The sequence below is a fragment of the Sorex fumeus genome, unplaced genomic scaffold (genome assembly GCF_029834395.1).
Source record: "Sorex fumeus unplaced genomic scaffold, SorFum_2.1 ptg000081l, whole genome shotgun sequence".
Lineage (NCBI taxonomy): Eukaryota > Metazoa > Chordata > Mammalia > Eulipotyphla > Soricidae > Sorex > Sorex fumeus.
The window spans coordinates 6,554,335-6,626,423 of record NW_026606138.1 but is presented as its reverse complement, the minus strand read 5'-3'; the positions used below and the strand labels follow the sequence as shown (position 1 = coordinate 6,626,423).

At 40.0% G+C, this 72,089-nt stretch overlaps 1 protein-coding gene across 1 annotated transcript; it reads left to right on the top strand.

The window, feature by feature from the left end:
• Positions 1-33,758: 33,758 nt before the first annotated feature.
• LOC130038887 (coiled-coil-helix-coiled-coil-helix domain-containing protein 7-like) lies at positions 33,759-54,994 on the top strand. The gene is made up of 3 exons (XM_056130692.1): positions 33,759-33,802; positions 51,853-51,875; positions 54,726-54,994. Exons 1-3 carry the CDS (start codon positions 33,759-33,761, stop codon positions 54,992-54,994), a joined length of 336 nt encoding a protein of 111 aa, XP_055986667.1.
• The last annotated feature ends 17,095 nt before the right edge of the window (positions 54,995-72,089 follow it).

Genomic DNA, 72,089 nt, shown 5'->3' with positions numbered 1-72,089 from the left:
AATGATGGGATTTTTTCAGATATCAAGAAAGAGATGGGCCTTCTATACACAGGAACTACAAAAGTAAAAGTCTGAAAGAATGAAAGAACCGGGGTTCTGTGATAGGTCACCTTGAGCAGTATTTCCCAAAGTGAATCATGGCCATTCCTTGGGAAAAATGGCTACTGGAAAAAACTTCTGAGAAAACTGGACTATACCAACTTAAACAGATTTTCTTTTGAAATGTGTGCTTCATTATTCATGTGATTTTCTTAATTTGCTAATGTTCTCATGACCTAAAATGAAGATGTGATATGGTTAAAGCAATTAACTGAGTGAAAATAGGAGATATGACCTGCAGATAAACAATAGAGAACCAAAAACATTCTGTATTTAAAAATGGGGTGTCAGTCTTAAATTCTAAGATTAAAGAAAACATTAAGTGGCAATAACTTCTTCATAGACAGAAGCTTTCTGAGGATCAGACAAGTCTGCTGAGCCACTGCTCTAAGAAAATAAAATGGAAGCCAGACTCAGAGAGAACCAACACAGCCAAACAGGCTTTCCCAAAGAAAGCAACTTTATGTACTTATACTATAGTTAAACAATTTTCTTGCTTTACTTGCAAGTTTTCTTGACAAAAACATTGCCCCTCATAATTTTTGGTAGAGTACTCCTAGCTACTTCAGGTTTGGTGCCGCTCAAAGCAAATACTTGATAAAATAAAACTTTTTCTTTTGGTGGGGGCATATTGCTTTGGCACCACATCCACTGTGCTCAATGCTTATTCCTGGCTCTGTGGCTCTGTGCTTAGTGATCACTCCTGGTAGGGACCATATATTTGTCCACACTTGCTGGGATGAGACACATGCAGGGCAAGTGCCTTATCCACTATATTATCATTCAGGTCCCAATAAAACTTAAAAAAAACCCCAAAGTGATGAATATGCATTTTACTTAGTCATTTATTAATTTTTGCCATTATTTATTTTGGATTATTTTTTACAATGCAAACTAAAACAAGTTTCATTTAGTCATCTGTTTCCTATGCATTCCTTAGAGTAAAGGCAGATGTGGAACCATTTATTTCTGTTGGCTGCTGACTTTGTCCCTTTAAGGTCTGAACTCCTTGACCTTTCCCTTGTCTCGGCTTCCCTTCATTTCTTCTGGGTAACCTATTATTATTATTATTTATTGATAATAATAATTTTATTATTATTGGAAGTGTTCATTGAAGCCCTAGCCAATCAGGGCATTCAAACTCAATACATCAGGATCCTCCGTGAGCTGTATTATAGATTCACTGCCAGGATCTCACCATTCTACAAAGAAGTTCCTGATGTTCCATTCACTCTCAACAGAACGAACATCTCCGAATGCAACAGTTATGTGTACCTAGGTCAAGAAGTCAACATGACGAATGACCTGGCACCTGAGTTGCACAGGAGAAAGAGAGTGGCTTGGAACGCCTTCAAGAGTGTCGAAGAAATAGCTAAGAGGATGAAGAATCTCAGGCTCCAGGCACATCACTTTGATTACACTGTTCTTCCTGCATTAACATACGCCTCAGAGACCTGGGCCCTAAGCAAACAGGATGAGAATGCTATTTGAGTCTCCCAAAGAGGAATCGAAAGAGTTATGCTTGGAGTATCACGTTTCACTCAAATGGGAGAAAGAATGCGAAGTTCTGACCTCTGTCGATGGTCAAGAATCAGGAATGCTGTCTCGTTTGCCAACGCATCAAAAATCAGATGGCCTGGACACGTAATGAGATTTGGAGATGACCACTGGACTAGAGCCATTACTGACAGGATTCCACGGGATGTCAAAAGACCCCGTGGCCATCCACCTACCAGATGGTCAGACTTCTTCATCAAGATCCTGAACGATCGGTTTGAGGCTCTTCGTGTTCCTAGAACGAACAGACGCCATTGGGCTACACTAGCATGCGACAGGGACAAATGGAGACGTTACTGGTGCCCGCTCGAGCAAATTGATGATTAATGGAAAGTCAAGTGATCAAGTGATCAATAATTTTATTATTTTTCCTATTTTATTGAGGGGTTTACAATTCCACTAAAATTCTTTTTTATGCATACATTATTCCAATACCACACTCCTCAGCAGAGCACCCTGACTCTCCACCAGTTTCCCAAGGGCTCCTTCCAAACCTCTCTTGTGAAAGTTCTGTCTATGGACAAAATTTCTAGTTAGATGATTTGGGTCATTGGTTGTTCCCTTACTGTTTCTTTATAAACCACATATGAAAAAGATCTTTTGTTTTTAAATTTATTCTGAGGTAGATGAATATCCAGGTGATTTATTTTTGCACCTATACAAATTTTGATTATAATATTTTCATTATTGATTCATATAATTGAGCCTATCTATAATATAATATTTTATAACATAAGACCTCCTCCACTGAGGATCTGGAGCAAGGTGAGGTCTTGTTCCCTCTATGTGCAGCTAGTAGGTCCACGTGACCCTGAAATCTCGTAATATAACTTCATATTGACAGACAGAGCACATTCAGTATAAATGAATCATTAATCCATTATAGAAAAAGTATAAACCACTTTGCAAGCTAGGAAAAAACATAATCTGGTAGAGGATTACCATAAGCATAATGAGTGAATGCCCTACGAAATGGCTAAGTGTGGAGAGTTTCATCTTGTATTCTAACGAAACTTCTTTAGTGCTTGTTGCAAAATAGGCTTCAAGGCTATGAATTCCCTGCACTTTTGCTAGTCCCTGAAGCCAGATTGTTTGTTGTGGAACTGTGTCTCAGTTTATCTTTCCAGAATATGAAGAATTTTCCAGCTTTCTTTGGACATGAGACATTGGGTTCACAGAATACTGCTATTTGGGAACTGAGAGAAGGTGTATAGGATGTTTATGGGAAAGTGAGAAATGATGCAGTGGAGGCTAGTTAAAGCAAAACCAGTATCTATGCTAAATACTGGCAGATGTAGAAGGGATTTGAAACACTTGCTTAATATATGACCCATATTAGCAAGTGACACTAAAGCACAGCATCGGATGTGGAATCGCTAGGGCTGGGAGGACCTGTGGAGGGAGCAAGCAAGGAGATATTTTGCTCCTTCCTTCCTTCCTTCCTTCCTTCCTTCCTTCCTTCCTTCCTTCCCTCCCTCCCTCCTTCCTTCCTTCCCTTTCTCCTTTCTTCCCTTTCTCCTTCCTTTCCTCCCTTCCTTCCTTCCTTCCTTCCTTCCTTCCTTCCTTCCTTACTTCCTTCCTTCCTGTACTCCTCCCTCCCCTTTCTCACTCTTTGTTCCATCCTCCCTCCCCATTCCTCTCTCCATATTCCTTTTCTCCTCTCTCTTCCTCTCTCCCTCCCTCCCTAATTTCCTTCCCCCTCTCCTTCTCTGCCTTCCTTCCTTTATTACCTTCTTTCTTTCATCCCTCCCTCCTTTCATATCTCCCTCCTTCCTTCCATCCCTCCCTCCTTTCATATCCTCCATCCTTCCTTCCTTTCCTCCCTGCCTTACTCCCTTCTTCCCTCCTTATTTCTTTCTATCCGTCCCTCCCTCCTTTCCTTTCTTCCTTCCTCCCCTCTATTATTTTTCCTCCCCTTCTTCACTCTCTCTTCCTTCCTTTCTTTTTACCTCCTTCCCTCTTCCTCTCTCTCTCCATCCTTCCTGCCCTTCCCTTCTTCCTTCATCTTTCCCTCCCTCTTTTCTCCCTTTCCTCTTCCTCTCCCTGCCCCCTTTTTTCCTTTCTTTCCTCCTTTCCTATCTCCTTCTCTCCTTTCCTTTTTTCCTTCCCTCCTAACTTAATCAATATTCCAAGATTTTTTTACAGGGCATGAGGGAAATGATAATGAATGGAGTAGAATGGTCAAAAGGAAATTCTGAGGGAACTTACATTCCAGAAGAGGGTTTAAAAACTATTAAACAGCTTGAGGGATGGGGTACTATTATTTGAAGAAGATAATCAGGAGAGTGTGTGAGTGGAAAAAACCCTAAGACAGTTAGTAGAAGATCACTCCAGGCAGAAAAAGAACTAGTGCAGTGCCCCGAGGTGGTTGTGCTATAATTAAGTTGGCCTTGGGGCATCCAAGTAGAGATTCACTAAAGACAGTTTAGTTTAAGGAAGAATTTAAGCAAGAGGTTTAAATCATGATGCTTGGGAAACATTTGTTCTGAAGGCATGGGTGTCAATGTAGAGGAAAGGCAGACCAAGCCTGGATGCCTGGGACGAAAGACAAAGATAAGAAGTGCTCACAGTGGCAGGGACCATCGAAAGAAAGAGACCCCTCAGGTTAAAGAAGTGTGCATGTCATCAGATGTTGGATAATATTGGGTTGTCTTTGCTTCTCCCGCAGGGAACTTAGGTTTATTAAGTTAATGGGGCCCAGTCCTCCTGTATCTCCTTTTCCCTAGTCCTTCAGGTGTGAGGAGGTGGCCACCGAATGCTCAAGTCATGCCTTTGTTTTGGAAACTCACAATCAGTAGCTGTATGCACTGACCTTGAGCATTCCCCATCAAGGGAGGCAGATCAGGAAGGGATTTCAAAATCTTGTTTTCACTATAGTAGACTCAGATGACAACTTTCCTTCTCAGTAAATGTAAATTTAATCATTTAAAAATATTCTCTATCATCTTTTCACCTATATATTTATATACAAATACACTTATATTTTCACCTGTACATTTATATAAATAGGAGTATCTGACTCACAGAATTGTAGTGAACACTAAATACATCATATCACATAAAGCATGGTTTACAGAGGCGTTCAAAATGCCGTCTCATTTGTTACTGTGTGTAGATAGCTCTCTTCTCCATATGGATTTATAGAGTCTCATGCATGAAGGAACCAGCAAAGGAACCCAGGTGCAGGGGGCCCAGGGCTGAGATCTCCAAGCCTGCTTGGATTGGGACTGGGCCTCCTCCCCCAGATCCTCCATTTTCCAGTAGCTAGGCAGTCACTTCACTTAATCACTTAACTTCCCGTTAGTCGTCGATTTGCTCGAGCGGGCGCCAGTAACGTCTCCATTTGTCCCTGTCGCATGCTAGTGTAGTCCAATGTTCGCTCTGGGAACATGAAGAGCCTCAAACCGATCGTTCATGATCTTGACAAAGAAGTCTGACCATCTGGTAGGTGGGCGGCCACATGGACACTACCTCCACTACCCAGCCGTCTCCACACTCCAGGACGCTTTCCAGACCCGCGTGGCAGCTCCGGCCAAGACTCACGCACGACTGAAGACCCACAGAACAAGATAAGCGGAACTCTCTGAGACCTTGGACTCCAGCTCGGCGAACCCAGGAACTTAGTTTCTCTGCTTGCTCCCACCAACCACAGCCATCACCACACTCCAGGATGCTTTCCGGACCCGCATGGCAGCTCCGGCCAAGACTCACGCACGACTGAAGACCCACAGAACAAGATAAGTGGAACTCTCTGAGACCTTGGACTCCAGCTCGGCGGACCCAGGAACAGAGTTTCTCTGCTTGCTCCCACCAACCACAGGTGACAAAGGGATTCTAATCAGGAGCCCCACCCTACCCTGCCCTGTCTGCTTTCATCAACCACCCAGGAATCGGATTGTGCACAGAAGACCCACCCTACCCAGATAAATACCCCATTGGCAGACTTCCACTATCGACACTACCTCCACTACCCAGCTGCCGCCACACTCCAGGACGCTTTCCGGAACCATGCGGCCGCTTTGCGGCCGTGCGACACATCATAAGACACTAAATACCCATCTTCCAGAATTGTTGTACCATATTTGATAGGGTTCAAATATGGTAACACCTACAAGGGTGATTAGACGTCGCCCCAAAAGCCTCTATCCCTCTCGGAATGCCTGGCAAGCTATCCGTTGTGTATTCGATATGCCAAAACCAGTAACTACAACTGGTCTCATTCACCTGACCCTGAAGGCTTCACCTACATGGCAGCACTGAGAAGGATGAGAAAGGAAAGGCCGAAAAAATCTCAAGGCCGAACTAGGCTGCCACAATGAAGGAAGACAAAAATGATCATCTGTACTTTCAATGCACGTACACTAGCATCAGATGCATCCATCGAGGACCTGATGGTACAAGCACGAATGATCAAGTACGACATCATTGGTCTGACTGAGACAAGAAGGCACGAATCTCACCATGCCGTTTTCGACACTGGAGAAGAATTGTTCCTCAGAACATGCGATGAAAGAGGTGTCGGAGGCGTCGGTGTCCTTGACAACACAAACTTGGCCATGAGCATTGATTCATTTGAATGCCTAACAACCCAAATCAGACATTTACATTTGAATAGATGTGGCTCACTGCCTGCATTTTCTATCTTGGTTGTCTATGCACCAACATCTCATTATGATGAAAGAGAAATCGAGAAGTTCTACATGGAGCTGGAGAAGTTCTATAAAGAAGACCACACCTTCTACAAGATCATTGTGGGTGATTTTAATGCCAAGATAGGACTGAGAAGATCAGCTGAAGAACTGCACATCAGGACCCATGGCCTAGAATGGAACGAACAGGGTGAGAGACTGTCTGAGTTTATCATGTCGACCAGGACCATCCAGGGTAACTCACAGTTCCAGAAGGCAGAATCTAAACGTTGGACATGGGAGTCTCCAGGTGGACGATTCCACAATGAAATAGACCACATCATATTCAATCGACGGTTTTGCCTGACCTATGTCGCCGTTGTCCCAAAATTTCGAATGGGATCGGACCACTGTCTCCTTCGTGCAAAATTCTACTTCACAGAGCGGGGAGAAAGGGCTGCAAAGTTTAAAAAGAGAACTCTCAGAACGACCACCAACTGGGAGCTCTTTGGCACTATTGCGGCAACATGGGAAGATGCCATTGTTGACAACATTGACGAGGAATACAATCGACTGGTTCAGCACCTCCATGAATGTGCAAGGAACGCCAAGAGAGAGATAGCCACAAGAAAACGCCTGTCTTCGAAAACTCTTGAGCTAATTCACCAGCGTGATTTGGCGCATGCCTCAGGCAACCGGAAGAGAACGTCCGAGCTTGCAAAGCAGTGCAGAGATGCGATCAAGGAAGACCTCAAAGAGAGAAGAGCAGAAGTACTGGTAGATGCGGCAGAAGCTGGGAAAAGTATTCATAACACCCGCCTGTCCTTCGCCAACTACAAGACCAAGATGACTGCCCTCCGACATCCTGATGGATCCATCACATCCTCCAGAACAGCAATGGAAAAGATTATCCATGACTTCTACTCAAATCTCTTCGATAGCCATGTCCACTTGCCGACATACCAAATTCCACAGGATGGAGCTAGGCAGTCACACCGACAAATTGCCCCCCTTTCTCCCCTCCCCCCGCGCCATGAAATCCCATCAATAGCCAAGATCCAGAGACTATAAAACAAAGCTCCAAAGCACACGGCCGCATATGCGGCTGTGCAACCTCTTATAGTCTAGTTCTCCTCGGAGAACCCAACAAGCTATGAAGAGCATCCTGTGCATACAGCAGAGCATGACAAGCTCCTGTGGTGTATTTGATATGCAAAAACAGTAACAATGAGGGTCTCATTCCCCTGACCCTGAAAGAGCCTCCAATGTGGCACTATTGGGAAGGATGAGTAAGGAGAGGCTGCTAAAATATCAGGGCTAGGATGAATGCAGACTTTATTATTGCCTGCTCGAGCAAATGGACGACGGTGATACAGTGATACAGTGATTAGAAGTTATTTCTTGGCCTGGGGTGATATTTGTTCTGTTCTTGTTTAGGCAATTGCTAACAGACTATTGGGAAGAGAGAACAGGGACCCCATTGTGCAGGAAGAAGCGAGCTGCTCAATGGGTTCCACCACAGAAGAAGACAAGAAATGAGTAGCCCAGAATTAGTAAAAGGCTGAAACAAACCAATTTAAAGATTTGGAACAGAAACCCTCCCTAAAGATTGCCAGAACTCACTCGAAAGAGGATTATATAGCAAACAGTTTGGAGTTCTATATGTAAGCACATGGAGAATAGAGCCTCAGTGATTTAGACTCACAATAGAAAGTTATTTTTAGCTTCTTTCAGAGTCACAAAGAAGAAACAGAGGCCTTACCTTGCTCTAGATCCTCAGTGGAAGAAAATATATTATTGAGCACTGAGGGAATTGTTTTGGTCTAGTAGCAGAAGGAATGTACCACAGAACAATTGTCATCTTTCCTCAGCTTCCGAAAAGATCAAAACAGAAGTAAGTTAGACCAGAAATAAAACTATGCTCTTTAATTGTCATTGGAGATTAAGCAGACATGACTAATCTTCTGTCTTCCTCTCTGTTTCCAAACCAAACAAAAGCTTTTGAAATTACCTAGGAGAGCTCTTGGGATTTGCATTCATGAAATTATAAACATATCTAGACTTTGCCACACATAGTAGGGGTGGTGAGATTTTCTAGTGTTTGAAAACATGTGTGCAAACTCTTGGGAGAACTGCAAGACCAAATGGATTCTGAGCTTATCACCTAGGGTTTTTTTTTTTTGATTGAAAAAATCTAGACCACATGCTTTTATTTGACAAATTTTCTGACTATGAATGTCTATTATGCTTATAAATTTGTTCTCCCTCACCCTCACTCCATTAAATATAATCAATGTACTGTCATTTGACTAAAAAGAAAAGGGTGAACGGACCCTGGTAAAGGAATTGTAAAAACAATCCTTAAAAATCCTGCCATCTGTTTCTGAATCACTCAGAAAACCTGGTGAAAAATGCAAACTTTTCACATCAAACTGAAACACTTCAGTTTATCATCATAAAACATTTTAGTATCATATTTCCAGAGATAGTGGGGCCTATTTTATCTCATGGATATTGCAACCAATTTCCTAAACTCTTGTGTTCAAATTCTAGGTCTGAATCCATTTTCTAGGTGAACAATGAGCGTGTGATATGACTTAGGCATCTAAGCTAGTTTGCTAATTGCACTGTGATGGTCCGTTCCTTATGGATATGCTTGTAGGTATTTTAGGAGCATCCTGACATTGCCAGGCAGAAAGCTGTGGGCATATGTGTAGCTACAAGCAATTTTTTGCGGGGGGAGGGAGGACTTGGATCTAGTGGTGCCTGGAGCTACTTTGGACTCTGTGCTGAAGAGTGGTCCCCTGGAAGATGTGGTGCTAGAATCAAACGGGGTTCAGCTGCATGCGAGACAAGTGTCTTAACCCCTGTTCCATCTCTCTAGCCCAGATACAAATGTTTATAAAGAACTCCATCTGTAAGGCATCTTCTTTCTTTGCTTCATTTTGTTTCTCTTTGCACATTTTCCCCTTCTGTATCTAAGATACTTCTCATTTTATTAGCAATTCAACACTCAAAAGTAAAAATCTCCTGCATAAAACAAAACTCAATCTGTTGTTTAATAATCTATTGTTTTAAGTAATATTACCCCCTGACTTTCCTAATTAGGTATCTAATGTATGACAAGAATAATTTATTTTTTATGAATTTTAACTGACTTACCATTGAGTTATTATGGAATTCCAGAGGTTTTCCATAATATGTGTGCAATTGTTATCCCTCCTGCCTCCAAAATTCTAGTAGCACCCACCAGTAAAAACATCCTCTGATCCTTCCCTCACCTCCTCTCTCTCGACTTCTAGAACCTCCATAGTTTTCACTGAGTCTAGCAGTTCATTAGTTCCCCCTTCCCCCGTTGGGGGGTGTTTCAATTCATTGCTTGCTCATTAAAATTCTACTTGCATTAAATCGCTTTTCTGGCGATTATCTTTCCCTCCTTTGCTCATTTCATGTAGCATAATTCCCATAAATGCCACCTGTTTTGTCTCAAGTACATGATTTCAACAGTTTTTTTGTTTTGGGATATATCAGGCAGTACTCAGGACTTACTCCCAGTTCTGCACTCAGGGATTATGCCTGGCAGTACTTGGGGGTACAAGTATGGGCTGGGGGAATTGAACTTAGGTCCCATGCAAGGCAAGCACCCTTTCTACTGCACTCTCTCTCCAGCATTTTGACTTTATTTTTAATAGCAGAATACTATTTCATTGAGTATATCAACCACTGCTTCATCCAGCGATTTGCTGATGATATTTAGGTGTATCATATGTTTTGAATATTGTGAATAATGTCACTATGTGCATAGGGTTCAAATATTCTTTGAAATTAGGGTTCTTATATTCCTTAGGAATGAAGGCCTAAAAGTGATAAGTTCTATATTTCTCCTCCTTCTCCTTCTGCTTCTCCTTCTCCTCCTCTTCCTTCTCCTCCTCCTCCTCCTCCTCCTCCTCCTCCTCCTCCATCTTTTTCTTTTTCTTTTTCTTCTTCTTCTTCTTCTTCTTCTTCTTCTTCTTCTTCTTCTTCTTCTTCTTCTTCTTCTTCTTCTTCTTCTTCCTTCTCTTCCTTCTTTTTTTTCTATTCCCCCCTAATATTTCCTAATTATTTTCTCTCTTCTAATACTTCTTAATTATTCTCTCTATATGTTTACACGTTTTTGTGTTTTATATGTTTAAGATTTAACAAATGATGTTTGACAAATCTTTTCTTGGAATTCCTAGCTATTAAAATTTATTTCCATAAGTCCTTTTTAAGATTTTTCTTTGGTAATTTAAAATTTATGTCTATACCTTGTGGAAAGTTTTTCACAATTAAAAAGTAATGCCTATTTCACTCTGGGGCAAAGCAAAACTCAGCCCCACAGAGAGAGTATCAGAGACCTGATCTCTAAACAGATGTCAAGCCAGCATTAGACACTCACTAGTTATGCTGAAGGGAAATATCTGTGAAGGGCAAGTAAGAGCAGCAGAGGACACAGTAATACAGATCTGATCTCTGTAAAGGAGAAAAGGAAGGAAGAAAGCAAAGTTGTATTAGCAGAATCTGAGAGTGTAGCATTAATATAGTTTTGATCAACATAAACGGAGTTCTTGAGTAGAAGTTAAGATGAGAAAATTCTTGCAATCTTGTAAAATGAACCTGCCTAAGCGTCCTTGCCTTACTCACTCACTGAATGAGAGCAGACGATGGGGAGGGTATGCTTGAGTATGGATGCCTGGGAACAAACTGCAGTAGCGGGGGTTCCTCATCAGCTATAGTCCTGGCAGCCAGAGATCTGAGTTGTGCATTTCCATGGCTGCCCCAGAACTGCTCCTGTGAGAAAATCAGACAGGACTGGGCAGTCACCCAAGAGATGTCCTCTGTTTTAAATGTCGAGACAAACTCTTATGATTGAGTGATGCCTCTGTTTAGAGCTCTATTGGTACCCAGCCATGAGTCAGAAAGAAGCTCATAATTCCTAAATTCCTACCAGATCCTTTCAGCTTTACATTATCCTGTTTTGTCACATTCTATTTTAAGATCCTATACAAATGAAATTGAGTTGAGCAAATGTCCTCTACAGCATCCTAGGAAAGTCATCCCTGAGACAATGATGGCTGTAGGTTGTTTTGCTTATATAACAGCTCTCGACCCTGGTTTTCTCCACTTTCTTGTCTACCAGAGTCAGATCTCTAGAGTTACACTTTGGCTGCTCCTTTGACAGGCTGAGCACAACTTTAGTGGCAGAAACAATTACCTCTGGAGTAGAACAATGAAAGTTGGGTTAGAAAAGATCAGGAAAGGGGCATGTTAACGGGAAAAAGATGTCAGCTGTGGGCAATGTTATTTCAGAGAAATCCTCTCCCTTGCCACACAGACTGTATCCAGGTTTCTCACCTATAAATGTTTTAGCATTCTCTGAAGTTAGAGCCTTGACTTTCAACACATCAGTAAAATAGCCAAGAAAGCTACATTTCTGCTGACTAGTGTAAACCCTATGCGGTAAGGATACTTGTTCAAAAGTTCTCCTTGGGTATACTCCTGATAGCACACATTCTACATCTAAGGTCTATATTGGATGCATTTTCTGTCCTCTCTATACTGATGTGCTTTTGTTTGCAGCTTACAGATTCTCTATTATGAGCATATTATTATGGGAAAATTTAATAGGAACTTCTTCATTGGGAAATTCTCCCATAAGGGAGAATTTCTTAAAAGCTCCTCTTGCATATGTCTGCAACATTTTATAAAAGAGTAACACAAATGTAAATGTAATACTTATTTGGCAACACTACTCATAACACAAAATCCTACACTATTAATCCCAAATCTCAGTGACTTAAAATCTGGAGACAATTCTTCTAACCCAGGAGTTCTGTAATAGTTCTTCTTCAGACACTCAACAATCAAGCTATTTTCATCTTGTGGATCATGATTCACTGTATTGAAGTTCCAAAGTCATTTTAACATCATTATTTACAGCTAATACAACAAATACAATGAAAATGGAGGATGAAATATGGAAGCTGTATTTCAGCCATACTGAGAAGTAGCTTACCTCCTTTCTCCATATATTAAATTCAATCAAACTTATCATGTAACCAACCAAATTGCAAGGGAGGCCTGGGGAATTTATTTTGGTAAAGAATCAGTCTTCATGCAATCTACTAATAGAAACTTGGAAATAAATACTTTCAAAAACCAAATAAACAGACCCTCTCTACATCCCATTCCCTATAACAGGTAGTTTTCATTTCCTTATATTCCTTTATGGGGCTGGAGCGATAGCACAGCAGTAGGGCATTTGCCTTACAAGCGACCAACATGGCCGACCCGAGTTCAATTCCTCTGCCCCTCTTGGAGAGCCTGGCAAGCTCCCCGTGACGTATTCTATATGCCAAACACAGTAACAACAAAGTCTCCAATGGAGACGTTACTGGGCCCGCTCTAGTAAATCGACGATCAACGGGAGGGCCTTTACCTTTACCTTTACCTTTATTTCCTTTATATCCTTGTCTCGTTTATAAACAGAACTGACACTGTGCTGGATAGTACAATGATAAAATATGACACAATCTTTGCCCTCCAAGAGTTCACAGGTAGAAAAAGGTGGAAATGCAATGAGCAACCATAATAGAAAAGAAGCATTCTGTGTTCTACTTTGCACAAAGACAAGAGACCCTTTATACAGAGTTCATGGGGACAGGAAAGGGTTTTAAGAAGAGGAGACTTTAAACTAATAAAGAATCAGAAAGGGTAGAGGGCAGTTCCTAGAAAAATAGTAGAGATGGTAGAGTATATGAGAATAGAGAGAAGTCAAATGGCACAGCATGCGAACACTTTAATTAATTTCCATATCATTGAGGTGAAGATAATGAAATCAATGAATATGCAGAAACTGATAATATAATGAAACTTTCGGGCTGAGTTGTGGACTTTAACTTCCACTGAAGAATATTTTGTTCGTTTTTGAGCCACACCCAGAAGTACTTAGGGATTATTCCTGGTTCTGAGTTCAGGGGTCACTCTTGGCAGTCTCAGAGGACCACTGGGGTTCTGGGGGATCTATTTTTTTAAACATTTTATATATTCATGTATATATATCATATATATTCATTAAATTTTAAAAATTTAATCACAATGAAATACACAGTTACAAAATTATTCATGAGTAGGTTTCGGTCATATAATGTTTCAACACCTATCTCTTCACCACTATAGAATTCCCACCACTGGGTTCTGGGAATCTATCCGAAGTAGGCTGCATACCACACAAGAGCCCTATCTGCTATCTGTCTCCCCGGCTCTGCACTAAAGAATTTTATTATGAAATTATTTGGTTAATTTTTATCTGATGAGAAATTCTCCATAAAACATTCTAAATTTACATTTGGACTTTATGTTAGTGTCTTGTGTGTACTGAAATTGATGTTCTTGCTAATAATTCAAGACATTTATTTGGCCATCACCTTCTCTGCTCTACAGACAAATGAGTGGTTTCTTGTCAACACTAGCAGTCATTTAAGGAATTCAGGGATTCACCCATCAAGAGGATGGGACTCAACAGCAAGTGCCAGAGTTGGTGGAAGATGGCAGCTCTCAGCACTCTCAAGAGCCAATGGGGTTTAAGTGAATGTGAGTTCCCCTTGGATAGTCTGTCTTAGGGAGAGGTCATTTAACAAAAACCAGCTGGTTTCCGGGGACACCAGCCCAGAGTGGAACTCATGAGGATGGTGGCTGTGTGGCTGCCAGCTGGTGCAGCTACTGCAGCTCTCAGTGCTATGGGTGGTGGCAGAGTTTTAAAGTGACTGAATAGGGCTGTTTGGGTCCAACTCAGTACCTCAATGAGACCCCTGGCAGCAAGTCAACGGTGGGGTGACCCTGACACCATTTATTCCCTGGTCCAGCCTGTGCCACCAGCAGCATATTATGGGGGACTAACTCTCTGAGCACCAACTTTCTGAAGATTGAGGATGTTGGTGTGTGCCCTTTGGTCAGAGTCTGGCAGCTGAGGCCCCTCAGGAGTACCCAAGTCATAAATGGTAGCAACCCTGGCCCTGTTCCTGATCCCTGCCGGGCCACTGCTGCCATTGCCACTGGGGCCCAAGGGGTGTGGTACCACTTTTGGGTCAACCTGGACCCTCAGGGCAAGTGTATTAACAGCCTGCTGATGCCTTCAAGCTTCCTGATACACCCAAATTGCCTCTATGCCTCTGGCTGGACTCCAACAACTCAGGACCAAGTTTTTCAAGAAATTAAACCACCAAAATTAAGATGCGTGAGACTCACATGCAAAATCCACCTCTGGGTCAGCCTTGTCAGTTCATTTGTCAGTCTTGTTTAAGAGACTTATAAAAAAAAATTCTTGAGAGAAATCAAAAGTTGCAGTGAATCTTAGACCTGCACATGGCTAAGCAATCTGGGGCATATCAAAGAGGGGTGGGTTAGTGCAGTGCCCAACAAACAGAGCACCCACCCTCCGCAGCTGCTTGGTCCCCAAATATAAAATTGCTATCATGCCCCAGACCACACTCCACCATCTTGAAATGGACCTCACCAAGCTATTAATCTTCTGAAAATTTGGGTATGCAGGTTTTGTGACTGAAATCTCCAGGCTTTCTCAGGGTCACAATGGGATACAGCCCCCCACCCTATACTTCCAGATGACCACGCAGTCATGTTCACACCCAAAACTGATACCCAGTTAAAAAAAAAAAGTTACTCCAACTATTCCTTTCCCATAAAAATATTGAACACTCTGAACAAATATGATGACCTGTATTGCAAACCATAATGCACAAAAGGAGAGAGAGAAAGAAGAAAGGTGCCTATCATAGAGGCAGGTGACAGGGGGTGGGTGGGTGGGTCGGGGTAGTTAGGAGGCTGGTGGGAGGGAAACTAGGGACGTTGGTGGTGAGAAATGTACACTATTGAAGGGATGGATGTTGGAACATTGTACAACTGAAACCCGATCATGAATGGCTTTGTAATGGTCTATCTCACAGTGATTCAATTAAAAAATAAAAAGAAAGCTATTCAGGGATTGAGGGATGAGAGAGAGGTCACTCACCAAATGTCTGCCTTGATAACTTGAAACTGTGAATTCTATCCCTGATACCACTGTATGTGACAAGTACCATCCTATCTTCTCTACTGTGTGTGCTTGGCAGCTCTTGTCTGAGATCCCTGAAGCTACAAGTGATTCTAGTTGCACTTAATGCAAATACCATAACTAAAGAAGTATGAAAGAACTCAGTGAACACCACAGCTAAATGTGTAACAACCATAAGCAAGTGTCACCACGAGCAAATACTCTGGTCATTGCAACAATGAGAAGGAATGACAATACGAGAGAGAGAGAGAGAGAGAGAGAGAGAGAGAGAGAGAGAGAGACTATCTTTGTGTGTGATTCAGACTTGTTTGTAACTTTACTGCTGTCCAGAGCCTCCCTGGACTAGGAAAATAGCTCAGTGTACAAGGCTCTGAAATTGATCCCAAGAATTTCATGCCCCCATTTCACCATTGCTGAATAGTGCCCTGGTAGCCCCAGCACAACTGGTTCAAACACCCCTGAAACATCAGGCCTGCACAGTCAGATCACAAATATTTCTGGGAGATGCTCCCAATCACAGCTGCTCCCACCATAAAAGGAGCCTTTCTATTTTAGGCTGCAATGTGCCAAAATGACTGGTCTCTCATTTATTAAGTCCATAAAAATATTAACCTAGAATCTATTTTGTGCCAGGTTCTTACCAGAACCATGTGGGCAATGTTGTCAAGAGAAGTGTAGAAAGGCTGGTATGGTGGAGAAACTAAGGCTTTGAAGCCCAATTCCATGATTCACAGTAAGTGAGCAACACAAGAAACATCTCAGAAACTCAGCTTTTTTTTACTTGCAAAATGGAGGAACTATCTACTCCAGAGGTTTTGAGAGTTCAATAAGATAATATTTGTAAAACATCTAATAATGCTCAGAAGACAGGTGAGAGTTGAGTGTCATACCTGATAAAAAAACAGAAAAATTTCATTTTTCTAATTTTTCATTTGGCTAACACTGCTGGTCGAGTTGCAGCAATCAAATCCAGGACTTTATGAATATTAAGTTGTAAATTAATATTAAGGATACTGGAATTTGATATTTTCTGCCAATAAATAAAGTGTTATTTTTTCAGTAAGCATTTATTTTGTTGCTGGTCTATAGTAGGACTAAAAACTCAATTTCTTGTTTAGCAGCTTTCATTTATTTGGTCTTTAGGGAGCTGTTTTGAGTATGTTCTATATATGAGTCATCAGGAGTTACTGAGAGAAAATTTATAAAATCTACCTCTGGTCATTTTTCTTCCAAGGTTTCTCTGCTCTCTTTTAACCAGCTTAATCAGATCGGTCTTTTGTGTGCCCAAGACTAAAAGACAAAAGTCCTTAGTCTTTTGAGTAGTTAACTTAAAGGTTGTGTTTCAGAGAAGGGAACCATGTATGAAAAGAAATACAAACACTTCCTGAGCTGATGGGAATGGTCTATGTCTTTACTATGAAGGTGGCATAAGTTTGGATGCAATTGCCAAGGTCATCAAACTTGAAATTTTCTTAAAAGAATGCTTTAAGAAAATGTTAGTCTTTTTCCATTGGTGTTCTCCACTGTCATTGAGTCCTTACTGACTACCTGGTTCCAGGAAAAAAGGACACAAATGAAAACTCACTCTATAAAATTTTCAATTCCTTTCCTGTGAGTATAAATTCCCCATATGAATCTGTGTCATTTCATTGTCCACTGACTTCAGCTTCTTATTACATTATGCCCAGAGCTTACAGTTAACATTTTCAGGGTAACCTGTATCTTACTCAACAATCACTCCTTATTTTCTTGATTATCAACTAATTCTTGATCACTTATAATCACTTGCCATCCTGTTGTTTGTCGATTTTCTCGATCAGGCGCCAGTAATGCCTCCATTTGACCCTGTTGCATGCTAACATAACCCAGTGGCGTCTGCTCACTCCAGGAACATGAAAAGCATCAAACCGTTTGTTTGTTCAGGGTCTTGATAAAGAATTCAATCAATTCTTGATGACAAGTGAATTGATTGTGACTGTGTGGGTGGTATCTTAAGGTTGACTGAAGTATCTGAACTTTACAAATATTTATTACTCTTAACTGACACTGAGGGCTTCCATTTTCATTTAAATTCTAATTAAATTCCATGCAAATTATATTCCCACATATACTATAGTAGTATATCACCTATGAATTGGATTTAGGAAATAAAAATAATTTATAGATTTGAACAAAAGAAACTAAGATTGAAGAATATACTTGATGTTATTTAATTTTAAGATAATAATATTTACATGTGAACCATACATGAAAATTACTCACTTTCATAAGGCTCCAAGAATGCAATATTATCACTAATTATGTCATTGTTTACCTACTTTGTCATATTATTTTTAATAAGAGGAGGGTTAAGAACTACAAGTTGATTATCTGTTGCCATTATCAGCTAAACTGTTTTGGAAAATTCTGTTGATAAAGAAAAATCTGGTTAGCCTGAACACTATCAAATACCAAAACTCACTTGTGTTTCTCACCATTTATAACTAACTGTCATCTGATGTGGGCACCTAATCTAGAGGAATTCACTTTCTCAGTTCCCTTACATGTTGCTAAACTTGAAAGTTTCTACAGAAAATAGATGAAATAAGGCTAGTAAAATGGTTAGTGTAGTACCTACCATTTTTGTCCATAGAGATGATAAAATGGTGGTTTTGAAACTGTCAACCTTCGGTATTTTATAGCACTCCTTTTCCATGTACTGCCACTTGGGGCAGGGGCAGGACTGAACAGAGCTTTGTTGGGTATCTGGAGGCCCATTTCCAGTGGATACACATTATTAATCTATTTGCTCCTCACGTTGGTTGTGGGGGGTGAATGGGCTCATCTCCCAGAGCTTTCTTGGGCTTGATTGACTAAGGAGTTATTTAGATGCTTTCTTTTTCGTATTTGTGGACTACACCTATTAAGGCTCAGGGGCTACTTTTGTCATGGTGTTTGTGGGGGAGGAGGGTGTTGCTTCTGGAAGTTCTTAGGGAACCATGTGATATAGGGCATGGAACTTTGACCTCTTGCTTGCAAACCACGCACTCTGGCTTTTTGTGCTTTCTCCTCCACATCCCATCTGACTCCGGACCTTCATATCGGCAGAAGCTGTCTCCACTGTGGGACTCCAGTTGCACAGGACAGCCATTTCTCATAAAGACAGGAGGCAACAAGAGCTGGCATGAATCAGTTTGTTTCTGTGATTCCAGTCAGCCTATCCTTGCTTTTTCTTACTTTATGCTCACCTTCTCTTCCTCACAGCTTGGTTGTGGCTTTAAGTTTTAGGGTGAGAGAGGAAAAAAAAGACTTACAGAGATCATTGAAACAGAATCCACTGTGGTAAAAAAGTCAAATCTCCACAAAAAATCTCAATCTCTCTCTCTCTTCCTCCTTTCTTCACCACCCTGCCCCCCGCCACCCCCCCCCCACACACAGAGGAAGGAGTAGGAGAGAGAATTTGTCTATAACTCTGATTAAATATTGCCTGATATAAATAATAACGGAGAATAATTTAACTTGTTATACTGAAATTGAGTTTAAAGCTCCGTTTTTAATAGTTAATGGAAGATTATTAATATGGTACCCTGGTACTTTTGAAAATACTATGGTAATAAGTTACTGAAAGCATTTGAGGAGCACCAGCCCTTCTGGGCTGGAGCGATAGCACAGCGGGTAGGGCATTCGCCTTACAAGCAGCCAACATGGCCGACCCGAGTTCGATTCCTCCGCCCCTCTCGGAGAGCCTGGCAAGCTACCAAGAGTATTGGATATGCCAGACACAGTAACAACAAAGTCTCCAATGGAGACGTTACTGGGCCCGCTCGAGCAAATCGACGATCAACGGGAGGGCCAGCCCTTCTAATAACAATAAAAATAGACAAATGCTTCTTGAATATTTATTGCATGATATGTCAGGTATTTCAAATAGTTCCTAAGAACCCTAAGAAATGAGTTTTATCAGAACCCCATTTTACAAAGAAACTGAGGCCACAGATATGTCACTTCCTGGAGTCATATATATATATAGAACACAACCAAGCCAGGGCTCACACGTGTTGTTTCCAGAGCTTGTGCTTGTCAGCACCACTCCATGTGACTCTCTGAGGCTGGAGTCCCTGTGAAATTCTCCAAGTGGAAGCCAACTAACAATGTCCCTGAAATGAAACAGGGCCAGTGCTTCATTAGGGGCTATGTGAGCACAGGTGGGTGGCAGTGCCTTGCTGAATCTGAACTGAGAACCTCTAATGAGCCTCCAGCCTTCTCACTAAAAGGAGGATGTTCTTTCTGTGATAGACTGGGGGTAGGGTGCTCCACCACCCCTTTATTGCTTTTCTTTTTTCCACGGATGCCCTCCACTCCCAGCTTTCTTTTTTTGTGAAATTTTTTTTTTCTTGCCAGTACTCCAGACTCGAAATATTTTAGGAGCAGCTTGCTACGTGATATTTCACTAAAAATATACAAGTCAAGTTATTGGCAAAAGAGTAGGCCTTGGAGGAACACCAATTGAGCAAAGCCAAGGAAGTGACGTGGGAGCTCTGTCTTGGTTTTGCAAGCATAGAAAGCCTCTGATTCTGGGAGAAGAATATTCACACTGATGGAGAGAAGTCTCTTCTCGACCCTTACTCCTGGTTCTGCTGGCCTGAAAGTGTGAAAACTTGCTGAGCCAATATTTTAAGACAAGTAATCTTATAGACGTGAGCTATGTGGAGGAAATTCACACATCCTATGCCAATACACTCTGCTCTACTGACCCTTAATAGCTGGGCTATTTAAGGACATCATTCTCTCCATTCATTTTTCTGAGGTCTCCTGCATATCCATTAGTCTCCTGTGTAAAATCTCATGACCTGAGTGATTAAGAGAATGGATTCTTAATGTGGAATCTACATTAAGAGAGTGGATTGGGGAGATAGCCCAGAGGTCAAGGGTGCATGCCTCGTATGCACAGAGAGACAAATTTGAGTCCAAGTACAATTCCCCCTCCCCCCCCATACATTTAAGCACTGTGCTTAGCACTGGTGGCCCCAGCACTACAAAAGCACTACAATACCAGTAGGACCCTTAGCATTGAAACCTCCAATCTGGTTGTGTAAGTATTGCTGATAGCAGCCCGTGGGGCCCCCTAAAAATCACTTCAGAGATACCCAAAGGGTGAGCTCTGGAGCCAGATAGCTCTGATTTGAGCTCAGCTCTGCATGTCCTAATTGGGTGATTAATAATCCTAGGCCTCAGTTTTCTCAGTGTTCAAATAGGCTTAACAATTGCACTTGTTCAAGCTGGATAGGTAGTATAGTGATTAGGTTCTTGTCTTGCACACAGCCTGTATAATTCCCTGAGCTTGCCAGTAGTGATCCCTGAGCACACAGCCAGAAGTAATCCTTGAACAAAGACAAGTGTGGTCCCAAAGAAAATATAAGAAAACAAAATAAACAAACAACCACACTTGCCTCAGTGGGTTAATGAGATTTAACCAATTTTAAGATTTATAAAGAATTTAGACGGTGACTAGTAAACATTTTCAAGTGTTTATCAAGTAATCTTGTGAATATATCCACTTTAGACTTCACTGCTATATTCCAGGCTCCAATAACTGGCTATGAACTCTCTTCTGTACTCTCTTCTGACACTAACATTTTCAGAACTGAGCTTAATCTTTCTCCTAACAGATACTCTCCTTTCAGGATGTCTGTCACTGGGATCACCCTTTGTACCTCTATTCAGTCTAGAAATGTAAGCATAAATGTGCATGCACTTTGCCTACTGGATTCTGTCTTCTAAATATTATTCTCGTTATTCTATTTCTCTTAATCATCTTTGCCAACACTAATGTGAAAAGTCCCTGCTTTCTCGAACATAGCAATAAGTTCCCAAACAGTTTTCCATAGCTGTGCTTTGCCTCTTCAATTGATTGCCCAAAGTATGGGGAAAAGAATCATTAAAAAATATGCCACCCCCATGAGCGGCTCTCTGGCATGGCCATGGCTCCAGAGCCACAGAAACCAATCTCATAATTACCTGACTCTCGGCAGAAATATGTCTAGGCTTAATGAGTAAAATTTCAGAAATCCAAAATCATTTGGTTCTTGTAACCAGCTGTAGAGTTTGGAATATGACTCAATAGTTTAAGGCACTTGGATGACAAGTGCAAGGTCGTGAGTTAAACCCCTGGTGTGGTCCTCTTGTATGCACCTAGATGAACCTGACAGTGCCACTGACCAGGGATTCCAAGAAAGTAAAACAAAAGATGATTTCAAATTCTCCTAGTACAGTTTTGGAACCATAGTTAATACTCACGAGGATACTTATACTCTGTAAGCGCACATTATCTTGCTTTTTTGAATAACTTACAAAGAGTTCTTTTCCTATCCAAGTTTTTCCCCAAGGTCTTCCTTTATTCCTGTCTGTGTCAGAACATGAAGAGTAAGACAATCTCATTGTGACCTTTCATTTCAACTTTGTCCCTCAGTGTCCACAGTGAGCCACAAATCTTTGAAATAGGTCATTCTTTTCATCATTCCTCAGCAGCTAACTCACTAAGAAAGCACAATTATATTCCTATAAAATTGAAAAGGGAATGAATGCCTATTCAGAGAGCATACTTACATTAAGGATTTCTGGCTTTTGATGAAACAGTCCACATTGAATGAATCAGAAGTTTTATCAGATCTTTGTTTTAGGAGAGCAAGATGAAACGGAAGCAAAAGTGGCCTTTATAGTCATTTAATTATCAAATGAGAGGCTGTATATTATAAGAATGTATAATTATCTTATCTAAAATATTGTAGGTATAATAAAATGTATTAATATGTAATCGCGATTTGAGAAGATTTAGAAATAAAAGACAAAGCAAAGCTTTCTTCCTTCCTTTCTTCTTTTCTTTTTTATTTCTTTTTTCTTTCTTGTTCTTTCTCCTTTTTCTCTTTCTCTTTCTTTCCTTCTTTCTTTCTTTCTTTCTTTCTTTCTTTCTTTCTTTCTTTCTTTCTTTCTTTCTTGCCATACCCCATAGCACTGAAGGCTTACTCCTAGCTCTGTTCTCAGGAGTGACTCCTGATGAGGTTGAGGGGATCATATGGTGTACCAGGGATTGGAACTGGTTGGCTGCATGCTATGAAAATGCCCTGCCAGCTCTACCATCTCTTTGGCTCCCAATGTCAAATTTCAAATTCTGGGCTGGAGCGACAGCACAGCAGGTAGGGCGCTTGCCTTGCACATGGCCGACACGGCTGACCCAAGTTCGATTCCTCTGCTCCTTTTGGAGAGCCCAGCAAGCTACCGAGAGTATCTCACCTACACAGCAAAGCCTAGCAAGCTACCCGTGTCATATTCAATATGCCAAACACAGTAACAACAAGTCTCACAATAGAGACGTTACTGGGCCCTCTCGAGCAAATCGATGAACAATGAGAGGACAGTGACAGTGACAGTGAATTCTCTTGATCCATTCTTGAAGATCACGGCAGTATTTTCTTCTCTCTTTTAACACAGAAATAAAACAACAGAAAAATTTTATTTTTTTATAGTCTGATTGCATTCTTCTGCTTCACATAATCCTTAAACCTTTTTAGAGATTTAAAACTGTATGTAAAAACATTTTCATCTTGCCTGTTAAATTGAAATAGATTATTGAGGGTAGTAGACTATTTATTCAAGTCTTTGGAGAATAGAAGTATTACTCGAAAGGGTCATTTAACTGATTCCAAAGAGAGTCCTGGGAGTTTTGCTCATTTTATCCCTTCTCTGTGACAGATTGTATTTCAATTGATTTAATTCCCCCTTGAATCTTCTGAATTAATTATTTTTCGCAGAAGTGCAGCCTCTTGGTGCTAAAGAATCCCATAAAGAGAACTGGATATGTGGGAAATAACTTAGCAGCAGAACACATGCCTTGCACATATGAGGCTCTAGACCCAATCCCCAGAACTGCTAAAAAATAAAGTAAGACCCTATAGAGATATTATCTATTTGAATCATTTCCATACATGTTTGAGTTCCCTAGTGTAATAGACATTTCTGAGCTTTGTGTCCAATAATCCAGCTCACCTGAAATGTTAATCAGGAAATCTGTCACTTGCAACTCTGGTAGTCTTCATTCCTGGTGTAGGGATGGGGTCTGAGCCAAGTGGATCACACAGAGTCTTATATTCTCTAGTCTGCAGAGATTGACCATAGTTGCTTTATCAAATCTATACCATTGAAGTGTGTCTTGCAAGTTTTGGAATAGAGACTGGTGTACTTTTATGTATTTTATTTTATCATGAGAAAGTGCACTTTCTGAGGCTATAACAGTCATCTTTCTATTGCAAATAAAAGCAAATCATTGTGAGAACAGGACAATTATAATTAAATGGTAGCCTTTCATGACCTTAGGATAACATGTTGCCTGGGACCTTAAAATATCATGAATGCCCCCTATTCACTAGTTCCGTCTCTGAGGGCAGTGTGATTTATTTTATACAGTGTCTAGAGCTTCAAAGATAAAATATATTATGGGAAAATCTCAAGAGACTTGAACAGTTATGGAGCCAAGTCTTCTCTTTGGTCATACAATGAGCTACAGTTGAGGGAAGAAAAACAAATGCATACTTTAGCTCAGGTTTCCGTGTGGCTTCAGGATTTACTGTCCCATTCAACAATGAATTGAATACATTTTCTCAAAATTGAATTGATAAAATCAATACCTGGTCACATTATCTTATATGATATGCTAAAGATGAATGTGATTTCAACAGCTAAATTGAATGTGATAGGATTTTTATGAATTGAGTAATTCACGGTAGTATCCAGCAAAATATATTAATTTTTATAGCTAATACAGACTCAGACTTGGCTAATAAGTTCATTGACTTTATTTTTGGAGGGTTGTAAGAAAGTAATTTATAAAGAAGGAAAAATTTAACCTTCGTATCTATACCTACTCAGCTGACTTTATCTTAATGCCTTTATTTTTAAAATAAATAAGCACTTAACATTGCTCTAGAATACTTTACTTTTCATTTAAAATATATTTTAAGTGATTTTTCCAACTATGTTTATAGCTAAAAATAAAAAATAAATAAATAATTCATGTTTATAAGATTAATCCTATAAGGGAATGACTCGTCATGGGAGGGAGAGAATATTATAAGCATTATAAGCAAAGGGGGACCATTTTAAATTTTTTATGCCTACTACCACCACTTCTCCAGGATATATCAAGGTCTTAGGAAAAAGGAAGATCGGTATTTGAGAAATATTTAACTGATCCCCAATTATATATACTTCTATCCACATTTGTAATTTCTCTACTAAATTATTCTTTCAAGATTTGGTACTCATTTTATTCTCAAATTGAATCACAAAATTAATTGTTAGTGAACAATTTCCTGAAACATTCAAAGGTTAACTGTTGGACAGTGTTGTATTAAGTATTTTTCTTGATAACTAATTTGTTTACCTATTATCCCTGGAGAGAAATAGACAAAATTAAAGCATATCAATAGTGATAATGATAATTCATATTTGTTGAATACATTGATGTATGACAGCAATTATTGAATGAATAAAAACAACACAAGTTGTAGTAATTTTTACATAAATTGTGTTATTAAATCCTCTCAAAAACTCTTTGTGGTAGATGCCCTATGTATGTAAGTTGTGGAAAAGTTAAAGGTTTGAAAGGTTTAAAAATAAACATAAATTTTATGTATACAAAGTCACTGAACTGAACTGAAATTTAAACAACCCTGTCTGATAAAGAAACATGTTCTCTTTACTATTGCCTTTCTAATAACTGTCACTGTCACTGTCACTGTGACGGTTCTCCCGTTGTTCATCGATTTGCTCGAGCGGGCCCAGTCATATCTCCATTGTGAGACTTGTTGTTACTGTTTTTGGCATATTGAATACTTCACGGGTAGCTTGCCAGGCTTTGCTGTGCCGGCAAGATACTCTCGGTAGCTTGCCAGGCTCTTCGAGAGGGGCGGAGGAATTGAACTCGGGTCGGCCGCTTGCACTACCCGCTGAGCTATCGCTCCAGCCCTTTCTAATAACAATAATAGTTAAATTAATGTCACTGATAACAAATAATTGTTAATAATGACAATAGTGTTAGGCTAGTAGTACTAACTTGTCATCTACTGTCTTCTTTGTCCCACTCTTATAGTGAATGACTTCTATTATCCCACTTACACTGTTTACAGCCAGTCTCATATGGTAATTATTTTTACCACTTGACAGTACGGAGGACTTGGATGATTTGGATTATTGTATGCCTTAGATAAATTTCCTTGATACATTTTTTAAATCTATGCAAAACCACATTTACATGAATGAGTGTAAACCATGAAAGGAAATGACAGCTCTAGGGTACATGTGGTCAATTAGCCACAGGAGGCAGAGTATATGGGGAAGTATCTATTCCTTACTGACAAATCAAATTTTTAAAATAAATCTTATTGACTACTCTTAATTGGATCCAGGGAAAAGTAGTTTCTAACTTAGAAATTATTAGAATGCAATGGCCTTTGAAATACTTTTTCAATAGTTTCTTAAGAATAGAAATTATCTTTGTTTTAAAAGGGCAATATTCTTTAAACCTCCATTTTTATGTAAGTACTGTGATGTACAATACTGTTAATGATAGGTTTTTGAGTGTATTATTTCAATATACTACACCTACTACCAGAGAACAAGAGGAAACATTCTTTTTTTAATATAAATTTAAAATATTTAATTATAAAACTGTGATTTACAAAGTCACTGATAGTTTCAGGGATATAATATTTCAACACCAATTTCACTACCAGTGTCAATTTCCTTCCACCAGTGTTGAGAGGAAATGTTCTTAAGGAAATAGACCATCTCCTTAGAATGGAAAAAAATAATATTTATATAATTAAGTTTTGAATTTTATATCCTCTAAGTATCCATTTTTAAAAACCTCCTGCATAACCTTGCAGCTTTTATGAAGGTTAAAAAGCTAGTTCAATTTAACAGAGACTTCTGGCCAGCAGTAGGAGTCAGATATGATCCTGATTCCCAAGAGTCTTTGTGGATGAGAATTCAGTCTTTGGCCTAGAAAATTTTAGTCCATTTCTGAACACTTCAAGTAGAGGCAAAGATCCCTCTGTTTCTAGTCACCTGCCCCTTCATTGGCTGCATAAAATCTCTTTTAAAGATCTTTGGAGAGAGTTAAACTTCCTTTAGTAGAAGGAGATAGTGTATGTTTCCTTTTCCTCTGGATTTGATGTACTTCCTCATAGTTAGAGTCCTCATGAATAATTTTGGCCCTACCTTTCTGGAATGAAAACTTGGCTTGATCCTAAAGCAGGTTAACATTTCATGATGCATTGTTTTTATTTCTAATTCCTTTTCTTCAAAAATCTCTGATAAATAAAGCAAAATATAAGTTGGGTTTTACAACATTCACACAAGGACTTGACAAAAATTTTTAAGTTTATGAACGATTGTCGTACAAATAAAGATTTGGCAGTAGCAATAATTTCAACTGAGACTCAACCAACAGGAAGTAAAGCAGTAAAAAATTAAAGCTCGGAATGATAAGATTTGTAGTATTAGAGGCTAGGAATGTGTAAGATGCTGATGTCCTAAGGGAGGAAAAGACATACTTAAAAAAAAAGTTTAATTATGTTCATATAGCTGTCTGGGGAGAAATGGAACATATTTTTGAGGGCCTTCTGTGTCAGTCTGTGTAAAGTTCAAATCCCCTCTATGACATTTTCTTATGGCATGTATTCATAAAAGAGAAAACAGAAGCCCAAAACAATTAAATTGTCTAGGGTTATGAAGCCTGTGAGCAGCAGAAGAGGAATTCAAACCCAGTTCTGTCTGATCCCAAAGTCGGCACTCTTTCCATGATATCATCCTACATCCTTTTATGGGATGATTTAGTTGCCAACTGGGGATAAAATAAATGGCCTTTGGAAATTCTTTCCATTGCCTCGATTCTGTTCTCCCTTACTTGATCTCAGTACAGCTTGTGATTTATATATACAGAGAGGATGAGTTAGAAAACATTGCAACTTGATGGGTTTAATGCAGTTTTTCAAATGTAAGTTTCCTCATTCTTACTAGATCATAAAAATCTCAATATGAAGGGACCTGGGACTTTAGAGTTAACATTATACAAGACTTGTCCCTGTCTCTGTGTCTCTTTGTCTCTCTGTCTGTCTGTGTCTCTCAGAAAATATTTATTTTGTACCACTGTTGGGGTTGGAGCAATAGCACAGTGGGTAGGGCGTTTGCCTTGCACAAAGCCAACCCCGGGGAACCGGGTTTGATTCCTCCACTCCTCTCGGAGAGCCTGGCAAGCTACCGAGAGTATCCCGCCTGCATGACAAAGCCTGGCAAGTAACATGTGACATATTCGATATGCCAAAAACAATAACAACAAATCTCACAATGGAGACATTACTGGTGCCCATCCGAGCAAATCAATGAACAACGGGAGGACAGTGCTACAGTGCTATAGTGCTACTACTGTTGGCAGACTGGAGCAATAGCACAGCAGGTAAGGCGTTTGCCTTGCAAGTGGCCAACCCAGGTTCGATTCCTCCATCCTTCTCAGAGAGCCCAGCAATCTACCAAGAGTATCCTGCCTGCCCGCAGGGCAGAGCCTGGCAAACTCCCTATGGCAAATTCAAAATGTCAAAAACAGTAACAACAAGTCTCACAATGGAGATGTTACTGGTGCTCTCTCAAGAAAATCGACCAGAGGACAGTGCTACAGTGTTGGCTAAGTAGTGGAGATAGAGCAGTGAAAAAGACATTCAAGTCCCTACTATCAACAAACTTTTTTCTTTACTGCTGTGTTCTCGCCTACATTTTGTAGCTGCTCATTCTAGCAGAGAAGGATAGACATTGAGTGATAAAGGGAAGGGAAAAGGCCAAATCATTTCAAAGGCTGTCCTTACATAACTCATTAAGAACCCCCTGGTGCACAGTTGACATATAAGGCAGTAATTGAGTACATGAAAGTCAACCTTAATGCTTTGGCCTTAGTCTGTTGTCTTATTAACTAGTTTAAATGCATCTCTCCATGTGGCTTAAAGATTGTTAAAGATCTAGAAACAATTTTAGATTTTTCAAAACAGACAAGAAGACAGATGGACCTACAGAGTAACGATTGGCAAGAATGTATCATTAGTAACTTGATTTGAATGAAGGTGGTTCTAAGAAAGAAAGTGATAATTTCAGTGTGTATCTGTAAAGGGACTTGGAAGGAGAAATGTGATTCTTGGAGAAGTCCAGTAAGGGTGAAATAATTGAAGAAACAGTGGTAAAGCTAAGAAAAATGGGGTGAAATACCACCACCTAAAATATATATTTACAAAAAACAACACTGATGCAGAAACCCCCATGTATATTTTTAACTTTGACTCAATTCATCTTTGTCTTACTTTGTTTTATGCTCCATTAATTATGTACTTACTCTAATCCACCAGGAGAGTGAAAGTGATTACTGGTGAACCAGGTTTAGTCATCTTTTAACCCTCCCTCCCCCGCCCACACACACACCACCTAACTTGATTGTGGCTTGTTCAGTCAGTGTTTCAGATATGACTGGCACCCGAACACTTTCATTTGGATCTCTACTTGACAATAGTTTTTGAATAATAACTGAGGTTAGGGAAAGAATAGGCAGAAATTGTCCAGTTTCCAAGCAAGTTCAGAGGAAAGGGGGGAAAAAAACCAGAAATCCAGAGTTGTTTTCATTTTCCTAGAAGTTACAAATTAACACTAACAGGCATCAAAAGATAAAAACAAGGAGCCATTTTCTTCTTTCCATTAATTCTGACCTGGAGATCTGGGGGTAGGATGGTTATTTGTATCACTTTCACTGAGCTAGGCAGCCTGAGGTTAAAAATAAGGTCTGAAGGGGCCCAGGGGGATGGCCTAAGTCATAGAGCACATGCCAAGCACGTGAAAGGCCCTGAATTCAACCTTTGGCATCACATGGCTTCACACACACTGCCAGGTATGGTCCTGGTAATATTCAAGCACTGTCAGAGAGACCGCTATAAAAGACAAGGTCATAAAACTAACAACACAATTCATTTTATTTCCCTCCCAGTTTATTTTATTAGCACATCAATTACTTTTAATTTCCCGTTAATTTTCTTGGAAACCAGGAGTCATTTTACTTTTATTCTCCAAGTGGTCATCTAGGTTACTATCTGCCAGGAGTCTTTTCTTGTCTCTTACTCAGCAAATAAGAAGTTTCCAGGAAGTCATCAAGTTGTTTCTGACAAGCACATAAAAACATCAGCTTCCCACTCTACTGAGTGTGCATTCACATTGTCACTGTCCACCTTAAGTCGCAGATATATGGATATATGTTGGTGTGGATGACTACTCAGACTCCTGTGCCCAGACTGTCCTGACAAAAGATAGTATGGCAATGTTGTCAAGAGTGTGAAATTTTAAATCCAAGGGCCAGAAAGACTGGTCCAGGGTTGGAAACCTGTCTCTAGTGATGGGGGACAAGGCAGTTAGGATAGAGAAGGCACACTGAATAAGAACTGCATGCTTAACTTAGGTAAAGGAACAAACATGATAATCTCTCAGTATTTGTATTGCAAACGAGAGAGAGAGAGAGAGAGAGAGAGAGAGAGAGAGAGAGAGAGAGAGAGAAGTGCCTTCCATAGAGCATAGAGACAGGCAGAGACAGGCTGGGGTGAGGGTGTGGGTGGGGATGCCCAAAGAGAAACTGGGGTCATTGGTAGTGGAAAAAGTACACTTGGTGGAAGGATGGTATTGAGCATTGTATGACTGAAACCTGATCATGAACAGCTTTGTAATTATGTCTCTCATGGTAAAGGTAAAAGGTAAAGGCCCTACCGTTGATCGTCGATTTGCTCGAGCGGGCCCAGTAACGTCTCCATTGGAGACTTTGTTGTTACTGTGTCTGGCATATCAAATACTCTCGGTAGCTTGCCGGGCTCTCCGAGAGGGGCGGAGGAATCGAACTCGGGTCGGCCATGTTGGCCGCTTGTAAGGCGAACGCCCTACCCACTGTGCTATCACTCCAGCCCCTCTCATGGTAATTCAATGAAAATAAATGAACTATTATATTGCTAAAAAAAGATATATTTGAATTGAATGTTAAAGCTGACACTTTTATAGCTTCTCACTCATGGGTCAAGCTATTGATCTTCCTTCAGCTTCAGTTTCCTCCACAGCAGGATGTAGACAATAATGATCATAGCAAAGGGCCACTTTGTTAATGATAGTAATATTGATAAGATAATGTATGTTGACTAATAGGAAGGAGGAGCTTAATAATTATTTAGTTTTAGTATTACCCTCTATTTTGTAGGTTACCATACATGCTTCTTTGTACTTACAAAGTCTAAGGGAATTTTGGATTTTAAAAAATGCTTAAAGTTTTTGTTCATGGTCCCCACTACCTAGGGAAGAGAAATTAAATGGATGATCCAAATAATCATGGTTTGTTTCCAGATGACCTTCCTCCTCCAACATTTTATCATTGTCTTGAAACAAACACAGTCCCCATTAATTGTCTCTTCCTGTATAATGTGCAGCAGTTTCTTAGAGAGATGTTCAATATTTGGTATCAGCAAAAAGAGCTCTGAGGGGTCTATTACAATGGAATCTGGGCAAAGTCAAGCACTCAGTAATAGCTGGATATTAGTTGAAAATATAGAGGAGACAATGTTTAAAAAATAAAAAAGGAAAGAAGGCAAGAGAATTAATCTCCAAGAAAGAAGTTTGGGAGTAGTAATCCATGAGCATCACTGGGTATGACCCAAAATCAAAAAAAAAAAGAAGTTTGGGTATTTGTGATAAGTAATACTTCCTGGAAATCAAAGGTTACATTTCAATTTACATTATTCCAGAAAAAAGTTACTATACATAAACAAAAATATTTTATTGCATCCTGAACAATATTCAACAAAAAACGTGATGAGTTTTGAAAACACTGGCAGGGAAACTGGAACTTGTTATATGTGTAGATTTTAAATGTACATCATAATTCACTAGGCATAATTCAATTTGAAATTATTCCCTCCTTTATGTAATGCAATGGAAGAAAAAAATCAACTCAGTAATGAATGCATAGTCCATTATAGTTATTGTGTTCTTTTTTCAGTGGTGGGGGGAGAGAGGGGGATAACACAGCAGCTTTATTCACTCCATGTGGCAAACCAAATTGCTTCAAGTAAAGTGCAAATAAGACAAACACTAAAATTGAAATTTTCCTTCATCTTTTACCCAGAGGCATAAGCTGTGGTTGTAATGCATAAGTTAAAACAGCAATAATAATAATAACAGTGGAAAACCAAATGGAAATATTAAACTCGGTTAGACAACTGATTCCAAGGGGCAGCAATTTTCATGCTCCATCTGCTTGGATAAGATTTCTTGTTAATCAGGACTATAAAAGGGTGTGGGTGTTAGATTCTCTTCTGCTAAGGCCATAAAAGTTTCTGAGCAGTGCTGTGATACTTATCTGCTGTATCTAGATTATTATTTTTTAATTTCCAAAGATTCCTTCACTCAGGACGTTTGTTAAGTGAATCCCTAGGGAAAATCAATAAAATAAATGCATGCTACTAGCACTAGAGCAAACAATGGTCGAGAATAAATAAGTCTCAAGTATTCAAATTAGAAGTCTTGACTTTTATGTTTAGATTAAACTGGGGACTATCCCTTATCAATATATTGGAGAGGCATAGTAAATAAAATACATGCATAGGAGTTTTAAAGCAAGCTAACTTAACAATTTTTAATAATTTGTCATCAATGTTATTCTTCCCCCAACCCCTGACCCAATTCTATACATGTCTGGAAAATAGAAACTATCACGGGACTTTCTTTTTCTTGGTCTTACAAACATTTCTACTACGCTCATTTTTTTAATTGCCATTGCCTTTGTATTAAGAGGCTTAATGGAACATGTGACTTAGATTAGAATGCAATTTGTTGGAAATCAAAAAGAGTATAGAATTAAGTTTCTCTTTTTGTTCTATTACTATTTTAAAATAGTGGTTGCTCTGGGTTCTGATGGGTACCCCACTGCTTAGAATCCAGTTCTTAGTTGTTAGCTCTGTGATTCTTGGATTACTTATGTAGCCTTTCTCATCCTCACTGATAGCGATTGTTCAGATAAAATGGGCAAAAGAATTTCTGTTTTTTCCACAATATTGCAAATATTAAGTCAGCACAGCTCTTGGGTGAGATTAAATATATAAATATGTATGTATATGTCTAAATTTATGTAAACAGAGCCATAAATGTTTGCATGAACCAATTGGGCTGGAGAGATAATGCAGGTGTTAAGCACTTGCCTTGCACATGACCCTGTTGTATCCCAGGCATCACATATGGTCCCCCAAGCACTTCCAGGAGAGGACAGAGCCAGGAGTAAGCACTGAGCACTTCTGAGTAAAAAAGGAAAGAGGAGGAAGAAAGGAAGAAAGAAAGGAAGGAAGGAAGGAAGGAAGGAAGGAAGGAAGGGAGAGAGGGGGGAAGGAAGGAAGGAAGGAAGGAAGGAAGGAAGGAAGGAAGGAAGGAAGGAAGGAAGGAAGGAAGGGAGAGAGGGGGGAAGGAAGGAAGGAAGGAAGGAAGGAAGGAAGGAAGGAAGGAAGGAAGGAACAGATAGATCAATGAAAGAAAAAAAGAAAGAGAAAGAAGGGAGGAAGGGAGGGAAGAAGGAAGAAAAAGAAGGAAGGAGGGAGAAAGGGAGGGATGGAGGAAGGGAGAGAGAAAAGAAGAATCAACTTTGTTAAATGTGAATCTTTCCATCCATTGCTATAACATGGATTGCTTAAAAGGTCAGTGCAATTGATTCTAGATGAAGGGGCCCCTAGCAGATAATTTCACACAGAGCAATTGAAATAGGTTAGAAAACGCCTGCATGCACACCACAAACTTAGAAGACAGAAGGTGTCAAGTAATTATTTCCTCCATGCTTTCTATATACCAGGCACTTCCCATTTTTAGTAACCCTCTTGTGTAAGTACTGCCTCCTTTTTAGAGATGAAATCAGCAAGGTTGAGGTTGAAGTCTCACAATTATACTGATTGAGTGGTGGGCTTGGATTTTCCCTACCCCCATATTTTGCTTTTCTAACGAGGCATCAAAGCCTGATGGAGAAGTTGGAAGCTCTGGCCGACCTTCAGGGCAATAGTGACTTGTCCTTTAAGAGCAATTCACACAGTCTAGATAACTCCAACCACAGCAAAAAAGAATCAAGAATAATGAATGCACTAGCACTGCAATGGCCCCTGGTCCCCTGAGAACTGCTTGGGCGGCCTAAAATATTTTTTAAAATTAAATTTCCAAAAAGAATAACAAGGATTTACAGAAGCTACGGATTCACAGGCTGCTCAAACTGTCTCTGACTCAACCCTGAGACCTTTGCCCATGGTATTAATCAGAGGATGGAAGAGAAGCACAGCAGCTGCCTGACGACATCCTGGGAGTGGTAAGTCAGAAGTGCAGGCTCTGGACACGTTAGCCGCCCTGGGTTTCCACCTTTCCTATGGATTTCCTCACTCACCTGGCATAGATTACATTCATTTGCACAAGGCTCCTTTGTTCAGCTAGAAAGTAGGAATAAAATCCGGCCTGCCTTCTAGGTTGTTATGGTGATTAAATGGATTAATATGCATGAAGTGGCTTAGAGCAGCATTTCTCAATCTGGTCCATATGGCCCTCTTTGGACCCCTAGGATATTCCAAAGAGGTCACAAGTGAAAATCACAAAACCAGCACAAGACTAGGGAGCCAACCTGTGGGACAGAGGGCTCACAGGAAAAAAAAAAATTAAGGTTGAAAGGAGCTAGGTCAGAAAAATGTTGAGAAACACTGACTTAGAGAATGTTTGGCAGCTAGTAAGTGTTCCAAAAATGTTACTAGAGCTATTCTATAGATTATAAAGATTATGATAGATGTAAAGTCTTTGCAAGCTTGTGTGTGTGTGTGTGTGTGTGTGTGTGTGTGTGTGTGTGTGTGTGTGTGTGTCCTTGCATTTCTTTGCCCTTTTCTGCCTTGGTCTTTTATCTTTGTTTTATCTTAGGGATGTCAAAGCTGAGATGTTGAAAGCAATAAGTCTTCGAGATTCTCCAGGTCAAGAGAGAACATAATATATAAGCAACGAGTTCTCTTTCTCTGCTCCAAAGCCAATAATGCTTGTCCCAGAGAAGAATAAGGGGGCACTAGATAAAGATACGAATATCATCAAACAGGAGTCTACATCATCCAAGACGGACAGAAGAATCTACTTTTGGGAAGGCTCTAGAACGCTGGAAATTCTGGTCCAGTTTAGCCAGAAAGTTCAATGCAGTGCGCTGAAGATATGCTGTTGCTCAGTCCCTGAAGGACCAGAGATTACCTGGTCTGGGCCCAACCTGGTGATTGCTAGGGGACCTCTAGATGTACTCAGAAGATCATGTGGCGCCAGTGGTTGAACTGCGGTCTGGCAAATATTAGTATGCACACTAACTGCTATATTATCCCCCAGCTTTATGCTCCACTTTTTTAAAAAACATGAAGCAACTTTGATTGACACCCTCAGAGGAGAGCAGCAGGAGTGTCTAACTGTGGTGCCACCCCAAGTAGCCTGAGGCCAGCCCTCTGGCTCCAGCCTTAGCAGCTTCCCTACCTGGTTCCCTAGGTTCAAGGTTCTAGAGAGAAGGGTCCAGGTCTCCCAAGTTCCAGGCACACATCTGCAGTTGCAGATAGGAATGAGTCATTTGGACATGAGAGCTTCTAGTGACATGCCAGCAGTCACATGTGTCCCCAAAATTGCCTCTCAAGACCCAGGGGACATGGTGGCATCAGCTCATCTTCATAACCAAGAAGGCTGCTTTTATTCACAGAGTTTGAGAAGTAAACAAGAGTCCAGACACTTACCTCGATGAACAACTTGTTGGAACGGAAAAAAAGACACTAGAATTGGCTATAGGTCCATGGCTATGCATAACGATTTGGGAGATGGCGGGGGAGCAAACTATCCTGATGCTTGAACATCACAGAATGTTCGATCCCTGAAGCCACATATGGTCCTCTGAACCCTGCCAGGACTGATCCCCAAATGCAGAGCTAGGAGTAAGACTTGAGCACAGCTAGGTGTGATCCCAAAGCAAAGCAACAAACAAAGGGAGTCAATACAATTGCAAGCAGATGACCCAAACTACAGTTAAGAATATTTTAAACAATAAGGCACAGTAGGGAGAAAGATGAAAACTTGGGTTATTGGTGAGAGGACACTGGGCATTGGTGGTGGGTTTGCAATTGAATCATCAAGAGCTCCAAATTCTGTTAGTGCCAGATTTATAAATCACTGTGCCAAAATAAATTTTTTAAATGGATAAATTTGTGTATTTAAGATAAAAGGCATTGGATTTACATTCACATTCACATTGGATTCACATTCACATTCACATTGCTATAGCCTGTGCAATTAAGTGCTCTGCAAGGCAGCCTTACTTGAACAATGATCAATGGGAGCCCCTCCTGCTGACCTTGGCCTTGACAGGAACAGGCTTCCCCAAAGGGACATGTGCTGGAGAGGTAGAAAGGATAATAGCTACTTCTCAGAGCTAAAGGGACTGGTGGGTCACCCTGGGAAATCCTAAAATACTTGGGAGGAATTTAAAGGTGACTGAAGAGAGCCAGAACAGAAGAAGCATTTTGTTATCACTATTACATTTTGCCATGGAGTCTCAATGTGTGTGGCTTAAGAAACAAAAGTCAGACACTCAGCTCCATCTATTACAAAGATAGAGCATGCATGGCGTAGAAGAACCCCACGCCTGGTTCTAGTGTGAATTTTGCGCGTCTGCACACCATAAGCAATTATCAGATGTTAGCAATAGAGTTCTCACACTTCATCTCAGTGCTGACCCCTCCTAGCCCCAGAGATGTCAGATTCCACATGGGAAGAGCCCAGCGTCTCAAAGTCTCCTCCACTCTGGTCTCAAACTCAGACTGTTAGTTGTACTTCTAACCCACTGGCTACAGGTTACAGGTTTCCATGACTTCTTCCTCTGGGTTAGTTGATTTTCGGGAGAAGCTTATAGAAGTCAAGAAATCCATTTACTCACTAGGTCACTGATTAATTGCAAAAGCTTAATGGGGGCTGGAGTGATAGCACAGCGGTAGGGCATTCGCCTTACAAGCGGCCAACATGGCCGACCCGAGTTCGATTCCTCCGCCCCTCTCGGAGAGCCCGGCAAGCTACTGAGAGTATTTGATATGCCAAACACAGTAACAACAAAGTTTCCAATGGAGACGTTACTGGGCCCGCTCGAGCAAATCGACGATCAACGGGAGGGCCTTTACCTTTACCTTTACCTAAGCCGGGAGCAGCCAGATGAAAGAGATACCAAGAAAACAGGTGGAGATTCCATGATATCTCCAGGCACACCATTTTTCCTGAATATCTACATTTTTTTTTATCAACCCAGAAACTCTCTCAACAACTTTTTGGGTGTGTTTGGCGGGGAGTGGGGGTGGGGGTTTCGGGGAGGTGGTATTGGTTAATACCAATGGTGCTCAAGGGCTATTCCTGCTCAAGAGTGACCCCTAGTAGTGCTTGAGAGATTATATATGGTGTCAGATGAAAACATCATTGGCCACATACAAGGCAAGAGTCTGATCCTGTCTCCAGCCCTCTCTCAACAGTTTCCTTGGCCACTGAGGATTAATTAGCCTCCATTTTCCCCCCTCCCCCCAGAAGTTGGGGGTGGGGAACTGAAGGCTCCAACCCTGTCAACACTTGACATGTTTTCCTACAAACCAGCCCCCATTCCTAGGTGGCTGCAAAAAGTCACCTCATTAACATAACAAGAGACACCTTTATCACACTCAACACTTAGGCAACGCCAAGGGTTTGGAGACCTGTGATCCAGGAACTGTGGGTGCAGAAGACCAACTTTATAGAAGAAATACGAACATTGATCATCTGGGTAACCAATCTTTATATTTATTATAAATCTCAAAATTGCATGTGAATGGTACTTGGAAGGCTTCACTGCATTGTCCTTCACTCTCACTGTTGCTGATTTCAATCTGGTTACTTTATTCTTCATGTAATTACTGTTGCAGACTAGGCCTGAGCATCTTGAGTTTCCTAACCGTGTGAGCACTGTGGATTTTATCTCCCTCCCCCACGTCCACAGACAATTTCAATTGGAATCATTAAATCATTCTCGGCTATGGGACATGATTCTCAGTCTAATCCTTGGTAACATATGTACCATTCATTTTATGCAGCATGTTTCCCCCTAGAACCAAATAGTTTTATGTGAGACCCTTAATAATTAATTTTCTAGTGGCTAGAGAGGTGCTACAGCAGGTAAACTGCTTGTCTTTGTTTGTTTTTTGCTTCCACCCACCCCTTTCCCTTCTGGTGCCAGGAGAGAGCCAAGGGTCTCACACATGCAAGGTACACCACCACAGTATGTCATACCCACAACTAAAATCACTATTTTATTTGATTTTTAAAATAATTATTTATTTATTAGTGAATCACTGTGAAGTACAGTTACAGATTTACAAACGTCCGTGTTTGCATTTCAGTCATACAATGATCGAGTATCCATCCCTCCACCAGTGCCCATTTTCCACCACCAATGGTCCCAGCATCCCTCCTATCCCCTCAACCCGCCTCTTTTTTCTTTCTCTCTTCCCTTTTGGGTGTTGTGATTTGCAGTAGAGGTGTTGAGTGGCTGTCATTTTCGGTCTATAGTTTACTTTCTAAGCTGCTTATCTTGTACCACATATGATCCTTCAAACCCCACAAGCAGTGATCCAGGAGCACTTAGTTAGGAGCAAGACCTGAGCACAGTCAGGTGTGGTCCAAAATCCAAAGCCCTCCCCCCAAAAGAAGAAAAACAAAGAATGAGTACAAAATAATTTGCCTCATAAAGGTCTCCCTGCCCCCACTTCTAGCTTTCCATTCAGTCATCATCATGTCATATCCTAGAAAACTTGATTTTAACTTTTAGCATTAATTTTCTTTTTTAATAGTTTAGATAATATGATTACAATACTATTCAAGTTTTACAGTATTGATGGTTACTGAACCCCACTACCACCAAAGTGCCCATGCCTCCCTCCCACTGTTGCTATGCCATCCCTGGTCTGATCTTCAATAACTTCCCTTTCTCCCCTACTGTTTGCTAGTAGAGGACCTTTGGAATCCAGGACCAAGAGTTTTTCCATTGCTCATTACAGTCGTTCCCTTGTTTTGCGTCTCTGTTTTTATTCCACAGATGATCACAGATAAGTGAGATCATCAAGTGCTTGTCCTTGATCCCTCTGACTTATTTTGCCTAGGCACCAGCACATACCACTGGTGAATCACACTTGGTTATGGCTTAATTAAAGTAAGAAAGAAATCGCAGCATTGATGGCAGTGTGTTAATATGACCCCCCTATAATTTTATTTCATCTCTAGCAAATGGCATGGTTTCATCTTGTTTCTAAGACTGCATTGTATTCTACTGGCCATGTATACTGTGTAAACTCAAAAGGAGAGCAGTGGTCTATCTCTCCCCACCACCCACGTTCTGTAGTCTCACGTCACTTCCACCACCCTGGGGAGGTCGATGGCGATGGGAAGGCGAAGGCAGGAAACAAGGGCTAGGCTGGTTGATGTCAGTTGCAGTTTATTCCATTCCCATCTCCATTCTCCTCTGATTCTCCTCCTGCTTCTTCCTTCCCCATGTTACTTCATTTTCCTCCTTGATCCCCCTTCATTCTCCTTCAGGCTCTGGAATCTGGATCTGGATTCCCTTTCTCCTTATCCTTCTGGATTCTGGATCCTGATCCTCCAGCCCACTCTTACAGTCTAGTTATATCCCAACCCATGAGGGTTTGGGGCTTTACACATAGGTGCAGTCACAATCAATAGGGGTAGAGTTCTTTCCCTTGGAGAAGCCGCTTCTAGGACAGATTCTCATTAGCAGGTCGACCCACCCTAGGGTGGAATCCCATGGGTGTGTTACTCCTCTCCTTGTCCAACAAACATATAAACATTCATAATATTAATCATTTTGTATAGACACAGTAAGAAATACATTAAACTTATAAAATTGCTCTCCTAGGACCATCTCAATCTCAGACTACAGTGCTCAGGCAAGATGGTCTTTCCTCTCCCTAGCAGGGTTCTAGTCTCATTGTTACTTTTGGATCATGACAGCATTTGTCTATGATCAAACTCTTAACTTTTAATTAAGAATCGTGGCACTTTGGTCTGGCCCGTTTCGATGCCAGGGTAGCTCACAGCTTGCTCTGGGTCCATTCAGTACCGTTGGGACCCTGCTTTTTGGGTGCTAGGGACTAAGGGAAACTGAGGATTAAGTCAGGAAAGCAGATGTCCAGGAGTTAATAATATTCAAAGCCAATTAAATCCTAAGTTACAAAGCATAATATTAACTGTCTTCTTATATCTATACAAAAAGGTCAATGCTTTAAAGTAAACTATTCATAAGACATAAGGAGAGGAGAAAGACAATATTTCACTCATACATATAAAATCATAGATTTCTGAGGAATCTGACCTTACAAGTTAACAGAGTCTGATTAAGGGGAAAAGCTGATTAACTGGTTGGGTAGGAGAGCATAGGGAAGAGTTTGCAGATAAACACAATGTAATGGAAGTGCCTCAGGAGCACTGTAATAAATCTGAGTTCCTTGTGGCATGGGAGAAAGGACAAAGCAATGTCATCCTACAGTATACTGTACTTGTTTATCTATTCATCTTTCATGCACAAATTTGGATTGTTTCCATATGTTGTCTATTGTATTAAGTACTGCCATAAACATAGAGCTGTTTTTTTTTTGTTTTTTGTTTTTTGTTTTTTTTGCTTTTTGGGTCACACCCAGCAATGCTCAGGGGTTACTCCTGGCTCATGCACTCAGGAATTACTCCTGGCGTTGCTCAGGGGACCATATGAGATGCTGGGAATCAAACCCGGGTCGGCCTTGTGCAAGGCAAATGCCCTTCCCTCTGTGCTATCGCTCCAGCTCCTAGATATAGCTGTTTTGTTTTGTTTTGTTTGGGGCCATTCATAGTGGTTCTTAGGGCTTACTCCTGGACCTTTGTTCAGGGGTTACTCCTGACAGTCTCAGGGGACCATACACAGGGCTGAGAACCAAACCCAGATTGACTGTGTGTGCAAGGCACTTATCCACTGTACTATTTCTCTGGGACCAATGTAGTGCTATGCTTTTTTATTACAGATTGTTTTGGGGTTTTTTTTTCAGAAATTTTGAGGGGTAATTAATTTTTTTTAACTTTGAGGGGTTGTTAAGTATTTTTATAAATAGTTTTTAATCCGATAAACCTTTTCTGTGGTTCATGGTTTCTTCTTTAATGGCATGCATTCATATATATGCATTTGTACATATTTTGGGTAAGTATAATATTGCCTCACATGTCCCTGAGAATTATAATCAGATATGGATGTCATATGTCATTGTTATTACAATCTCTTTTGGCCGTGAATTTTCTCCAGTTTGGGTGTATCAGTATGACCAATTTGTTTTTCTAGAGCTTACTTTTCTATTTTAATTTTAATTAATTTTAGGCACTTTGTCTATCAGCACTGTCAGCACTGTCATCCCGTTGTTCATTGATTTGCTAGAGTGGGTACCAATAACGTCTCCATTTGTCCGCGTCATGTCCCTGTTGTGTGCTAGTGTAGCCCAATGGCATCTGCTCACTCCAGGAACATGAAGTGAGACTTGTTGATACTATTTTTGGCATATCGAATACACCACAGGTAGCTTTCCAGGATCTTCCATGGGGGTGGGATACTCTCGGTAGCTTGCCATGCTCTCTGAGAGGGACGGAGGAATCAAACCGGGATCGACAGCGTGCAAGGCAGATGCCCTACCCGCTGTGCTATTGCTCCAGCCCCACTTTGATCTAATATTGTTAATGATAAAATTTCATGCATACAATGTTCCAATACTGCACTCTCCACCAAAGTGTTCACTTTCCTCCACCATTGTCTCAGTTCCTTTCATCTCCTGGGCTGGAGTGATAGCACAGCGGTAGGGCGTTTGCCTTGCACGCAGCCAACATGGCCAACCTGAGTTCGATTCCTCTGCCCCTCTTGGAGAGCCTGGCAAGCTACTGAGAGTATCTCGCCCACAGGGCAGAGCCTGGCAAGCTCCCCATGATGTACTCCATATGCCAAACACAGTAACAACAAAGTCTCCAATGGAGATGTTACTGGGCCTGTTCGAGCAAATCGACGATCAACGGGAGGGCCTTTACCTTTTACCTTTACCTTTCATCTCCTACCACCTCCCTGTGCAAATTTTCTTTTTAAAGATGTTGCAACTCTTTAAATGTAACTCTGTGACATGAAAGATGTGTCAGGTAACTTGATTGTGGAAATCATGTGGCAATATACACATGTACCAACTAATTTTACTGTACAACTGAAGTGTGTACAATGTTATTTAAAATGTTATAATAAAGTCAAAGATGCTTAGTTAATTGGAGTATCAAAATAAATACTGATGCAAGTTAATTCTGCTTAGCAATCTTTGGTTTTACTTTTTATTTAAAGCAAATGGATGAGTAGCATGGTGGAGTTACTTTTCTATTACCTTAATAGGTCTATTTCCTGATGCTTTCCCTGTCCATTAGTCAGAAAACTGACTAGAAGCTCTATGAAGTTGAGGAGGGAGGTGTCTGAGAGGGTCATTTTAGGATAATGGAGCAAGGAGTCCGCAGTTGGGTACTCGTTCCCTAAATTCCAGAACGAGAATGGCACTACATTGGTACTAGAATTGGCAACACCAATTCCAATTCTAGTACCATAAACATATATGTTTTCCTGTGGTTTATTCATGAGTGCTATGTGCCTATCATTAGGTCTTTTTTCTTAAACTGTGGGTTGCATAACTGAATCTGTGTATTGCAAAACAAATTGGCATAGTAAAATGGGTCTGATCATGCAGCGATCAAAAATTTATTCAAAATAAACCATGTAATGAATTCAAGATTTTTCTGACAATACTCACCATGTTGCATTTCTTGAGTGAAAAGGGGGTGAGAGGGGGTCATGAGTGGTAAAAGATTAAGAAGTCCTGTCTTAAGGCATTGTTTTAAGAATATCACATACTTAAATTTATTTGCAATTCAAAAGAAATTTTCTTATCTTAAGTATGATTATGATCTCTTTTACATTTTCATTTCATTTCATCATCCTGTTATTCATCAATTGCCTCGAGCAGGCCCCAGTAACGTCTCTTTCATCCTAGCCCTGAGATTATATTCAAGGCTCTTTTGGAGAATGAGACCCATCATTGTTACTGGTATTTGGCATATTTGGTATGCAACGGGGAGTTTGCCAGACTCTGCCCTGTGGGCAGGCTACATTCGATAGCCTGCAAGTTTGTCCAAAGTAGGAATGAGATAATAAGATGTCATAAAAAGATGTCCTGATAAGATGTCGCGCGGCTGTGAATGCGGCCGTGCGGTTCCGGGAGCTGGATTTTATAGTCTCTGAGTCTTGGCCGTTGATGGGATTACACGGTGCCAGGGGGCCAGGTGGTGGGTGTGACCCCCACCTACTGGAATTTGGAGGATGTGGGTGGAGGATGCTCGACTCCAATCCGAGTAGGCTTGGAGATCTCGCCCCAGAACCCGCGTGGCTTTGTCCCTCTGCCAGTACCTTCATGTGTGCGGAGAGTGGTCTCAGCATGGTGGTGGCTGGTTCTGGAGGTCTTTGGCTGCTGGAGCCCTGGTCGGAGCAGGGAGGAAAGCTCAACCCGTTCCCCTCCAAGGGGCCTCGGCGAGGAACAGCCAGGCACGGGGGCAGAAGACTGCACTGTTCTCGTCTCGCTCTCTTTTACACACACACAAAAAAAATCAGAGGTGCAGAGAGCTAAAATCACCTTCACCAAAGTCATACAGTAAGATTCAAAAACAAACACTTGGGGCAGGTGACTCTTAAACAGTGCTCAGGGCCACCAGAGTCACACCAAATAATACCTTAGGCAGTAAGCCAGGCAGTGTTGAAGCTTGAGTTCAGTCTGGCTCATTCACTATAGTCCTTTAGGTTCTCTTCCAGGCCTCTAGAAGCAGGCTTTAAATCAGTCTCTCCTTGCTGTGCTATCCGTTCATTTCATTTCTAGCTTCTGTTAATGGACTAGCTGCCATCTGTCAATAGAAATGGGATGGAGGATGATTATTGTAGACCTTAGTTTCTGTATATAGACTTAAGAGAAATTTTTATCAAGCCATATTTTCATCGTTCTAATTTTGAATTTGGGACTATTCAAGCTTTTCAGCTAAAAGAAAATCTTTGACTTCTCCTCAATGCAACATGTCTTGTAAGGATATATACATATATTGTTATTAGATATCATAATAGTTATATATATTTTATTGTCATATCTCATATGGGGGATGATACAGCTTCTACTTAATTCCTATCATCCAGAAATTTGTTGAAATTTCTCATTCACTATTATTTATCACACTCTGATCCAAATTGGTGTGTCTTATACTGTGGGTTGTAAGCCCAGATGGTGTAATTGAATGTGGAGATCCAAAAATTAATGGCAAAAATAAAGGTTTCTGAATATAATGACCAAAACTTAATTCAAAATCATATGTAAAATGAATCCAAGGTGTTTATGGTCACATTTATCCTTATTGAATTGTGAGGTTCAAGGGATCATGAAAGAAAAGTTGAAGAATCTAAAGAATTTTATTTTCCTGGGCCACACCTAGCAGTGCTCAGGGCTTATTCCTGGCTCTGTGCCCAGGTATCACTCCTGGCAGACTTGGGTGATCATACAGAATGCCAGGGATTGACCCCAGGTCAGCTGCATGCAAGGCAAATGTCCTGTCCCTTGTGCTATTGCTCTGGTCCTTCCAAAGCATTTCATTGCTGTTTATTCTTGTTTGTGTTTCTGTACTACTACTTCCTTAAAGCCTTAGAGATCTGGCTTGTAAATTTGAGCTCATAGAAGTGGGGTTTTTTTTGCCATTTTATTATATTGAAATGACTTTAGGCAAAGAATAGATTCCAGCTATAATATTAAATTCCATATACATAATTTATAGATAGCTAAGAAAAATAGACAACATCATTTGGATGTAGAATTAAATAGATTCAAAGCATATTACTCTGTATCATTTTTACTTTGACTCCAAGTTAACATTTAGTAGGTTGGAAAAAAGGTTTATTTAAGCAAAACTCGGTTTGAATGTTCAGAAACTTTTTCAAAGATGTAAATCTTTAGAGGAACATGAAAGACATTAGTTTGTAGTTTAGAATTGTATGAGAACAAAATCATCTGAGGTGGCTTGTGAAATATTCTCTGTTGGCAAAACATTCAATATTAAAGGGAAAAAATTTGCACAGCTTAATACTTTCCTTTTATGACTATTGTAAGAATAAAACCACCTAATAAACATTAAAGAAAAAAACTGGCTCATTTTTGGTGCTTAGTTATCTCTGGAGCTGCATAATCTCAAATCCAACTGACGCGTTCATGTTAAAACCAACACGTTTGGCCAGAGATATGGTACGAGGTTGCCATCTGCATTCAATGAAGCCAACTCTTATTCGAACCCCAGAACTGCATATAATTCCCTAAGTACCACCATGGATCACTCCTGAACCCAGAGATAGGAAGGGCCCCAAGCACGATCTGATGTGGCTCCAAACATAGGCAGTCAAACAAAACTTGCACTGTTAGTTTAGTATTCTAAAATAGAAGACTAACCTACAGAGGTTTAAGTTTTACTTCTATCTCTTAATTGTACATCTTACCATGATTTAATTTCCTCATATGTAAAATGCAAATTACAATAACTTCTATTTTGTGCATATCTTAGGAGGACTGTCACTGTCACTGTCCTCTCGTTGTTCATCAATTTGTTCGAGTGAGCCCTGTAACATTTTGAGACTTGTTGTTACTGTGTTTGGCATATAGAAAATGTCACAGGTAGCTTGCCAGGCTTTGCTGTTGTGGGCTAGATACTCTTGGTAGCTTGCCGGGCTCTCCGAGAGGGGCGGAGGAATCAAAGGCGGAGGCATCAAACTCTGGTTGGCCAGGTTGGCCAAGTATGATTGGGATATGTGGGATAATGTATATAATTGGGATATGTGGGATAATGTATATAAAGTACTTACTGCATTAAAGCATGTATGCAAATATGTGACGCATTATGTTATGTGTAATAAATTCTCAGTAAATGTTATTTGCCATTATAATAATTATGTAACCCCAAGGTTTTAGGAACATTATATATATATATATATATATATATATATATATATATATATATCACTGTCCTCCCATTGTTCATCGATTTGCTCGAGCGGGCCCAGTAACATCTCCATTGGAGACTTTGTTGTTACTGTGTTTGGCATATCGAATACGTCACGGGGAGCTTGCCAGGCTTTGCCGTGGGGGCAAGATACTCTCAGTAGCTTGCCGGGCTCTCCGAGAGGGGCGGAGGAATCGAACTCCGGTCGGCCATGTTGGCTGCGTGCAAGGCAAATGCCCTGCCGCTGTGCTATCGCTCCAGCCCATATATATATACATATATATTATATAAATACTCATATGTATATATATATCATATATATACTCATAAAAGCAGTTGATGGTAATATGATCTTCATAGCACACAATGCTTTAGAGAATCATTTTCTTATTTTTTTTAATTTTTAATTAGTGAAATACCATGAGGTACAGTTGTAGACTTACAAATTTTTGTGCTTGGGTTTCACTTATGCAACGATTGAGTACCCATCCCCCCACCAGTGCCCATTCTCCACCACCAATGATCCCAGTATATCTCCCACCACCCCACCATGCCCTTCCCATCCCACCCCGCCTCTGTGGCAGGGCATTCTCTTTGGTTCTCTTTCTCCTTTTGGGTGTTGTGGTTTAAAATAGAGGTATTGAGTGGAAATCATGTTCGGTTTATAGTCTACTTTCAGCACGCATGTCGCATCCCAAGCAAGTCCTCCAAACATCCTTTACTTGGTGTTCTCTTCTCTATCTGAGCTACCTTTTTCCCCAGCATGTGTGGCTGACCTCCAAGTTATGGAGCGAACCTCCTGGTCTCAACTATTCTTGGGTGTTAGTCTCTTATTCTGTTACTTTATATTCCACAGGTGAATGCAATCTTTCTATGTCTGTCCCTCTCTTTCTGACTCATTTCACTTAGCATGATACTTTCCATGTAGAATCACTTGTATGTAAATTTCATGATTCATCTTTTCTAACAGCTGCATATTATTCCATTGTGTAGATATACCAAAGTTTCTTTAACTAGTCATTTGTTCTCAGGAACTCAGGTTTTTTCTAGAGAATCATTTTCTAATAGAGCATTTGGTACAACTTTATATTGATAAGGATATATTGAGAAAAAAAGTTTCAGGTATAAGTTGGAGAGATAGTTGGTGAGATAGTTTTCTCTGCATGTGGCCAAGCCCAGTTTAATATGGGCTATCGTCAAGGTGCAGTGTCAAGGATACCCCTGAGCACCAACAGTAGTGATCCTTAGGTGCAGAGGCAAATTTCAAATTCAAGCAAGTTAAGAAAAGCAAATAATTTATCCCATTTTTTATGTCAAAAGTCTAACAAAATTTGCTTTAAAATATATTTCCATGCTGGATAAAATAATTCAATGAAGGGGCTGAGCAAATGCCTTGTTTGCAGGAAACCCAAATCCTTAGCACCAGCAGGAATTACCCATAAGCACAGAGTTGGGAGTAGCACCTGAATATTGCTGTTTGCAGCTCCCAAACAAACAAAAACATATCCAAATATAATTTTCTATACTCCATCCCTCACCCCATGTGCACACAAGTTGAATGCAGTGTTTTAAAATGCTTTCAGGTTCACTCTGACAATTCCTTGCTTATTAAATTGATGGAAACTTAAAAGAGCAAAACATATCATTAAAAAGAGCTTGTTCAAACATTATATAAAAATATTTCCTGTAACTATCCATATTTTGTACTAGAACTTTTCATTTCAGGAGAGAGATGGGCCACACCCAGAATTGCTCATAGTTTACTCTCAGTTCTGCATTCAGGGAGCACGTCTGGCCGTGTTCCAAGGATCAAATGTGCTGCCAGGGTTTGAACTTGGTCAGCCATGTGTAAGGCAATAACCTACCCTCTTCAGTCCCTTAGAACTTCTTTGCAGAAAAAAAATTGCTAAAAAATAACTATTGTAGACTTTTCATTTTCTATCTTGCTTTTTAAGTTTTAAAAGAAATAAACAGGAAGACAAAAACAAACTTAATTTAGGAAAAAGGATTACCGTTAATGTTATCAGTCCTTGAACTATCCTTTTTTCCCCCTTCAAGTTGATGATTCTCATTTTTAAAATGACCAAGATGAGAAATGAAACTGCATTACACAGATGGATTTTCTCCTTGAGAGATTGATGGATTGGGAGCAGAAAATAAAGCATTTCAAGTTGAATGTATGGTAGAGGAAATGGAAGAGTAGAAAAGATTTGGCGGTTTGTTTTGCTGAAGATTTTTGCAGCTTCACCCTTCTACTTTCCCCCTAAAAATCTGAGAAAGACACTATGGGGTTGGGAAAGGCTGAAGCAGATTGACTGCAGCTTATATGTGACAACGTCTTTCTGGGAGAAGCTGTCCAGTTGCATCTAGTGACTCATTTGGGCCAAAACACAATTCTCAATATACTTTTGCACAGAGAAGGACTCAGACCCTTGGCTGAATAGTGGCAGCATCCTTGCTTTCTTGTTCTTCATCACCTCTTAAAATCACCATGCCACTTACTTCTCTGTCATTTTTTGGTACATACAACATATATTCAATGTTCATTTCTCAATTGTACATGTTTAACATTCTCCTTCATGAATATGAATGAGTTTCTTGAAAGATTACTAGAATATCTACAAACTGTTATGTCACTCTATTTGTGTTGGGCATAAAACCAGACCCCTACTCCCTCTCTTTGGAGCTTTTCTCTATTCTGTGCTCATGGACATCTTTCCCTGCTTAAGGAGCTTCATTGCCAAGAAAACCCCCTTTCTAGTCACATGTTCCTGTGCTTTTTCTAAGACAACAGTTTGCTGTTTTTTTTTTTTTTAAAAAAAATAGCTATGATATAGAACTTTGACAACGGGAAATGAAAACCAATCTCAGAAGAGCTTCCAGGATTTTTTTTTTAGTGAAACAAGATAAATTTTATTGAAATTGACTTAGAAGATGTAAGGGGGAGAGAGAAAATGTAAATACATCTTCCAGAGAGAACACGGACTTTTCCAGATTAGATAAAGCAAACAAAGAGATGTAGAGACAAGTAAGCAAGGTACATGTTCAAGGGAGAATATGGGCTTGAAAAGCAAACCTTTGGAAAGTTTCTGGGTCATGAATGCTTGACACAAAATTCTAATAATCTATAAATAGTGAATATATATATATGTGTGTGTATATATATAAATTTTTAAGTTATACAGGCTGATTTGTGTTGTCTTTACATGTGACTCTCTGAAGACGTACAGTCATTTCTCTTGTGGTTTACTAGTATGAAAGGTCATTACCAATGCAATTAAATAATAATAAAAAGTATGTTGTTTTAGGTACCTTGTGGAAACAGAGAGTACAAAGTTGATAAGCTACTTGTAATCTAGTAGAAATATGATACTTCATTTGCTAACATTAAATCAACTGAATATAATATCTTGGTTAAATCAATTGTGTAATTGGAAGCTCAGCTATTTTGTGAACTAGAGAGTTTGCACCTTCTCTAGCAATCAGTTTGCATGAATGAAAGTTCTTTTATATGAAATTTCATGGAAAAGAGTAACAGAAACTTCTGTTTCTTTTTTCTTAAATAAGCTTTGTCATCAAGAAGGGAGTAGGATGATTTTCTCTGAATGATATCTAGCTGATAGTGTTTGGTGATATATTCATTTCATTGAGTTTTTTTTATTATATTCCTCCATTCTCTTATGGCTTTTAGAGTCTCATTTTATAGAACTGGTGTAAATCTTATGAGTTTTCCTTTGAATAAAAATTCATTCATTTATTTATTTATTTTGGTATTTGGGTCACATAGAGCAATGCTCAGGGATTACTCCCGGCTCCACCACTCAGAAATAATTACTGACAGTGCTTGGGGAGTGCTGGGGATCAAATCCAGTCAGCCACATGCAAAGCAAATAGCCTACCTACTGTACTATCACACCAGCCCCCAAACTTTATTTCTTGATCTTGTTGCTTACAGTATTGTCTCTGCCTTTGGTCTTTCTCATTTTGAGTACATCCAATGTGAGTTGGAGTTTTCACTGGAACTCTTCAAGCCCTTTAGGTATGGGTGCCTGAACTCATCACTCTAGGAAATTCTTATCAATGATTTTTTTAACTATAGGTTTTTCATCAAATTTATCTTCCTATTCTTCAGGAACTTACCTGGTTCTTATATTGTTTTTCTTGAATATATCACACAGTTCTCTGGTATGGTGTTTATTTCTTTACAGACTTCTTCATCTTTTGTTTTTAGAAGTTTATCCCTATCTTTCAGCTCTTCTATCTTTTTCTAACTACTTTGATTTTGCTACTCATATCTTCTATTGAGTTATTTATTTATTTATTGCTTTTTGGGTCAAACCTGGCGATACTCAGGGTTTGCTCCTGGTTCTGCACTCAGGAATTACTCTTGGCAGTGATCGAGGGCCCATATGAGATGCCAGAGATTGAACCCAGGTCAGCCATGTGCAAGGAAAATGCCCTACCCACTGTATTATCGCTCTGGCCCCCGAGTTATTTTTTTAATATAACCTACCATAGTCTTCATTTTTGTCATTTCTGATCATAGTTTTCTCATTTCTGTTCTCATAATTTTTGTTGATTACCTGTGCCATCATCATTTTGAGCTCATTAAACATTCTCACCATGGTATCACTAAAGGATTACAGAGCTGGTTGGTGTTGGTTGAGCTTTCCATGGTACTTTCTTTGCTCATTGAACTTGGTCTTCTTTCTACATATCTTCCTCATTGGGTTTGCTGGACTCCTGTCATACTAACGATGGATGTAGTTAGACCCTAGAAAGTCTCTGAGGGATTATATTGGGAATTATTCTTTTTCGTCCCTGCTCATTGTAACCCAGTGACAGGAAGTATAAATGTGAACAGTGTGAAAATTTATGGCTAGAGTTGCCATTGTTTATCAGGAGATGTGGAGCTAAGTATATTGATATGGTAGAGGATGCTGGGATTATCTGGAAAAGACAGAATCCACCCTGATTCTGAAAAGGCCCTGGAGTTGTCTGGTTGTCTTTTATGTCACACAGGTTGGAACACAGAAAAGTGAATGTCAAAGAGAGTGGAATGGTTTTTATGTGACTGACTTCAATTTCAATAGGTGATTTCTATTCATAGCAAGACATATTTGGAAAATGCTTGTTCTGAGGTGGGGTGGGAGAGAGTGTCTTTGTTGCTCTGATAGCTTCTCCAGGGATACAACTTCTGATTTATCATCTAGCTTTAAACACTTGTCAGCACACAGTATGAAAATCTAGGCCAATTTAGTTTGAAGCAGAGCCCAGAAAAGTTCTTGCACAATATACATTTAAGAGGGTTTCTTTGGGCAAAAATAGTTACATGGTGAATTCTGTTCTCAGAGACATTCTTTTCTTACAAGGTTATGTGGCGGTGACTCTATTTGGCAGGGTCTTTTTTTTTTTTTTAATACTCTGGAACAAAACCTGAAGCCTTATAAAAGTACAGAGAAGCAAAATTACCTTCTTAGGGAAACTAGATGAAAAATTATTCTTAGAGCAACAATTAAAAGAAACTATACACCCTCAAAAGTGAGAAGTATCTAAATCAATGTTCCAATGGCAATAAGCTCAATTCTGCTCATACGTTCTGTTAAAAATTTATAATTATGTATATTCAAATAGCAATAAAATAAAAGCGTGTGTTATACTAATGATGTTTCAAATGTTTTTTTTTTCTTTTTCTGGGAGGACTGAAGACTTGAGCAACATTCAACGGTGCTTAAAACACTATATTCAGGGATAGCTCCTGGCAGTGCTCAGGGGACTGTGTAATGTGCTAGGGATTGAACCCAGGTCAGTCACATGCACTGCAAGCACCTTATTCCTGTACTATTTCTCTAGCCTGTCAGATATTTTCATATGTTTCGATGCATGAGAATACTATTGCTTTTGTTTCTCTTTTCACCAACATGACGGTTTCCTTTGACGTTTCATGTTTCTCATTTCATTTCAGTTTTCTCTTCCTATTTCCCTTGGATCCATCTAAGATTCCTGATATGTAGATGTGCTCTCTTACAGATCCATGTAACTGAAAAGTCATTTCAAGGACTTGGACACTCATGCTACATCTTTGTTTATCCTAGACCCCAGAAAGTTCCCTTTTCCTGGTTTTCTTTGTGTCTGTGCCATCATATTTTTATGATACTTTATCTAGTTTGGTTGAGAGGTCCCAGACTGATAAAAACAACTTTATTTTTTTTCACCTTTCAGTATTCATAGCTACATCTTAGCTGGTAAGTCATCCTTTCCTGATTCTTGGGCTCAGCAAATGTTTAACAGATTTCCTTGAGAAGGGGTTAACTGGATAAGGAACTAAAATATACTTTAAATGTCATATCTGTACTTTCTTTTTATCCCAAACCACATGTTCTTTACCCAATACCCATGAAGTTGTAGTAGGTAAGCCCCGTGCCTGAGTGTGAGGGAATGATGTCATGAATTAAATTGTCATTTCTGGAAATTAGTTGCTAATTTACATAAAGCAAATCAAGACGATAACCTCTTAAAAGATTAAGGAGTAATGTGTGCAGTCTTTATGTTGCCTACAATATAGCAATCCATTTCCAATAATCAACATCAACGAAAGTACTGGTAGATTATGTTGATTGATGAATTGCTTGGCAACAGACTTCCTGAATCTTAATAATCACTCTCAATAGCATATACGATGAGATTTTATATTAATGATGATACTCATAGCATTTAACTAGGTAAGAAAGAATCCTAACCTAAAATCTAGCAAAGGAAAAGGCTGTTTCTGTTGACTTGTTAGAAATGAACTCTGCAGCAAGACTGCTATGCTTTAGAATATCAGCTCTGGACCAGATAGATAGCTCAATGGGATGAGCACATGTTTTGCTTTGGGTGACTTGGCCTCTATCCAGGGTACTATGTGATCCACTGACATCTCAGGGGTGACCCCTAACTATAGAAATCTGCTGGATGTAACCCTGATACTAAAAAAAAATAGAAAATAAAAACTCAGTTCTATAATATCCTGCATACGATGAAAACCGCAATGAGATACCATCTCACACCTCAGAGATTGGCCCACATCTAAATGAACAAAAGCAATCGGTGTTGGCATGGATGTGGCGAGAAAGGGACCCTCCTTCACTGCTGGTGGGAATGCTGACTGGTTCCACCCTTTTGGAAAACAGTATGGACGATTCTCAAAAAATTAGAAATTGAGCTCCCATTTGACCCAGCAATACCACTCCTGGGAATATATCCCAGAGAGGCAAAAAAGTATAGTCAAAGTGACATCTGCACTTGTTTGTTCATTGCAGCACTCTTTACAATAGCCAGAATCTGGAAAAAAATTGAGTGCCCAAGAAGAGATGACTGGTTAAAGAAACTTTGGTACATCTACACAATGGAGTACTACGTAGCTGTTAGAAAAGATGAAGTCATGAAATTTACATACAAGTGGTACTACATGGAAAGTTTCATGCTAAGTGAAATGAGTCAGAAAGAGAGGGATAGACATAAAAAGATTGCATTCATCTGGGGGACATAAAGTAACAAAATAGAAGATTAATACCCAAGAATAGCCTTGATCATTACCAGGAGGATTGCTCCATGGCTTAGAGGCCAGCCGGGCATTCTAGGGGAAAGGGCAGCTCAGATAGAGAAGGGAGCACCAAATAAAGGGTGTTTGGAGGATCCTCCCAAGATGGGAGATGCATGTTGAAAGTAGACTATGGACTGAACATGATTGCCACTCAATGCCTCTTTTGCAGACCACAACACCCAAAAGGAGAGAGAGAACAAAAGGGAATGCCCTGCCACAGAGGCAGGGTGGGATGGGGGATGGGGGTGGGAGGGATACTGGGATCCATAGTGGTGGAAAATGGGCACTGGTGGAGGGATGGGTTTTTGATCCATTTGATCATTGTATAATCGAAACCCAAGCACAAAAATTTGTAAGTCTACAACTGTACCTCATGGTGTTTCACTAATAAAAACTTTTTTTAAAAAGGGGAAAAAAGTATCCTGCATATGGGACCAAAGGATCTCTCTTAATCCTATGTTACAGAACTTCCTCCTCTGTCATACGGGATTAAGTTTGTTATAAAAAATTATACAAAATTACTAAGCACAAAATTACTAAGAGAGTTCACTTTCAACAAATGATAAATAGGCATTTTCTTTTATTTCTGGTGGTGTATCAACTTCACTACTTTACCACATTTAGGAAGATCCTTATCTTGTGAGTCTTGTTGGGAAACAGAACCAGTATGGGAAATACAAAGCCTACAAGAAAATGCCAGGTTCTTCCTTCCTAGTTTATTTTTTGGCTAAGGCAGCCACACACCCCAGGTTTAGTCAATTGGACAGTCAAACGTTAGAATCAAAGCATGGGAGAACCTGACAGAAGTACTAAATGAAAGTATGTGCTTGGGGCATTTGCAGGGATACTGTGCTGTGAAGGCTTTCAGAATTCTTTCTCTTGTGGGAAAACAACTATTCTATTCTATTCTATTCCTAGATTTTACAGCTTATTCCCAGATTCTTCAATGCCTGGTGAGCTACATACTGTTGTATAAGTAAGTTCTCTTTCTCTCTATCAGGAAATCAGCAAGTATTGGTTTCCACTCTTAGCTTACAGACTCTTATTACGAAGGTTATTCTTATGTCAATTTTTAGTGAATTCATTTGGAAACATTCTGGAAAAAAAATGTTATTTTATCTTAGTTCTGAAGCACCATAAAGAAATGTTTCTGCCATGTGTACCTTCAATATTGAGTGCCTCTGGTTATATCTATCACAAATGCTTAATAAATATTGACTTAATAAGTGGTGAGTTTGTAAATGGTTTCAAAACAGACAGTGATAATGTTCTCTCCCCGCAAAGGGTAACAACTTAAACATAAAGCAATCAAAATTGGTATTTCCACTACAGGCAAAAATAAAGGATCAGAAAATGTACTGCTTGAAGCAAATACAAGTCTTTTTTAAAAGAAGGCAACTTCACTTTATGGCTCAAATTGTTTCTACAAATAATTTTTTTTAATACAAGGGAAGGAACATTGATAGAAAAAAAAGACTAAAAGTAATATTCAAAGGAAAATAACTTACAGTGTGTTTGGAACTGGACACGGTCTGGGTGCAGGTGAGAGCGGCCTCCCGAGTTCTTCCTGCATGGAGAAGAGGATTCGGGATACCCTTGGTGGCGCGGAGACTGAGGGACCCTGACATAAATCCTTGCTTGTCAGAATCTGACGCTTCTACCAGACGCATGAATGAAAACAACTATGACAAGGAAAGGTGCTCCACTTACTTCATGAGGTACAAAAACTGCCGAAAATTTTGGAATTCTATCATGGCCCAAAGAGACAAAATGGAGTGAAGCCGTATATGCTGACAGCTGCCAACAAAGATGAAATTTTGGGAGTCAGGGGAAAATGTCAGGGGAAAATGCCTTATTGATTGTTTGCATTAAAATGGTATAGATATAGATATAGATATAGATATAGATATAGATATATATCCTACAACAGAAACATACTCAAGTACTTCAGATATTGGAATTTTCAGGCATACATTATTAGAAAAAAAAGTGTTGTACTAAAGATATAAATAATTGACATTAAAATGGGGGTAGAAATTATGAATTTTAAATAAAATAATAAAATAAATTCTAGAGCAAAAATATTCAACAAAAATTATATTGAGTGGAAAATTTTAAAAGCAAAATAAAATAACTGAAGCTAGTATAGATTAGAAGAAATTATATAGAGATGGAAGCATAAAAGATCCCCAAATGGAAATCATAGGCTAATAAGTAAAAAATAAAAAACAAAGCATAGAATGTCTAGAAGGTTAAAATTATTTTCATGTGGAAGAGAGAAACTAGAAATAAGGCAAAAGCAACTTATAGAAAATGACTTAGAATTGAACAGAATTATTTGAAGAGTGAAATTCATAATAAAAAAATCCAATGAACACAAGGGGATATATAAAATTAAATCCAAATCTGTATGGTAAAATGGCAGAAAGCTGAAAACAATCAGGGAGAGACAAATTTTCTGCAGAGGAACAACACATTTTCCCAAAAAACAAATGCATATGAAACAAACAAAAAATAGTAAAATACAGATAATTATAAAACATGATTAGAAACTTAATCTTTTGGAAAAGTTAAACATACAGACAACTTAGAACAGCATTTATAAACAACTGCAAAACATTTCTTTTAAGAATGCCTAAGGGGCCAGGGAACAAGATCAGTGATCAGGGGCTATGTCTTTGTGCACACAAAGCTCCAGCTTCAATCCACAGTACTGCGTTCCACCCCCAAGTTATGGTGGATGTGGCTTTGGTGGCCACTGAGCACTACCAGCACTACGCACTGAGCAGGGAACCACCAGGTTCCAGCATCCAAACACTGAACCAGCTGTATGGGGAATGAAACCAACAGCATTGGAAGACTAAACTCAAATAAAATTACTTCCTGACCACAATAAAATTATTCGCCCAAATTAATGAAAAGATAAAATGTCAAGCCTATACATATTTGGAGCTTAAAATATGCATTATAAATAAATTCTTTATGAGTCAATGGATAAATTATACTGAAACTCAGAAAATATTTTGAACAAAATGCTAACAAAATATTGCATTAAACTTGTAGATGCAATTCAAGTAGTAATTCATGAATACTCAGAGGCCTACCTAAAATAAAATGTAGTTTCTAGTGGAAAATAAGTGCCTAAAAAATGACCTAACCTGATGGTTTGACATTGATATGTCAAATAGACAGAAAAATGAACAGGGAAATGAAAGCAAGAGAGCAAGACAATGGCAAATAAAATAGAAAAAGTTGACTAAAGAAACTGAAGTTATTGAAAAAGTCATATAGCTATTATAAAAAATAATGCCACAAAAGTTAAAAATATAGATGAAATAGATCCATTCCCCCCAAAATGTAGAATTATCAAACTGACACAAAATTAACTAGAAAGCAAAAAATATTTTTTAAGTTAATAATTGCTTAGAAGTTAATTGTAAATTAAACCAAATCTAAAACTTCTCATGTAGATAACTCCAGGTGCAATTAAATTTATCAAGAAAAACACAAAGAAATAAATTTAAGAACAGAAGTATGATTCTAAAGGTCATACCTGGAAATATCAGAATATGTGAACGGTTTTCTTCTAAAAGATTTTAGAGTTATTTAAGGTACAGAAGAGTAAAGATTAGAGACTCTAGCCACCAGGAGCCTCATCCTCCCTAAGTCTGTTCCTTTGAAGGATTTCAGGTAGAATTTTTAGCTTTCTGATTCCAGCTGAGTCTTTCTGAATGTGTGTGTGAGAGAGAGAAAGAAAAGAAAGAGAGAGGAGAGAGAGAGAGCAAGAAGGAATAAAGGGGAAAGGAGGAAGGAATAAAGCAAGAAGTAAAAAAGAGGGAAGGAAGGAAGGAAGGAAGGAAGGAAGGAAGGAAGGAAGGAAGGAAGGAAGGAAGGAAGGAAGGAAAGGAGGGAAGGAGGGAGGGAGGGAGGGAGGGAGGGAGGGATAGAAAAAGGAAGAAAGGAAGAAAGAAAGAGAAAGAAGGAAAGAGAGAAGGAAAGGAAGGAAGGAAGGAAGGAAGGAAGGAAGGAAGAAAGAAAGAAAGAAAGAAAGAAAGAAAGAAAGAAAGAAAGAAAGAAAGAAAGAAAGAAAGAAAGAAAGAAAAGAGGAATTTGGGGAGCAACTAACCAGGGCGGTAAAGAAGAAAACTAACGCTTTGAACTTAGTTTTATTCTGAGAGACACTCATGATATGAAAATGAAGAAGTCTTGTGTTCGAGGGCAGAGCCTAGCCCAGAGATGGTGTGAATGAGGATCTTGAGGAACAGGCAGGAGCACCTTTGTGTGTGTGTGTGCGCGTGTGCGTGTATGTGTCTGTGAGTGTGTGCACATGCGCACGAGCACACACAAGGACTCAGGCACACATATGTATTTGCATATACAGGCTGTTGTGTACTAAAGTACTCATTTGTTTAATGTTAACACACAAAAATGTACCAACATGTTTATGGCCCGATTTTAGAATTTGTTCCGTTTCCAATTCTGGAACAAAAAAATAAAAGAAAAAGGAGGCAACCAGGGCCTAATGTGTGGAATAGCAGACCACCAGCTAGTTTAGACATCACCTTCGTGAGTCAAAAAAGGCCAAAGGGCTTGGAAATCCATGATTATCCCATGATTAACCTATGGTTATTATAATGCAAAAATTTTGGGGATGGTTTGTCCTTCTGCAGCAGCCCGGGAGAAAAGCCCGGGAATCATACCTCTCTCTCACTGCCTCTCCCACATTCCCTACAATGTACCCTGTGGTTCCAGCCCCCAAGAAATTGCCTGCTCACCTTTGCTTCCAGCACTTCCATAATATCCCCTGATGGCCCTATTAACTCCTGCTAAGCTCACAAATAACTTCATCAGGCAGCCCAGGCCGACCAGCCTGCAACTCTATCACCCCAGGGAAGAAACCCTACAGCCCACACTGTTAACCTTTAGTTTTAGTTTTCCTGACTCAAAAGAGCTATGCATTTATTTTTGGATTTGGATACAACTTGCCACAGGGCCATGCAGAAAAGAAAAATCAATGTTCACTTTCTCGGAGCGTTGGTGAGAAGTCCCAGTTTCCCAAACTGTTAACAACACAGCTTTTCCTATGAATAACAATGGCAACAGCTATTTGAAGACAGTAATTAATGTGCTTTAATCTCTAGATTTTAGGCAAGCAGTGATACTGAACCTGTTTATTTTTATCCATTTTTTTAAAATTGTTTCTCTTAGCATGTTCAACCTTTTCTACAAAATTAAACATAGGTCTTCATAAAATAGAGTCATATAAATGATGATTATAGTATAAATTTTAAATATTTTTTCTAGTTTGGAACATTACTTATCTCTGTGTATCTTTTCCATTTATTTTTGTTTGTGAATTATCTGTTTTGCCCTCTAGAGTGTCACTTCCAAATGATATTGAAAATCATAATTTATCCTAGCCACTGCCACTTCCTTAGCATTACTATAAGGTGTGACACGTAGTAGGTTATCAATAAATCTTTGTTGAATGAATGTATTAAATACTTAAATACTCACTGTAAACCAGACTCTGGTGATATCTGGAACATAGAGGTAAAAGAAATAGTCCCAATTCATGATGCTCACAGTCCAGGGAATGATGCTGAGCATATTCTTAGAACCAAAAATTACAGCTTTCAAAAGTGTAGGCTCCTTACACAAAAGGAATTGAAACAGAGGGAAGATGCTTTTAAGATTGTCCCACATGAGCCCTGCCTCCCGCTATTTATTGCACTCCCCAATACCCCTTAAAAGCAAACTAGACCCAATGACTGGCTCCTAGAACATAACAAACAAAAATCAAATAACCAAAAAGGATGCAGTGCCATTCCAAGATTGAGGTATGAAATAACTATGTTTTATTGTGCTTATTCCTTCAATCTGTGAGTCTCTCGGAGCATTTATTCTGGCAAGGGTATGTGTATGTGTATGCTGTAAGCTTCCCTGTGTAGAGAAGATCACCATGCAGAGAACAGAGGGAGCAAAGCAAGTGAAGAACTTAGCCGCCAGATTGGAATGCTGTCATCCATCGTAGGTGTGAGTTTGGAAGCAGGTTGTTCCCAACCAAGCCTTCAGATGAGTCCACAACCCTGCTTAATACCTGACTATAAACCTCCCCCAAAATTTTTGAGTCAGAGTCATGGAAATTTCACTTGATTCTTGAGCCACTGAGACTGGAGATATAAATGTTTGGGAGTTCCCCCAATAAATTTATGGGCTATTATTTATCAGTACTAAATTATTAATACACAGATCTAGATAATTTAGACACAAATTTCCCACACTCAAGCCCATAAAAAGCAGTGACTGATTTAACTAATCCAGAGATCTGAAATTGTATGGCATTCATTTCTCAGATTCAAACCAGAGTAAGGTAATGATGAGTTAATTTTAGAATTCACAATTTAGCGCCATAATTTACCAAGCACTTGTCTCTTCTTGTGTAGGGAACAGAAAAAAATAAATGCTTCCCTACTAAAAACGTAGGAAATACTTGAGAATTAATGTTCTTTCTCTTTGCCCCTCTTCCCTTTATTAAGTGCCTCAAAGAGAAGTCATCATTCTCACTAAATGTTGATGTTATCCTATTTGGATTCCTAGAAAGTAAAAATAAAAGCAAAAAACCCTATAGATATTTGTAACACTGATGAAAGAGAAAAACATTAATTTTCTACTACTTCCAGGACCCTATTATTTTCTGCTAACATTCTCCTTCCCTGTAGAAGTAGCTGCCGAACCAGAAATGGAAAGTGAGGAGGAATCCATAAATGGTGAAAGGAAGAGTGATGGGACTGAAATCCTGTCTTTCATTGCTTCTTCTCTTTAATTATTTGGGGGGGTTGCTGTACCCAGTGGTTCTCAGGAAACCACACAATGCCAGGGATCCACCTGCAAACCAGCACTCCAGCCTGTTGAGCTACCTTCCTATCTCCTAGGACCTAATTTCTGTTTTGTTTTAATGTAATTCTAAGCCCTGCACCAATTAGCTGAGAACCTTAAAAAATGATTGCGAGGTAACTATTTGTGTTCACAGAGGCACAAGAAAGCACTCCTTTATGATTTTCTTTTGGAATTGCCAGTTGAGTACAATAAAGAAGTACACCTTTAATTTCTGATCTTCCGTTTTATACACATTCTTAGAAGGAAACTAATCAATGATATGGCCATAAATGAAATGAGAAAAACAACTCATTAGAATCAGATGAGAGAATGTTGGAAGCAGCACTCAGTAAATCTCAGGTGTCTCGGAAGTTAGTGAACAAGAGAGTTACAGTAGCTGTTGAAATGGGTGAGGAAGATATCAGTCTGGAATGGGACTCTTCTGCATACTAACATTTTCAATTAGCCACAATATTCCCAGTTTCAAAACAAAAATAAGCCAGGGATATGGCCCAGTGTCAGAGCATGTGACTTCCTTGTGTCTGACTCTGGATTAAATCCCCAGCACAAAAAAAAAGAGAAAGATTTGTTTCTTTATCTTTGAGGTTACCCTCTGGATGTATGACAAAATACTGACCGATGAATTAATATTTGCCCATCTTTTTTATTTTATTTATTTTTTGCTTTTTTGGGTCACACATGGTGATGCACAGGGGTTATTCTTGGCGCATGCACTCAGAAATTACTTCTGGCTGTGCTCGGGAGACATATGGGATGCTAGGAATCAAACATGGTCGGTCTCATGCAAGGCAAATGCCCTACCCGCTGTACTATCGCCCCAGCCCCAATCCTTGCCGATCTTAAAATGAAATTTTAACATTCTTATCAGCTGATAAAGGTAAAGGTAAAGGTAAAGGCCCTCCCGTTGTTTGTCGATTTGCTCGAGCAGGCCCAGTAACGTCTCCATTGGAGACTTTGTTGTTACTGTGTCTGGCATATCGAATACGTCACGGGGAGCTTGCCAGGTTCTGCCGTGCGGGCGAGATCCTCTCGGTAGCTTGCCGGGCTCTCCGAGAGGGGCGGAGGAATCGAACTCGGGTCGGCCATGTTGGCTGCATGCAAGGCAAACGCCTTACCGCTGTGCTATCGCTGCTTTCCATATTTCCACTCCCTTGAAATTGAATGGACATTTGTTTACTATTGTATGTAATGTTACCAGTGGAGAATCTCTGGATCAATGAAACATCAGATACTGGGTAATAAGAGGCAAGAAAACATATACACTGTTTACTGGAATGTCCTCTCCTGAAATTTTTAGCTGTCCTGGGCATGGAACTCTGCATTTCAAGGATTTTTTTCTTTTCCTCAGATGGGTGTTGTGACTCAAAAGCCTTCATGCCTTTGAACTGGTGTAGGTTCCAGACGGCGTTTGTTCCAATAGGCATTATCCGGAGGCCTCCCATATCTTTTCTGGCGATAGAGGAGGCTAAAATCCATGTGAGAAAATCAGAGATTTGTTTTAGAAATGAGTGAAGGTAACAGAAAGAATCAAAAGGCAAGAAATGTTCTAAACATGAAAATATACTAATTCAGGTTTTCAAACTGAAATGGGGAAGAGCTGTTTTCATTTCAGGCCTTGTGTAATATTGTTGCTGGGAATCTCCACAGAGTTGGAAGATCTGAGTTTTAAAGGAAGGACCACTTCTGGGACTTCTGGAGACAGGAAGGGTCATATCCATCAGTGCTTAGGGCCTACTCCTGGCTCTGTGCTTGGAGGTAGCTCCTGACAGTACTCAGGAGACCATGCAATGCCAGGGATGAAATCTGGGCCTCTTGCATGCAATGCATGTGCTCAGACCCTGAGCTATATCTTCTGCCTGTAATGGGCAATGTTTAAATTAAATTTCTAAATTACATTTGGTTATAATATAGTTTCTTCAATGCTCTTGAAAGCGTTCTATATCGCTCTCTTCCTCCTGTACAACTCAGGTGCCAGGTCATTTGTCATGTTGAGTTCTTGACCTAGGTACACATAAATGCTGCATTCGGAGATGTTCGTTCCATTGAGAGCGAATGGAACATCAGGAACGAGGCTATTTCTCATAAACATTGTCTCTGTGAGATTCAGCTGCAGTCTGACCTTTTCACATTCACAGTCAAAGTCAGCCAGCATTTATGCCACTTGGCTAATGTTTGGTGTTATTAGAACAATGTCATCAGCGAAGCGGAGGTGGAGTAGTTGCCGACCGTCTATATTCACTCCCATTTCTTCCCTTTCCAGTCGTCGCAAGACATTTTCAAGGATGGCATTGAAGAGTTTTAGTGAAATGGTATCACCCTGCCAAACCCCTCACTTTATGTCGATGATCACTTCCCTGTAGAATGATGAGATCCTGGTGGTGAATCCGTAATACAGCTCATGGAGGATCCTGATTATATTGAGTTTGAACGCCCTGTTTGGCTAGACCACTTCAGTCTCAACAGAATCAAAGGCATACTTTATTTTGTTTTATTTTTTTATTAGTGAAACACCATGAGAAACAGTTGTAGACTTACAAACTTTCGTGCTTGGGTTTCAGTTATACAATGATCGGGTACCCATCCCCCCACCAGTGCCCATTCTCTACCAACAATAATCTCAGTAGCCCTCCCACCCTCTCCACCCCATCCATCCCGCCTTTGTGGCAGGGCATTCCCTTTTGCACTCATGGATGTCTCCCTTCTTGTACAGTAGGTTGGTCCTGCTTGTTTTCCATTGGGATGGAGCCTTGCATTCAGATAGGTAGTGTATGAAGAACCAAGCCAGTGTATTGAAGATACAAGAGCATCGAAGAAATAGCTAAGAGGTTGAAGAACCTCCAGCTCAGGCACGTGTCTTCGACTCCACTGTTTTTCCTGCATTAACATCCACCTCAGAGACCTGGGCCCTACGAAAACAGGATGCGAATGCTATTTGGGTCTCCCAAAGAGGAATCGAAAGAGCTATGCTTAGAGTATCATGCTTCAAATGAGAGAAGAAATCCAGAATTCTGACCTCCGTAGACGATCAAGAATCAGGGACTCTGTCTTGTTTGCCAAGGTGTCGAAAATCAGATGGGCTGGATATATAATGCGATTTGGAGACAATCACTGCACTAGAGCTGTTACAGACCGGATTCCATGGGACATCAAAAGATGGCATGGCTGCCCACCCTACGAGATGGTCAGATGGCTTCATCAAGACCCTGAACGAACGTTTGAGGCTCTTCATGTTCCTGGAGTGAGCAGATGCCATCGGGCTACATTAGCACGCGACAGGGATGAATGGAGACGTTACTGGTGCCCGCTTGAGCAAATTGATGAGTAACAGGATGCCAAATGATCAAGTGATAATATAGTTAAATCAAAATTCTATATTCCAAAACTTTTGAATTAGCTTGAATTTATATTAGTAGTTTTTGGCTAATAATAATAATGTTTCATACATTATCTTATTTGATCACTGTAAAATCCAGTGGATGATTTATGTTTTTAAAATTAGAATGTCAGGGACTAGGAGATCATACAGTGGTTAGGACACAGGGTTTGCATTTGCATCACTTGAGTTTGATCCGCAACACCATATGGCTTCCCACACATTGCAGGATGATACCTGGCCTTTTAGCTCCATTGGGGTGACGCTGCTGGCCCCCAGCATCAGAGTATCAGAACAGTCCTGCATCCTTAGGTCTAGTCATAGGCTGGTTGGTCAAATATCACTGCTACAGTGGGAGTGGAAGGGTGGAGTACCAGTAAACTAGTTATTTTAATTGGTCACTTTAAATCCCATCTGCCAAAAAGGTAGCACTGTAGCACTGTCCTCCCATTGTTCATCGATTTGCTCGAGTGTGCCCAGTAATGTCTCCATTGTGAGACTTGTTACTGTTTTTGGCAAACCGAATATGTCACAGGGAGCTTGCCAGGCTTTGTCATGTGGGCAAGATACTCTCCTTAGCTTGCCAGGTTCTCCAAGAGTGGTGGAGGAATTGAACCCGGGTTGGCCCAGTCGGCAGTGTGTAAGGCAAACGTCCTACCCACCATACTATCGCTCCAGCCCATGTTGGAATGTTATGAGCATAAAACCCTTTCAATGACAGTATTGCAAATCAGTAAAAACAAGTTTTTAGCCAAAAAAAAATGACAAACAAGACACAAAGAGGACATAAATGCTTAGCCAACTAAATTATAGCCAAAAAGGTATCTAATCAAAATAGTTAAGAGGGTAAGACTTTTTCTCTTACTATCTTTCATCTCCATGGAAGATCAGAAGTAAGAGATAAAGTCCCCAGCCAGGCAATATTCTCGTTGCCCCTCATTTACACCCAGACAGATGGCAGGGCAGCAGAGGTTCACACCTATGTGCATGTGGCCAGAAAGCCAAGGGGGTAGGGAACCACTGAGGTGCAGCCTTAGAGAGGCCCAGCAACAGATTACAGAGCACCAAGCCCCTGCAAGGAAACTTAGGTTACAAGTTTTAAGCTGAAGATTTCAGATCAGGAGAGCATATACTGTATAGAGAATGATGTAGGGATGAGACCAGAACATAGTGTACTCAAGGTGGGCATATGGCACATGGACAAGACCAGGACATTATAATCTGGACCAGGTATCAAGGAATAAGATGGGTGAAAGCATACACAGATGAAAGAAGAGGCAAGGACATTAGGGAGGGACCCAGACTCATATATTTACTCTGCACAAAAAGTTTTGACTTCTTTAAGCATCTTAATTTTTGCAAATCTTTCATAGAATTCTCAAGAATTCATGGGATCAGGAATAAATCAACTTTTTTGGCAACATCATTAGGAGTCACCCTCCATGTTGTCCCCCTGGACACCTGCCACCTTTACAATTTTGAATGCCTGGTTCAATTTGATCAATGAAATGTATGAATGAGTGTACTCATAAAAACAGCAATGTAATAAATGTAATGGTAGAAAAAGTAGAATATCATCTATGCCATTTAGTAGTATAAAATATTATTGGGTAACATAGACTCATACAGATATGCATACTTATAAGATCTATAAGCTTAAGCTTATAAGATCTATAAGCTTATAAAATCTAAGGAAGTAATTCCAATTGCACAATTTTAGATACTAATTAAACACAGAGTGTCTTACAGCAGTCTTGTGCTTCAAATTACTTTTGACTGAATACTTTTTTTGTGTTTCTGACATAGTCCTGATAAAAATCCAAACTCGAGTGAGTTGTCATCTCCCTTTCTGCACTCTTTGGCCTTTGCCCTAAAGAAAATAATGAAACAATGGCATTTTCTGGACCCCTTATTTTGCTGAGCATCTCTAGTGGCATTTCTAAAGTGATCTCATTAGTAGAATTTTCAAATATATACTTCAGGAGTCAGAGCAGTAGTACATCAGATAGGGCTTTTGCCTTGCATTAAGCCAGCCTAGGTTTGATCTCCAGTACCCCATGTGGTCCCCTGGGCACCAGCAGGAGTGATCTCTGAAACACAGAGGCAGGAGTAAGCATTGTGCACTGCAAGGTGTGGATCAAAATCAACACAACAACAATTTAAAAAAAGTGCTTTGTAGAAAATTATTACCATAAAATGTCTTACAAAATATGAATTTTAGCATGAAATAATTAATTTACAGTATATTCTTATAAAGTGCATTAACATATCAAAGACTGTGAGAATCCTGCAGTAGAAAATCTCTGGTGCGGGGCCACTGTGGCTGAATAAGGAGAACTATTATTTTCCTTCTCCACAATCACAGCAAATCAAATCTCAAACTTTCTATCTTCTTAAGTAGGTATTTTAGTTAATTTTTCTGACAGTTCATTTGTAAGGGATAAATATCTATTTTAGAATTCTACGTCATACGTTTGTTGAAATAATAAGTAAGATTACTTTTTCCTCAAATCCTTGCCCCTATGATGGATCAATCACAAATTATGCTCTTAATTACATACTTAACCCACAATCTTACTTGATTTGGCCAATACTGTCTCCTTGCCAGAATCATATAGCACGGACAGACCTTGGCCATTAAGAACTAGATCTGAAAGACAGAAACATTTAATGGGTACCCTTGCCTATCTAGGTCCAGTCTCTCTGGGTTAAAATCCTATTTCTACCATTTAACAGTTGTATCACTGGGAGCCAATTATTTAGTTCCAGAGCCTCATCTTCTCTATCTGTATAATAGAACCAATAATAGCTACTTCATGGTATTGTTGTGAATATTAAGTAATTAATTCTTTTTACAGCGTCTAGAACATTACATAAAGCAATTATTTATCAGTTTAAAATGTGGGACTGGAGCAATAGCACAGTGGGCAGGGTTTTTGCCTTGCACGTGATCGATCCGGGTTCGATTCCCAGCATCCCATATGGTCCCCTGAGCATCGTCAGGAGTTATTCGGGAATGCAGAGCCAAGAGTAACCCTGTGCATCGCCTGGTGTGACTGGAAAAGCAAAAAAATAATTTAAAAAGTGTTGACAGGGGCTGGGGAGATAGTATAGTCATTAGGGTGCATACCTTATGTGCACCCAACTTGGATTTGATCTTCCTGAGAATGTATTCCTTAGAATGGTCCAGTGTGACCCTGGAAGTCTCCAACTCACCAGTGGGGAGATCTTGGTGGTTCCACAGATCACAAAGCAATACTTTAGCACTTGTACAATACCACACCATTCAGTCCTAGCCCTGAACCACCAGTGGCTTGGTAGAATGTCTCAGGGACTGGCCCTTGGGTCCTCTGAACACTGCTTAGGAAAGCTCCCTCCCACCCCGCTCCATCCCAAACATAGCAATAGTTTAAAAATTGGAAAAGCTAGCTTCACTTTATATCTGAAATAGTCAGTTTGAGACTGCATAGTCTTGGTGCTGTGCTGTGCATTAAAAAAAAAAAAGGTATGTGTGTTTTCCGCTTTGCTTCTTGAACCTGACCTCAGGGATGGCAGACTGCTATGATCTTCATGAATCACTGTAACTTGTCTCCCATGCTCTTTCAGGCTCTCAAGCCAGGGGAGGTTCAAAAAGTCAGATTTTTCTTTATTACTTGGACAGACTCTGTTAACCCTAATAGGACAAGGTGATGTCATTTTAATATATAATGATTGGGTTTAATAAGAGGAAATTGTGCAGAGAATGATTATCACCATGGATATGCAGGCCTACAAAGTTGGTTGGGCACAGAATGGGCACCATGAAATTTTCACAAGGTTGAAAACAGGGCAAAGCTCAGCATGTGGGGTGAGCTGGGAGAATGATTTCAGCACAGTGGTTATTAATATCTGCTAAAGAACCTGACCTTTGTTGCTGTAAACAAGACCAGATAATTACATGCTCATTCTAAGAGCAAGTTTGAGATGAAAATTGGGACATTTGTCAAAGGGAACAGGAGAGTAATTTGTGCTAAAATGAAAAACATGAAACTTAAGTCTAAGTGTTTGACAGTGTTGGCCCTTGTCACAAAAAATGTGTTACTTTAGGTAATGATTATAATTAGCTGGCTCTTCCATGAGAGCTCTTGTTCTCATTCTCCAGAGGAGATTTACAGGAATTGGTTACGGACAATTGGCTTTTGGGAAGAATATATCTTTCCCTCTTTGAGGGGATAGGTTTGCAGTTCTCCTTTTTAAAAATTATCTATCCAAGATGAAAGGAACTATGGGGTCATTGAGTCTTGGTTATCATCCTTCAGCACTTGGGCTGTATCTCACCAGTAACTCATGAACAGTTGAAGAAACAAAATGCTAAGAACATTAAGGAAGCACCATGTCCAGTTTATTTACAGTGACAATGATGTACTCTAGCTCTATAACCCATGTGGCCCCTGAAGCTAAGAAATTCTCTCAGGGGTCATAGAGATAGCACAGCAAGTAGGGTGCTTACACTGCACACAGCGAACCCAGGTTCTATCCTCTGCATCCTATACGGTTCCTGAGCCCTGCCAGTAGTAATTCCTAAGTACAGAGTCAGAAGTAACCCCTGAATATTGCTGGGTGTGACCAAGACGGAAAATCAAAAAAGAAAGAAATTTTCTCAGGCAGGCCATTCATTAGACATAATAATCAGTTTTAAGGTATTCTCTAACCCAAAATTTGATTTTCCTCTTGCTCTCTTTAGTTGCCCACACAAATACATACAGACCGGTTTGAGAATGGCATGGTGTTAAATTAATCGTGCAAATGTTACTTACTTCCAAGTCAAATTTCATTCTTAAAAGAAATTGGGTCGGGGGGCAACCAGAGCAATAGTACAGCATTTGCCTTGCACGCAGCAAACCCAAGTTCTATCCTTGGCATCCTATGTGATTCCCAGGCCCTGCCAGGAGTGATTCCTGAGTGCAGGTCCAGGAGCAACCCCCGAGCATCGCCGGTATAACCTCTCCCCACCAAAAATTGGGCAGCTTCGTTCAGTGGTGTCCAGAGCTTACTTCTGGCTCTGTGTCCAGGGTCATTCTGGATTATCGGGGATCATACCAGGGTCAGCCATGTGCAAGGCAAGCACCCTGCCTCTCCCTTCCCACCTTTCTTTCCATTCACATTCTTTCAGATCAAATGAAAGTAAACACTAAATCAATAAAATAACTGTGACTTTCCTCCTGGTTAAAGGGTCAGCAGTGAGTTAGTCCTATTCCAGGTTGCCTTTGTAGCAGGGACTTGTCTCAGTGACAGGCGTGATGATGCACTGTGGCTAGGGAAGCCATGGCCAAGATAGTCACATCTGTCTGCTAAGCCGTATATTTTGAGCTACACAGGTGATGTGAAGTGTGTAACAGGAGACTCCTCTCTAACTGGGGGATATAATAAAAAGTAGTTAAGTAGCATTCTAAGTTTTGAATATCTATCAAGGTCCTGAAGTAGAGAAGAATGCCTAGGGAGGTGAGGATTGGTAAAATCTGCCTGGATTCCTGCTTGACACAGATGCTATGGTCCTTCCAGCTTTACCAACGCAGCCAAAAAACTGTACCTTAATCTTCATGGGCCTAGATATTAGTCCCTACTACCAGGATTTCAGGAAGCTAAGTCTTCAGGGTGATGTGAGGTTTGAAGGAAAGGAAAAGACCACTCAGTCCCAACCTTTACTTGGGATGTGACTTACTATGCAACTCCAGTGGTTTTGGTGTCAGAAGATGTGGTCAAAGGATGGTATCAGAGAATCAGATGAAAGTCTCCTCTCTTATTAGCCTGTTTTATTCACAAATTAACTATGCTGACAGAAGCTGAAAGCAGGCATATCAATGTGAATTGTCTAGACAACTGAAGAAGTAAATCTTAGTTAAGCGGTGGTCTTCAGGTTGGACAAGCATTTGGAGTTTAATAAATAAAACATGTTTTGATGGTGCGAAGGTTTAGTGAAATGATGGTCAGGAAATAATAGGAAGGTTAGACACACAAAGGAATCTTGGATCCAAGCAACTTGTGGCAGAAATGGCCCTGGACTTTGCAATAGGACTTCTCTGCTGGGCTACTCCAGATGGGGCCTGTCCTCTAAGAGCTCCAGCAGTAGCCATTTTCTAGAAAACAGCAAGAAGCACCAGGTATGAGTCACTGTGATAGTAAATCTCAATTCTCTCATGAGAGGGGAGGAGTGGGCCCTCCTTTCCCCCACCCCAGTGGGACGCCAAGATGATGTCACATCTGTCCACCATCTACTTAAGCTCCCATGTGGCCACGACCCAGAGACACACAAAGGAATCTCAAAGTTGAGCAACCTGCGACAGTGATTTCTTCAGACCCTAATTATCAAAAGCTTAGAATTCCTAGAGTGTGTGGCCATGAGACATTATATTATATCCATAACAAACAATACAAAACACATTGTCTAGCAATTGTATTTTCAGCAGGTATGAGGTATGGTAGGAATGGTCTCAAAATATTGAAGGTAACTAAAGTAGAGAAAGAATATTTTGCAAGTTGTCTGCCACACAGGCAGAGGAAGGTGTGGAATGGGTGGGGGGAGGGGAATTACTGGGGATTTAGGTGGTGAAAATGTGCACTGGTGAAGGGATAGGTGTTTGATAGACTGTATGATTGAAGTTCAAGCATGAAATTTTTGTTACTGTCTCTCACAGTGAATTAAAAAAAAACTTAAAAAGAAAAAAAAGAAAAAATACAAAGGTTGACTAAAGTGAACTGGTGGACTCCTTTACATTCAACAAAAGCATTTGGGTAATGGGGAGCCATTGAGAGCTTATTAATATTAAAAATGAGGCCAAGACAGTTTGCAATCAAACCTAGTATCAAAAAGAAGCAGAGGATTTTCAATTATTCAGTTTAATCATGGGTGGGAATCAGATTGTTCCCAGGCATGGATGCTCAAAGCATATTTCCCAGGCTTCCTTCCCAGCTGGCAGGCACAGAGAAGGGGCAGTGTGCCAGAGTGAAGAGTCTGTGGTTTGGGTGCACAACACCCAGCATACAGTTACTTTTCAGCTGTTTGATTTGGGGCAGTTCCTTAAATCCTCTGAACCTCGATTTTTCTTGTCTTTTGAGAATTTTTGGACCATACATCCAAGTTAAGATTGCTCTTAGCTTGGGGCTCAGGGGAGCATATGTGGTGGTGAGGATCAAATCAGGTTGGGCTGCATGTAAGGAAAATGCCTTAACCTTTAGCTGTCTCTCCAGTTGTGGAGAATTGACTTTCTTAAATCTTAAAGGGAGCTATAATACTATGTTACAGTGTAATTAGAAGAGATATTGAATCACAATTTGCACTAGATGAATGGTAGCTCTTTGCTTGGGGTACCTCCCAATTGATGCTCAGGAGATCCTGGGCCCTCAGTGGTGACTCTAGATAGTTAAGTTGGAGGTTCACTGCAAGGTCCTAAGGATGTGTTGCAGCTTTGGCCCCATGGTGCCCTGGGTACCTGGATCACCTCAGTGGTGCTGGGGCTCTCTAGGGTCACATCCAATGATGCCGAAGTCCTCCATGACCACATAGAACAATACTCCCATGACCATGTGATGTCAGAATCAAACCCAGGTCAGGCACATGCTAGGCATGTCCTAATTGCTGTACGGCCTCCTAGCACCATAAGGTAGCTGTGTTTATTTTATTTATTTTATGGTGGTGGGCTGGAGCGATAGCACAGCAGATAGGGCATGCTGCAGCATGCTGCAGGCCTGGCTAACCCGAGTTCTGTTCTTCTGCCCCTCTCGGAGAGCCCGGCAAGCTACGAAGAATATCTCGCCCTTACGGCAAAGCCTGGCAAGCTACCCGTGACATATTCGATGTGCCAAACACAGTAACAAGTGTTCCAATGGAAACGTTACTGGGCCCGCTGGAGCAAAACAATGAACAACGGGAGAACAGTGACAGTGATTTTATGGTGGAGGTACTCTGGGGTACCTGGTGGTGTGAAACCAAGCCTACATCCTAATATTTTAATTTTTATTTTAAATATAGCCATCAACAGTCATCTCATATATAGCTTTTAAAAATAGTGACTGGGTCAATTATAATTTATTAGCCATAGTGTTTTAAAACCCCCAAATGGTCATTAAAAATATGTTTTTGGCAGTGAGCAACAAAGCTGTCTTTGTATTTAAGTGCCAACAGCATCTAGGTAGATGGATACCTCATATTTGGAAGTGCTGCTTTGCCTTTCCAGCAAACTCAGTGTATTCACTAATATCCAGACTCCTAGGTTCCTCTCTAGAGGCACTGAAGAGCTTTTATTTCACCTAGATGGCTGAGACTTCATGGAGAGAAGAGGAGAGGATGAGAACATTCCATGAACCTAATTTGAACTCACACAACCTCTCTGAAGTCAGCTTGGAATGAGGGAGAGCTTCTCTGCAATGAGTCACACATGGAGACTTAGTTTCAAATTCTAAATTTGAGGTAGACTCAAATCCCCCGGTTTAGGGAAATCCACTGAGTTCTCCAGGTTGACTGAGGGCTGGGTTATAATTAAGTAATAAGCTGGATTTCCCAGAACTAGTCGCTTAAACTCTCGGAGTCTCACAAGCTTTGTCTTTTTAATGAGGATGGATACT

Bases quoted from the DNA above. Each gene is read 5' to 3' on its own strand.
- LOC130038887 (XM_056130692.1), top strand. From the start codon at position 33,759: ATGGAAGAGAAGCACAGCAGCTGCCTGACGACATCCTGGGAGTG. The intron at 33,803-51,852 runs GTAAGTCAGAAG...TTCACCTTTCAG, and splicing joins CTGACGACATCCTGGGAGTG to TATTCATAGCTACATCTTAG. The intron at 51,876-54,725 runs GTAAGTCATCCT...AATAACTTACAG, and splicing joins TCATAGCTACATCTTAGCTG to TGTGTTTGGAACTGGACACG.